The 72089-nt window shown below is 36.5% G+C and overlaps 5 protein-coding genes across 5 annotated transcripts; 4 read left to right on the top strand and 1 right to left on the bottom strand.

Annotated features, from left to right (window-relative positions):
• The first annotated feature begins 16420 nt into the window (after positions 1 to 16420).
• Positions 16421 to 18127, top strand: LOC132285051 (UPF0481 protein At3g47200-like). Its single transcript, XM_059787217.1, has one exon. It carries the CDS (start codon positions 16546 to 16548, stop codon positions 17995 to 17997), a length of 1452 nt encoding a protein of 483 aa, XP_059643200.1. The 5' UTR covers positions 16421 to 16545; the 3' UTR covers positions 17998 to 18127.
• Positions 18128 to 29047: 10920 nt separating this feature from the next.
• Positions 29048 to 30100, top strand: LOC132285070 (RING-H2 finger protein ATL79-like). The gene has a single exon (XM_059787235.1). It carries the CDS (start codon positions 29391 to 29393, stop codon positions 29976 to 29978), a length of 588 nt encoding a protein of 195 aa, XP_059643218.1. The 5' UTR covers positions 29048 to 29390; the 3' UTR covers positions 29979 to 30100.
• Positions 30101 to 45292: 15192 nt separating this feature from the next.
• LOC132286609 (hydroquinone glucosyltransferase-like) lies at positions 45293 to 46971 on the top strand. Its single transcript, XM_059788970.1, has one exon. The coding sequence runs from the start codon at positions 45364 to 45366 to the stop codon at positions 46792 to 46794; it is 1431 nt and encodes a 476-aa protein (XP_059644953.1). The 5' UTR covers positions 45293 to 45363; the 3' UTR covers positions 46795 to 46971.
• A 3439-nt stretch (positions 46972 to 50410) lies between these two features.
• On the top strand, positions 50411 to 52040 carry LOC132285025 (hydroquinone glucosyltransferase-like). Its single transcript, XM_059787184.1, has one exon. It carries the CDS (start codon positions 50492 to 50494, stop codon positions 51920 to 51922), a length of 1431 nt encoding a protein of 476 aa, XP_059643167.1. The 5' UTR covers positions 50411 to 50491; the 3' UTR covers positions 51923 to 52040.
• An 11575-nt stretch (positions 52041 to 63615) lies between these two features.
• On the bottom strand, positions 63616 to 65579 carry LOC132281303 (uncharacterized). The gene is made up of 2 exons (XM_059783019.1): positions 64620 to 65579; positions 63616 to 64578 (listed from the first exon to the last, which is right to left on the bottom strand). Exons 1-2 carry the CDS (start codon positions 65577 to 65579, stop codon positions 63616 to 63618), a joined length of 1923 nt encoding a protein of 640 aa, XP_059639002.1.
• Positions 65580 to 72089: the final 6510 nt, after the last annotated feature.

The following is a 72089-nucleotide window of genomic DNA, read 5'->3' as shown; positions in this document are numbered from 1 at the left end:
GAAGGTTGGATATGATACCCACAACGTGCCTGTAAAAAGAGCCACAAGGGTTTGACAAAAGAGCATGTGTAGGCCCCCGGCGGGCTAGCAGTGATGGTGGGGGCTTGGGTCTGGCACACACAAGGCCAGTGTTCGAGTCCTCTATCAAGTCTTCTAGTTTCGTCGACTCACTCGGTGTATGATAGGGGCTGCCTTACACCCCAGGTTTGTAGCCCACGGTGGGTCCCTAAGGGGCCCTGCGTGGGGGAGTTCCTGGTGCCAACTAAAACAAAAAAGAGCATGTATAGAATATGTTGTACACCTCCTATTTAGGGTTTAAAGTTTGTGCTGGATGGCAACCCAGAGGGTAAAGGAGTGCTTTGGTATGGATGGTTTAGACCAAACAAGATGGGACCACGATAGGGTAGTAAGATGCTGGTTGTAATGTTAGATCAGTAGAGGCACGGCAGGGTGTGTGAATTAATTGCTTTTACTTTCATTGGAAAAAAAATATATAATGTAATCAAGCTTGTTGAGGAATATAGCTAGCCAAGGACACAATTTTGGACCACTGAACAATCCTCTATTCAGGCCTGAACTCCTTCCACAACAAAATTAAGTGAAAACCCATTTAATTTAAAGCCTATGTGGCTCAATGCTCCATTTTGGGGCCGTGACTTTTTATCGATCTCTTTATTATACATTGGCTATTTCCAATTGATTATTAAATGACTTGGTCTTCGTTTGGATGTTTTGGTTCATTTGACTCTTGTTTTGGTGGAGATATGTGTCATCCAAGTTGGCCATATTTCCAGCTTCCACCGGTTCCCTTTGCAGTTTACACTACTTGTGTCTCAGGCAATATTTTGTTTTCTCTTTGGTCACTACTCATCCTTCGCGCACAATGTATATATATAGCTATTTTTAACACACAATCTTGTTCATATCTTTACAGGATTACTGACAAAGGAAAAGAGTTCTAATTTTTGGTTGTGTTGTTTTGGATAATTAGTATCTGAAAAAATAATAATTTTTATAGTTCATATTTTCAATAACTTGTATCCGGAGATCTAGAAAGGAAAAGAAAAATGACATGGGATGATGTGAGTTGTGCAGCGCAAAAACTTTATATTAATTCAGTTGGAAATAACATTTTAATGGCCTAAAGAAAGTGAATAAGTCAATTTGCTTGATTTTTGTGATTGATTAATTACCTTCAATTAGTACTAATTTTTCTAGAATAGTAATTCTAGTTCATTTAATTTCCCAACAATTCCTTTTAAATTTAATTTGCAGTTAGTTTCTTTAAAAGTCCTTTTTGCTACAACAAATAGAATCCATTAAGAAATTTAATGTTCTCTTTTCTTCCAGTCGTTCAATCAATTTCTCAAAAGAGACTAAACTTAATCACTTTTGCACAATTTCAAATCAAGTTGTGACACTCCGGCATTAATCAATTTCTAATCGGCTAATGCCGCCGATTTTGTGAGTCAATATCAGAAAGAAAAATTTGTCATACATATATCTTGACTGACATGCTGCTCCACTTCAGTCAAGATAATAACAATTTATTAATTCTTTATTCATCTTTTGGAAGAAAAATTTGTCATATATATATCTTGACTAACATGCTGCTCCACTTCAGTCAAGGTAATAACAATTTATTAATTCTTTATTCATCTTTTGGAAGAAAAATTTGTCATATATATATCTTGACTAACATGCTGCTCCACTTCAGTCAAGATAATAACAATTTATTAATTCTTTATTCATCTTTTGGAAGAAAAATGCTCGAAACAAAATATATTTTCGATGAAAAACTGGTGTTTGATCCCACCGTAATTCTGGCCCTATACAAAAATATTTGGTTCTAACATAATAGAATAACGGAGATTATTTACATCTTTGCATTATTAGGGTGATATGTATGCATAAACATATATACATGAACATTTTTCAGAATTAGAGAGTTGTATTAAGATATAGTGAATGGTCGGGATCATTGATTTCGAGACGGTGTATAACTTTTCCATGTGACGTGGGTAGGATATGAGAAGAGTACGTTCACTCAACAAAGGATTAAAAAATCACATAATATTTTGGGTGACACTATTCTTAAATAAATATATTTGATAATGTATTAAAACTAAAAAAATAATAAAATTTTAAATGATAGAGACATTATTTTGAATTCAATCACAAAGAGGAGAATGACTCATATTAGATTTAGAAGAAATGCACGAATAACTAGGGGATGAGCAAGAATTGAAGCTTCCAAAAAGTAAGTTGCGGTCTTCCTTTTTTTTCACTTACTTACTAAGAAAAAAAAAGTTCCAGCTTTTTTGAAGTACATAGTCCTTTATTTCACACAACATAGAAATTGTTGCGAAATGACCAAATTACTCGTTCAATTGATTTGCTCTTGGTGAGGAATGGCCGGAACTGTGCAGAGACTGAATCTAAGGGAAAAACACAGTGCGGCAACAAACGGATAATGAGGGTGAAACTGCCTGGCGAGGATGAAGATGATGGCAGCAACGATGATCTGAGGCGGCGGATAGCGACGAGGAGGGTCACGATTCCAGCGATGGGCAAGGATGAACAGTTGATGGCAAACGTGCGTAGACTTTTCAAGACGCAATGATGGATTCATGATGATGAAGTTGCTGCAGCAGAAATGAGCTGCAAATTCATGTTTGGCGTGCAATGATCTGATCCTTGGTGGCAAGGATGGCTGAAAGGGCTGCAACTAGCAAGGATCTGAACCGGCGACGGTGAGGACAAACTGCTTAGCGGTAGAGAGAAAGGGCAGATCAATTGAATGGATAATTGGTTCATTTCGCAACAAATTTTGATGTGCACGTAAGCCTTTCAAAAAACTATTTATTTGAAAATTTGAAATTTGACTCCATTTTTTTTGGCCTTTTACCTCCAAAATCCTATTTTTTTTTGGAATTATCCCAATTGTTAAAATACTCGACTACTCTCGTTTGTTTAACTTAACCATGGTGTTGGAAATATCTCATTTTGGTTATGCGTTGTGTGGTTAAAAATTGTACACATCTCTTAGGTCCCTTACAGTACAAAAGTATCCTTCCTAGGCCTGTCAATGGATCGGATTTGGATTGGATCGATCAAATCCATATCCGATTTATTAAGTAAACGGATTATCGGATTCGGATCTCTAATGGGTTCTTGAATTGAATGTCTCAATCCATATCCTATTTAGCTCGGACTCGGATCGAATCGGATTCGAATTCGGATTAAAATCATAGTTACTAACATATATAATTATAAAGTTAGATGAAGTGGAGAATTGCTAATATACAAAATGCTACATAATTTAACTATGCAACCAAATGAATATAATTTAACTATGCAACCAAATGAATATAATGATACCTAATATATATATATATATATATATAGATATATAGATATATATATATATATAACATTGATGAGAACACCACACTATTAGCATGTATATTAAGAGATTTATTAACATGTGGATAAGAATATCACACTATTGTATATATAACATTATGATTTTTTTTTTTTTTTTTTAATGGATTGGATCAACATAATCCATATTCGATTTGTTAAACTAACGGATTATCAGATTCGGATCGTAATCGAGTTATCAGAATTTTTGTTCAATCCATATTCAACTAATCGGATCAAATCCGGATCAAGATCAGCTCCTTTGACAGATCTACCTTCCTCTTCAACGATGGTGCAAGAATGTTTATGGCTGCTCACTCTCAAATTTTCTCCTTTTCTTTTCTGGTTGATTGGTCTTTGGATCCATTGATAGTAACCGAAAAAAATAATCTTTCACGGCCTTCAAAACTCACCGTGAAAGCGGTGATGGAGGTAGGACGGTCAGCAGCGGCAAACGGTTTACACGGCTAGTTTTCTTCTTCTCACTTACACCATGTTTCATATAGCGGCTCCTTTATTTTCTATACGCACATACATCCATCAAATTCTTTTTGAACCAGATTTTTGTTTTTTACACGGCTAGTTTTCTTCTTCTCACTTACACCATGCTTCATATAGCGGCTCCTTTATTTTCTATACGCACATACATCCATCAAAAATAATCTTTCACGGCCTTCAAAACTCACCGTGAAAGCGGTGATGGAGGTAGGACGGTCAGCAGCGGCAAACGGTTTACACGGCTAGTTTTCTTCTTCTCACTTACACCATGCTTCATATAGCGGCTCCTTTATTTTCTATACGCACATACATCCATCAAATTTAATTTTGAAGTTCATGAATCATAGAGAGTGGGTGTTTATAATTTATATACACAACAGGCACCAAAATTAATCGGTTTGTTATTCAATTTAAAAAACAACAAATTATAATTGATTTTTGATTTGGATCCACACACTTTTTATGTATGTCCTTCGGTTAGCTTCTCCATATATCAGATCGATTTTTCTGTTTGTATTGTTCTCCACCATAGAGAAAATTTGCATAATTGACCATTGAGAACAAGACCTGAATAGGGTCAAGTTGGTCAAATATTTATAAAAGTGGAGTGCAAATAACAATTCTTTATTTAATAATCGAAACCGAGCATTGATAAAAATTAATAATTGAGAATTGAAAAATGATTTTTCGTCAAATAATTGTTTGAAATTCTTACACCTGCTTATTTTAATTGGTTATTTATGTAACAAATAAAAGAATGACTCTCTACTCACTTATATTTAGCATAAATAATTAATTAAAAATTATTCAGTTAGGCAATTCAGTATAAGTTTTCGGGGTGTGAGAGTAGAGTTTAAAAAAAAAAAAAAAAAAAATTATCCGGTTAAGTAATTCAGTACAAGTTTTCGTGTGAGTAGAATTTTAAAAAAAAAAAGAAAAGAAGAAAAGAACATAAAATTGATATGTAAATTAAAGAGTCTCCTCTTTGTTTCTGGCATATTTTATTCCATGTTCTCTATCTAATTTACTTATAGATATACATATATATAAATATATATATATATATATATGAAAATAATTCGTTTGGATTGCATAAATTTTCCTTCATTTCCTTCACAAGACTGATATATGAACAAAACAGGTGTAGGAGCATACCGTTAATATTGAGAGCAAACATGTTGCATTTCCGAATGAATTACTTAATGAAGCCGGTCCAAGTGAAGATTTTCATAGTGCACGGGGGTGTGATTCTTCCATTGATCATCAAGTTGAGATTCAGATCGAAAAAATAGGGCGACGTATGAATGAGAAGGTTCATGATTTGCTACCTCTGCTCCCTGAACCTTGTATTTTCACAGTGCACGAGGGACTACGCAGCGTGAATGAAAAAGCGTACACGCCAATACTAGTATCCATAGGTCCTTACCACCATGGAAACTCCAATCTACATGCAATGGAGAAACATAAGTTGCGTTATTTTCAATCCCTCTCTCAACGCATTAATAATTATACTAATGACACCATCACAGTGGAGTTCTACCTCCGCCTTGTAAAGGGAATCGCGGATAGAGCTCAAGCCTGTTATGCAGACCCCATATGTCTCGAGAGAGATGAATTTTTGGAAATGATACTCCTTGATGCTTGCTTTATTATCGACTTTCTTCACAAATGTCATCACAAAGAGCTAAGAGACAAGGATGACCCTATTTTCAGATCATCTTGGATGGAAAAGCAAATCTACCGGGACCTCATGTTGCTTGAGAACCAGCTTCCCTTCTTTATTCTTTCTGAATTGTTTTACACAACTTTCAATATTTCACCCTTCGATCACTATACATGCAATGGTTGCTATCATCGAAATGTTACCCAAAAGCCATTCCCCTGAAAAAAGCATTCACCAAGTAATTAAGAATACATCTCCTCATGCTGAAACCAAGCTTTTTCTTGACTTGTTGCAATTTTTTTTTTCTTTCCTCATTTGAAGAGGCTGATATTAGCTTAAAAGTTGACCATGAAAATGATGATGTTAGCATTTTCGATATAAGCTTTGAGAAAGGTCAAATGAAAATCCCTAAATTTAAAGTAACAGATTACATAGAGACATTCTTGCGTAACATCGTTATGAATTTGCTTATCAACACGGAGAGAGATGTCAATGCACTTCGTCTCCATGGAATTGTTGACAACTGGTTGGGTGATGATGAAGCGGTAGCTCATTTGTTTAACAAGATGGGTGGTGGAGTAGTATTTTCATCAAATTTTTATTACTCAAATGTATGCCAAAAGGTAAAAGACCATTGAGAAAAACCTTAGAATCGAGCAAAGGCAAAGTTAAGACGCAACTATTTCAACAACATGGGTAGGTATTTTCAACAGTTGCAGCTGTTGTGCTCCTTTTACTTACCCTAATACAAACTGTAGTAGCCCCCTCTAACCTCTCCTTTCTTACTTAGATCAATAAGTGATTTTTTATTGCAAAATGGCTAAAACATCATTGAATTTTCAAACGGCTAAAACAAAGCCTTAATTACATTCATCCAAAAATAAAATTACATTCTATATACCTATAAGCTTCATCCATGACCCAAACACACATCATCATCCATTCACAATTGCACATACATCATCATGTATTAACATATATCAATATAATAAATCATGCATGAACATATATCAATAATTTTATATATGTATATATAATTTGGATCCATGAATATGATTTTTATAAACACATGTTCTCTAGTAATGAATCAAACCATGTGCTCTGATACCACTGTTGGGAAACGTGCAAGTTTTTAAAACTTTTGAGGGATTTGCAATCATAGATCTTGATTCATCACACAGAGACAAGTTTTATGCAAAGATAAATAAAAGATGATGCATAATTCAATAAACAGATTGAATACTTACATCAAAGGTCTGAGTAAACATTTTGAACTTTCCTCTAAAGTGAATGTTCTCACTTATTGTAGATCCCTTTAGCAAGATTCTTTCTCCTTCCGTTTGATTATTATCTTCGCTTTAGGAATCACCAATATGCCTTGATGAATGACTTTGGAATCTAGGCTGGTGGTAGCCTCCTTTAGAAGAGAAAACAAAACCCTAAAATCTAGGGAGAGAAAGTGTATTCCTTTTTTCTTGTTCTCCTAGTCATACCTAAAATATACATGAACTCATGTATATATAGGCAAAATAAAAATAAGAATAAGGAAACAATAAATCATTCTCCATCTCTAATTCAACTTTCTCAATCCTAACATGACTCCAATATCAACTTGGGCTATTGGTGAGAATCCTTTTGGGCTTACTATTTTCTTGGCTCCTATAAATTAATAATTGGTCCGGTTCATTAAACTATGGACCCAATTCAATTAATTCATAAATTAATTTCTACTCCACTAAAAGAAATTAATTGCACTCCAATTAAATAGTAAATAACCTCTAAGTCAATGTTGCACTTTGACCCCTCTATGCTTAATTATTTATCGGATAATTAAAGCCATCAATCCGACAACATAATTAATATAATTATTTTGTTACCTTTGATTATTTCCGGCTCGATCACAATAAAATATTTATTTGACAAAAAAATAATAATAATTTATTAAATAAATATATATAGAAAATATTTGTCTAAAACATACGAAGGCCTTCGAATTTAATTTGTGATTAACCATAATCAAAACAAAATAAATACAAATAGCACTGATTCAAATATTGAGAATATAGACCTCTAATTATTAATTACATAACTACCCAAAGTGTCGATCTAAGGATCCCGAGGTATCCGCCGAACAAATCAAAGTAATTATTAATTAATAAAAGAGTCTATACTTCTCTCATGCTTGAGAGTCAAAAGCCATGGCTGTGCAATTGCATACGACAGCTCTCGCAATATATTTTAATCTATCGTGGACTCGGTTTAAGTCTTAACTAATTAAATGTCCATCCATAATTACCGACTTTAAACCATTTATAATTACTAATTTATATCATAGTATTAATTGCGATTACATACATATATAAATATATTTTGTAATCAAGCGGACACCATCAATTCCATAAAGAATCGAAAAATAATACATTCCATTCACCAATTGTATAATGCTTTAATAATAATATCCAGACAAGAAACTATGACTTTTACAATCCAAAATTAGAATTTGCTATGTTAGGGCACACATATCCTAACAAAAAGGTACAAGGATATGGGGGAAGAGAGGTGTTATAGAGAGAAGGGAACTTGTAGAGAGAGAAATTTGAAAGAGAAAAGTCAGAATGGTTTGTCATTTTTGATGATGCTGTGGGGAGTTTTTTTGGCAAAATTTATCCAATTTAATAAAAAGCTTTTTGCCCCAGAGATTATTTGGCTGGTCCTCCCTGCTGTACAATTTTCTTTTTTAATCTCAGTTCTGATAATACGGGAAAGAATATATAAAACAATTTTGTATTTTTGTCCCTAACAACAAAATAGTGACACAAAAGGCTTAGCGTAACTGGTGTACGCTTATTCATTTACTCAAAATTTTTGGGATTGAGTAGTACTGTATACCTATATATTTATACTCATTTCACTTCATAAGTTTAAGCAATTAGATAGTAATATATACGCAGGCACGGATGTACTGTGGGTTCAGTGGGGGTATCCGCTCAGTTGGGCATCCTGCCTATCTGGGTGGGCTCACCAGGATGCCTTCGACGCTTGGCGTGACACCGAATAAAGATTTGGATCTAATTCTTATATCAACTGTAAAAAGTGGGCGCTTACCCATTTACACAAAAACTTAAATTATTCATTAATATTGCATACTCACCCATTTGTACTCATTTTACTTTCTATCTAAATTCAATGTGAGATAAATGCCCCTTATAACAACTAGCGAGTTGATTATACTTCACGTATTTATGTATGAATGTATGTTCTCGCATAAAACAATCCCGAGTCTCTCCACCAAACTCATTAATTACCCAATGACATACCTCTGGTCTTCTAGTAAGGGATGTCCCCATCACAGCAACTGTATTTATCCACCCACCCCCCCCCCCCCCCCCCCCACACACACGCGTATATTTAGGACCACAAATTACACCGTGGATACCGGGCCACCTAATATTTTCTCTCTTTTCTTTTCTTTTCTTTTTTTTTTTCTTTTTTTTTTTCTCTCTCTTCTATTTTTTCTTTCTCGCCTCTGCTTCTCTCTTGTTATTAGTTTTTTTGGAATGTGGTAACTCTCTCTTTACCTTATTGTTCATTCAATTTATATTGACAAATGTTTTTTTGATAATTGACAACAAAAATAATTTGTTGACAAGTCCATGTAACACTTAACTCATTTTTAACCTGTCAAAAATTAGATTTATAATAAATTTTTGACCCATTATTGACTCAAAACTCGCTCAAATCCACTCAATTATCACTTCGTAAGTTTAAGCGATTGGATAGTGATGTATACGTAGGCACGGATGTATTGTGGGTTCAGTGGAGGTATTCACTTAGTTGGGCAAATATTTATACTTATTTCACTTCGTAAGTTTAAGCGATTGGATAGTGATGTATACGTAGGCACGGATGTATTGTGGGCTCAGTGGAGGTATTCGCTCAGTTGGGCACCTTGCCTACCCGAGTGGGCTCACCAGGATGCCTCCGACGGAATGCTTGACGTGACACCGGATAAAGATTTGGGTCTGATTCTTATACTAACTGTAAAAGGTGGGCTCTTACCTATTAACCCAAAAACTTAAGTTATTCAGTAGTGTTACATATTCACCTATTTATACTCATTTTACTTTTTATCTAAATTCAATGGGAGATAAATACCCTTCATAACAACTAGCGAGTCGAGTATACTTCACTTATATATGTATGAATGTATGTTCTCGCACAAAACAATCCCAAGTCTCTCCACCAAACTCATTAATTGCCCAATGACATACCTCTGGCCTTCTAATAAGGGATGTCCCCATCACAGCAACTGTGTTTGTCCCCACACACACACACACAGATAGATATATATATATATATATAGGACCACAAATTACACTGTGGATACCGGACCACCTAATATATATATATATATATTTTTTGTTCTCTCTCTCCCCCTCTCTCTCTCTCTCTCTCTCTTCTATTTTTTTCTTTCTCGCCTCTGCTTCTCTCGTCATTATTTTTTTGGGATGTGGTAACTCTCTCTTTGCCTTATTGTTCATTCAAGTTATATTGACAAATGTTTTTTTTGGTAATTGACAACAAAAATAATTTGTTGACAAGTCCTGTAACACTTAACTCATTTTTAACTTGTCAAAAATTAAATTTATAATAAATTTTTGACCCATTATTGACTCAAAACTCGCTCAAATCCACTCAATTATCACCCCAACCTTCATGCATGCTATTTTTTTTTTTTTTCTTTCTTTCTTTCTTATAATAAATACTTCAAATTATAGTGAAAGGGAGGGTTTAGGAATACAAAAATATATGTATACTATATAATGTCTAATTATTAATTTTTTTGGGTCCTAAATTTGCCGTGGAGCGGTTGCGAGCCGTGTGTCATGCTCCAATTTCCATCACCAAAAAAAAAAGACATCCAACTTCTTGTAAGAGGAAGATGGAAATAATGTAGAAACCTTCCGGCATGTGTGTATACACTATTGGAATACAACCGAATTCAATTCAGTGTCCCTCCACAACTAACTTTTCCTTTCAAATTAATAAATAGTGTACGTAAGCGCGTCATCCCCGTGGATGATGCTTAGGTAATGAATAAGTGGACTAATGATATTAAAGTCGTCCTCCGCTACTATAAATTAATGGTATGGACATTGCACTTTCTAATGCAATCAAAAGACGAGAAAATCTCATTTCAGATTTAGAAGAAATATATATGTGTTCATATTTTTGAAGTACTTTCTCTCTCTAACAGACATACACGTACAAACCGTGTAACTATAGAAGCTGAAAGAAAACACTACTGTATATGTTTTTGGTGAGAACAGAAATATATATATATATATATATATATATATATATATATATATCATTCATAATTAAAAGTGATAAAGCATCATAGCAGAAGAAGCTAGGTCCAAGTAAGAGAAGAAAATTTTCTGAGATGATCAGTTCCCATTAATCTCAACTTATATCATGAACTCCATGGGTTTTCCTACACTTTGATCTATGTCAAACTTGATAGAGTATACTTTTTTTCTCAAAGTTATAAGCGTATGTTTACACGCTCACAAGTCACATCATATACCTAACAGAGCTAGAAAACTCACTGTGTTTTGTGTGAAGTAAAATTATACCAGCCTTAGTTGATGTTTAATTCTACAATGTAAAGAGAAATTAGGCGTCTAATGCTCTTTCTAGACGCTTAATTCGTTAGTTTTTATTATTATTTATTTTTATATAACTTTTTTTAAAAAAGAAAAATCAGAAATTTCTTTTCTTTTAATATTAGAATCATAGTAACCACGACGTATCTAGAATAATAGTAATTAGTGAAACATTAAAGTTAAGATTTGATTGATTAAAAATCCATCTATTATAAATTGTTTTTCTAATATATCTTTAATTATTTCTACAATGTGAGTATAATCATTAACTTGAACTTTTATATATTCTTTCTGATTCAGTAATTATTTCTTCTCAATTTTATTTTTTTGTATTTTTGTGATTTTATTCTACTAAATTTTCTAATTATTTCTATTTATTAACTATTTTGCTTTAATATTAGGTCTATAACATAATTTTTTTTCGATAATTGTCTATAACATAATTTCCTTGACCAGTTATACATTTTTGTTTAAAATTAGATGAGCAATGGGTATGGGTGAGTATATTAGCTTTCTTTTTAACAATAATACATAATTGTAGTATTTTGTTAAGTTAAACATACAATTTTGGCTTTGATACTAATATGAGTGCACTAATTAACTTTTGTAAAATTGTCAAGAATTTTAATAAAATTATTAAGTATTTTGTGAATTAGTTTTTCAAAGTGAATGGTGAAGGTTTGAATCCTTAAAGAGATAAAGAAAGTGTGTGAAAGGTGTATATCTCCTACCAAAATGAAAACATAAATAAAATTATTTTGGTAAAATTAATATTTTTACAAAATCTGATTTTTAAAAGTTATAAAATTGATTTTTTGTTGTCTAATAAGCAAGTAAAACACATTTAAAAATAGAATAACACCAATTATATTCTTTGATTGATAAAGCCTTCTTAGTACAGCTGATTGGTCAACATAAAAATGAGTTATAATCAATTTGAGATGAGTTTAACCCAAAATGGATAAACTGTTTGGCCCTTTTATTTATTTATTTATTTTATTATTTTATTATAAATATTATAAAAGACAGTGTCACAATAATATTTAGTTATAAATATTATAAAAGACAGTGTCACAATATTTTGTATCCTTTTTTTTTTTTTCTTTTTTTCTTTTTTCCTGGTAGAATAGGATTCCTAAATTTTTAGTTTAATCTTTAGGAACAGAGAGAAGTGGGGCTCTGTTCTTCTAACCTTTTGCTTGCCTCTTTGTTGTTATTAATCAATCTTTCCAATTACTCCCTCTATTCAAAAATAGTTATAATGTGTTAAAATTCTAAATTTTATGGAATTATACTTAATAATGAGTGAAGTTACATTTATAATCTTATAAGGTGCTAAACAAGTAAACGGAATAAGAGTAGTTTGAAAATGTGATGAAAAATACTACATCTATTTTTTAAAATGGGCATGTATTTTAGAATATTCAAAAAAAAAATATGGACAAATATTTTGGGAAGGAGGAATATTTAAAGATCCGGGACCCACTTGAAATTTTTTTTTTTTTTTTTTTTTTGGATAAAATGCTGCTAGGCTTTTGGCATTATTCACATACTTTATACATTTATTTGTTTATATACTATTCATTTGATGTATGGATTTTGATATTGTTTGTCGTGAGAAATTATTACATACATAATTGACCCGGGTTTAATTCATTTACACCATGGTGTTTTGTGGATATTTCCAGAAGACCTCTCTATGTTTGTTAATATTTGGTCACACTTATTGATCAAAGCTGATCAAAATATACTTTTAGATGACGTCAACCAGAAAAACATAAATTAAAATGTCCAAATTATAATTCATGTCCGGCACTACCAGATAAAAAGAAACTCTTAATCAAACGAATTTTAAAAAACGGTGTCGTTTGAATTCTTCCCAAACACTGAAAACCCACACCCCTTTGTTCATGACCAACATGTTCCACCATGATTTCCGGCCACATAACACCATTAAGTCCTCCAAATCTTTCCATTAATCAATTCACATACTCCCCCCTCTTTCTCTCTCTATAATTTCATCTCTTTAGGATCTCCTCGTCACACACCTTCTCACCACCATTAGAGAGACCCGCCATTTCCGTTCAACTCATCACCGTGCAAACTCATCACTGCCGGAATCACGAACCTCTTCTCTTCACCACGTCGCCAAAATGGAGAAATATATATATATATATATGTTCATATTCGCGTACAGCTGGGGATGAGCAAGAAATATTGAAGCTTCTAACAAGTAAGTTACACCATTTTTGAAGTTCTCTTTCTCTCTAAGAGACATACACGTACATACAGTGTAACTATAGAAGCTGAAATAAAACACTACTGTATATGTTTTTGGTGAGAACAGAAATATGTGTGTGTGTGTGTGTGTATATATATATATATATATATCATTCATAATTAAAAGTGATAAAGCATCATAGCAGAAGAAGCTAGGCACAGGTAAGAGAAGAAATTTTTTTGAGATGACCAGTTCTCATTAATCTCAACTTGTATCATGAACTCCATGGGTTTTCCCAAACTTTTACAGCATGATCTATGTCAAACTTGATAGACTATACTTTTTTTCTCAAAGTTACAAGCGTATGTTTACACACACTGACGCTCGCATCATATCCCTAACATAGCTAGAAAACTCACTGTGTTTAGTGAGAAGTAAAATTATACCAGCCTAGTTAATGTTTAATTCTACAATTGTAAAGACAAATTAGGCGTCTAATGCTCTTTCTAGACGCCTAATTCTTTTATTATTATTATTATTATTATTTATTTTTATATAACTTTTCTTTAAAAAAAAAAAAAAATCAGAAGTTTCTTTTCTTTTAATATTAGTATCACAGTATTCTTTCGTTTCATTATTTCTCTTTTTCCTTCTGGATACTTCTATTTTATTTTTAGAGTTAAAATTTTCATCTTTGATATTTTATTTTATATTAAAGTTAAGATTTGATTGATTAAAAATCCATCTATAATAAATTGTTTTTCTAATATATCTTTATTTTTTTTCTAGAATGGGAGTATAATCATTAATTAACTTGAACTTTTATATATTCTTTCTGATTCAGTAATTATTTCTTCTTAATTTATTATTTTTTTTTTTATATATTTTCTTGATTTTATTCTGCTAAATTTTCTAATTATTTCTATTTATTAACTATTTTGCTTTAATAGGAGGGTCTACAACATAATTTGCAAGACCAGTTATACATTTTTGTTTAAAATTAGATGAGTAACATAATTTGCAAGACCAGTTATACATTTTTGTTTAAAATTAGATGAGCAATGGTTATGGGTAAGTACATTCGCCTTCTTTTTAACAACATACATAATTGTAGTATTTTGTTAAGTTAAACATACAATTTCGGCTTTGATAATAATTTGAGTTCACTAATTAATTTTCGTAAAATTGTCAAGAATTTTAATAAAATTATAAAGTATTTTGTGGCTTAGTAGTATCTTCTATACTTTTCAAAGTGGATGATGAAAGTTCGAATCTTTAAAGAGATAAAGAAAATGTGTAAATGGTGTGTATCTCTTTATCAAAATTAAAAAAAAAAAAATTTCGGTTAAATTAATATTTTTGCAAAATCTGATTTTTAAAAGTTGTAAAATTGATTTTGTTTTTTTTTAGTCCAGTAAGCAAGTAAAACACATTTAAAAATAGAATAACACAAATTACCTTCTTTGACTGATAAAGCCTTCTTAGTACAGATGATTGGTCAACATAAAAATGAGTTATAATCAATTTGAGACGAGTTTGACCCAAAATGGGTTAACTGTTTGGCCCTTTTATTTATTTTTATTTTTATTATTTAATTATAAATTTTATAAAAGACAGTGTCACAATATTATTTAATTATAAATATTATTAAAGACAGTGTTACAATATTTTGTATCCTCTCTTCTTCTTTTTTTTTTTTTTTTCTTTTTTTAAGATAAAGTATATATATATATATATTTTGATAAAATAGGATTGTTTTTTTTTTTTTTTAATTTTTTTTTTTGGTAGTTATAAATCAATCTTCCCAACTATTAAGGATCCGGGGCCCACTTGAATGGTTTTTTTTGATAAAAAGCAGCTGAATTTTTTTACATTAACAATTAAAAAGCAGTTGTCCTCCAAATCTTTCCATTAATCAATTCTACATACTCCCTCCCCCTCCCTATAATTTCATACTCTTTAGGATCTCCTCACCACCATTATGACTTTTTGTTGTTGTTCTGTAAATTTTAAAAATGACGGCAGAAAACAAAAAAAAATAAGAGTATTACGTCTAAATGTCTCTCTTAATATGAATTGATTTAGTGTATCTAAAAAAGAATGGACAAATTCAAAAGAATCGCAACAATTGTTATATGACATAAAAACCCATTAATACTATGTATCACAAATCCGGTAGTAAAACTCCTTAGGGAGCTCCACACCTGGCCACACCTGGCTCTGACTTCCACACGCATTCTCAGCTATATGAGATTTTGTATGTTCATTAGCGTAAAGGGGTCTTCCTTATAAGTTATAACACTCGCTATGTAACTTAGACCTCCTTAATTGGTTAAACTTCTTCACCCATAGAACAACTTTTTCAACTTTTTTCTTTTAGGAGAGCCATTCTTTTCGAAATCCTAAATACTTTTAGAAAATGCCAAGGAGATTGTTCCAAGACTTTGTCAGCTTCAATTTTACTTGAACAAGTGAAAAAATGTAAAATCATTTTTGGTTATATATAGACCTCTTGCAGAGAGATTTTTTTTTTTTTTTTGGGGGGGTTGGGGGTGGAAAGGTTAAGCAAATATATTAGATGTATAAATAAACTGTACAGGGAGACCTAAAGAAGAGCAAGACCCAATATTCACAAAACAAAAGCTGTGTAAAACCAAAACTGAGTCTCCAAGTAATTTTAAATCATTTTCTAACTTTCCCCTTAATCGTGCACAACGAATTTTCTTTTTTATTTTTTATCTTCATAACTTGATGGTATATAGCTTGAATTACCATTTTCCCACCTGAGCATTGTGTACACCCAAAAATGTTGTCTCAGATTATACTCCTATTGATTAAACAACATTGCTCAAAAATTAATAATTGAGAATTTGAAAAAAGAAAAGAACAGAACAGAATTTTGATATGTAATTTAACTGAGGAGTCTCCCTCTTTGTTTCTTGCATATTTTATTTAAATGATATACTACATACATATATAAACATAAATATATTTTTGGAGGGTAAATCACAAGACTGATATATGAACCAGACAGGTGATATATATATATATAGAATTAAGACGGGAGAGTGATGGAACATGGCGTCAATATTGATGGCGAAGCTGTTGCATTTCTGAATGAAATACATGAGGAGGCCGATCCAATTGAAGATTTTCAAAGTGCACGGGGGAGTGATTTTTCCAGTGTTTCAAGCGGAGTTGATCATCTTGAATTTCTGATTCATGCAGATCAACAACTTCAAAATGAAATAGATGGTTTGCCACCTCTAGTCTCTGAACCATGTATTTTCAAAGTGAACGAGGGACTACGCAAAGGGAATGAAGAAGCATATACGCCTGTCCTAGTATCCATAGCTCCTTACCACTATGAAAACTCCAATCTACGTGCAATGAGAGAACATAAGCTGCGCTATTTTCAATCCCTCTCCCAACGCATTAATAATTATATAAATGACACCATCTCAGTGGCAGCTTACCTTATCCTTGTGAACGAAATGGCGGATAGAGCTAAAGCCTGTTATGCGGATCCCATACGTCTGGAGAGAGACGAATTTGTGGAAATGATACTTCTTGATGCTTGCTTTATTATCGAGTTTCTCCGCAAAAGTTGTTACGAAGAGCTAAGAGATGAGGATGACCCCATTTTCAGATCATCTTGGATGCAAAAGCAAATTTGCCGGGACCTCATGTTGCTTGAGAACCAGCTTCCCTTCTTCGTTCTTGATGAATTGTTTAACCCAACCTTAAACTTAACTTTCGAGAAATTTCCCCTCCATGTACTGGCAATATTTCCTATCTTTGACATGCTACCCAAATGCTATTCCCCTGAAAAAACCATTGACCAAATAATTCAGAAAACATCTGCTCATGGACGTGAAATCAAACATTTTCTTGACTTGCTGCAAATTTTTTACCGTCCCTCATTTGAAGAGCCTTCTGCAAATTTAAGTGATGGTGAAAGGTGTACCCGAATGTCTACCGCGATGGAGCTTCAAGAGGCTGGTATTAGCTTCAAAGTTGATGATGACAATGATGATGTTAGCATTTTCGATATAAGCTTTAAGAATGGTCAAATGAAAATCCCTAAATTTCAAGTAGCAGATGGCACAGATACATTCTTACGTAACATTATTGCGTACGAGCAACATTCTTGTGATGTTGGACCCAAATATTTCACGGATTATATGCACTTTATGGATTTGCTTATCAACACCGAGAAAGACGTCAATATGCTTCGTCTCAATGAAATTATTGACAACTGGTTGGGTGATGATGTAGAGGTGGCTCGTTTATTTAACAAGTTGGGTGATGGAGTACTAATTTCACCATCAAAATTCTATTACTCAGATGTATGCCAAAAGGTGAAAAATCATTGTGAAAACTGTTGGAATCGAGCCAAGGCAAAGTTAAGACGCAACTATTTCAACAACCCATGGGTAGGCATTTCAACAGTTGCAGCTTCCATACTCCTTTTATTGACCCTAATACAAACTGTAGTAGCCCTCATCCCTCCCTTCTCTTAGTCAGATCAACAAGTGACATTTTCTGTTCATGTTACTTTCAATAAGATTTCTGTATAAATTAGTATGTATCAAAATTTTAATTTGTGTGTGTGCTCTTTAGAGAATATGTCTGAATTCCCAAAAAATAATAATAATAATAATAAATAAAATAAGAACTTGTTTTTTTTTATTTTTTTTTAAATTTCTCGTACTGTAGTTGTTGAATGGACTCACAATACGACATCTACTAATCTTCAAATAGAAAGTCCAAGCCAACAAAAAGATAATTTTATCACAATGACACGTTTTCCATTGCTATATAATTTTATTACGCACTTATTGCATGGTCATAAATATCAATCCCATTTCAGTCCTAACATTCACCCTAATATGATGATGACCACTTTAAACAACATATCTTATACTAAAGTGTTCCTTGCTAATACCGATTTAGTCAAAAATTAATTTACCCAAGTGTTTAAAAAATGCTATATACCACATTTACCCCCTTCCTTTCTAACCATCAAATATTTGGCTTGTAGTACATAGAATCTCATAATCAATACAATCAAGGAGTTCCAAATTGTGGCCGAATACATCCCAAAGGTGAAATTATGCATCATTTGTCAATACAATTAAATCATTAACAACGTCTAATTGTTAATTTGATATTCAATGGAATCTCAATTTAATTTCCAAACAATTGATTTCAATCTTGATCGAGAAATCCTAACAGAACTTGATCTAATGGTTATAATTCCTCATGTTGTAGCACTCGCTCTTAAATGGGTCAAACGATTATTCCCGTAAGAATTTTTCCAGCAAATTAGCACGAATTTTGAACAGTAATCAGGTACTTTACTCCTTTCCACACGAAATTATACCCGAAAAAAAAATGGATATCAAAGCTCCTTGGACTAGACTCAAGAACTCTCCTCATAGTCCGATCATCCATAAAATTAAATTGAAAAATACCCATCTTTCCTACTCTCATTATACCCACCTTTCCTTCGCACGGTCTTTAGCTTGCATTTGAGTGGATCAATAATATAACATCTCTCATCTCAAAATGGGAAGTGAGGGATCCGAGCCCTAAAAAAGATTTTGACTTCCTTGGCTCTTCTATTTCATCGGGATTCTGTGATTTCTTTTCAGAATTGAACTTTTTTTTTTCCTGTTTTATCTATAAAATGATAAATTATATAATAAAGTAATACTTCAAGTAAAATATTTTTTTTTATTTTCGAAATATATATTTAATTGAATTGAAAATAAAAGAACGCATAATTTTACTTAAGTAGAAACTAACATGAAAGCAAACCAATATCTACCTAATCTTAACTTTATTTTTTTTTCCTTTTTCAAAAGGTATCTTTAATTGAATTGAAATTCCGTCGTATGGTTCAAATAAGCAAGTAAAAAAAAAAAAAGCTTGTTTTATTTTAAAAGGGAATAGTAAAACTTATATTATTATGTGATTAAATTTTTTAACTAGTATATAATATAATGTACATATATTTGTCGTGTATATATATATATTATTCGGCTTCATCCTTAGATCAAAGAGAATTATCAATGTTACTCCTTGACTTGTATTTATAATAGGGCAAAGCATAGAAAATCTTTTTTGACTTGTAGTCTTTTCTAGTAAACTTCTTGTCTAACTGTTTTTACCACAGAACCTCCCTTGACTTGTAGTATTTTTTCAATAAATCCCCCTTGTCTAATTTTTTTACCAGAAAACCCCCTCTCAACTATTGAAGGGGGTAAAAGAGTTGATATTTGACCAAAATGCCCTTTTATTTAAATCTTAAATCTCCCGAATTTCAAAAATTCATATCTCACAAATCGTTCATTTAAAAATTGTAAATAATATATGCAGAAAACTCATGAAATAAGGATTCCAGAAATATAAGATCTGTACAACAAACCTTCATAACTAGAGAGAAATAAGCAATTTAAAAATTTATTTCAACAATCTTATTTTATTATTAAAAAATAAAATACTCAAGATATTTGCAAGAAAATTTTCATAATTATTCATTTACATATGGAGCCAAAAAAAAAAAAAAAAAAAAAAAAAAAAATTTATCCCCAACAGAAATCGATTTCATGAAATATCATATTTTTTGTCAAAGTATTTTCATTTTTTTAAAGACTCACCATTAAAAAAATATATAAAAATGAATATTTGGTCTCTATTGGGGCTAATTTTTTTTATATGTTATGCTCCATATGGAAATGAATAATTCTGAAAATTTTCTTACAAATAATCCGAGTATTCTATAAAAAAACAAAACAAAATAAGATTATTGCAGTCGATTTTTAGATTATCTATTTCTCTCTAATTATGAAGTTTTATTAAACAAATCTTATATTTCTGGAATCCTTATTTTATAAGCTTTCCGTACATATATTATTTGCAATATTTGGATGTACGATTTGTGAAATATGAATTTTTGAAGTTCGAAAAAATTAAAATTTAAATAAAATGGTATTTTGGTCCAAATATCAACTTTTTTACCTCCTTAGATAGTTGAGGGGGGTTCTTTAATAAAAAAATAGATAAGGGAGATTTATTGGAAAGGGTTACAAGTCAAGAGGGGTTTTTTGGTTAAAAAAATAGACGAGGATTTTTACTGGGAAAGGGTACAAGTTGATGTGGGTTTTCTGTATTTTGTCCTTTATAGTATTTCTATTTTCTTGCATGACAGGAAAAAAAAAAATGAGAGAAGAATGAATTGGAATTCAATAATTAGATATGGACACTTATGAAATTAAAAATATAAGAATTAAGTATTTTATGATTAGGGATTCTTTTGTAATTTTATTTTAAACAAAATTCAAAAAGTGGAGCAACTAATGAATCGCAAATATCAACAACCTATTTTTTTTCCTAGTAAATATTTTACGCCAATCAAATAACAAAAAAAAATATTTTTTTATTTATTTTATTTTATTTTCAATGTACTCTTCTACTATTATATTAATTTTTTAAAAGTGTAATCCGACCCGCCAGAGCACTTGTGAGTTGGGCATATAGTACCTTTTGGCCCAAGGTTCTATGGGCTATAGACATCTCTATTGTACAATTTTCTTTCTTAATTTCAATTTTCACAATGCCCAAAAGATTACATAAAAGTGTTTTGTCTCATATAACAATAAAAATAGTGACACAAATGGACTAGATAGTAGCTAGTCGATTGTAGTCCATGCATGTGTGTATGTTATAGCACAAAACAATCCCAACTCTCTCCACAAACTCATTAACTATCCAACCTCTGGACTCTCTAATGGAGGAGGATGTCCCCACCCGGCACTGTGTTGTTTCCCTTCATCTAGGGAATTGTAGTATGGCTTAAATTTTTTTTTTTAAAGTCTCCTGATTAAATGTGAAAGAGACGAATCTAGTATACAAAAATGGACTATAGTAGCTAAATTATTTTTGTGGGTCCTAAATTTGTCGTCCAGTCATTGTGAGCCATGTGTCATTCTCATATTCATCAGCCACAGTGAGTCCCACTCTGCAATTTCCCTGACAAAAATAATAATACGTCCAACATATGTTAGAAGAGGATGGAGATACTGAGTAGCTTAGGAAGTCGTGATATCTTTAGACAAGATTCTCTCAAGCAGCGTATATGTGAAGTTCAGTATAAAATTCAGTGACCGAAATTGAATTAATAAATAATATTTATTAATGATAAGGCGATCTCAACCATTTAATTTTTAGTCCAAAAATTCTTGTCCGGTACCTTATTGACGTTCTACCCTCACATCATGGCTTTTGATCTGTAGTGTATGGTTGTCATATTTGCCTTGTTTTGGGCTTGTGAACTTTGTAACCCAGCCTTGTAGATCTTTTTATTCTTTTTATAATATAAAAAAGTTTTAAATTGTTAAATTCTTAGTATTTGTGTTGTTTTGAGAATCAATATTTGAATTTGAATAACAATTTTTATTCTTCATTTTATTGATAATACTCTTGTGGATTGTCGAGTGACCCAATATCACCGATTGGGCAACAAATATAATTTTCTCTCACTCGCATTTAAATTCTAGCAATCATTCTAAATTGTTGGTTGTCAAATACGACCATTTAAACAACATGTTTCTGTATTTAAACTAAAGTGTCCCTCTCCGATAATCCAATTTTAATTTGTCTTTTTTTTTTTAAGAAATTGTTGTAAGCACTGTATTTTGTCCGACCGTTTTTCAGTAAAATTATTTGTTAGGTGTTCAAAGAATCAAATCATAATCACTTTTTAATCACTGATTTGATCTTATACACAAATTATTTTAATCTCAATAATTTTCAAAAAAAAAAAAAAAATCTAATTGAACATTGAACTCGGTCCAAGCGTTCGATATATTCTTTTACATCGCAATTTATCAATGTAAAATGCTCCCAATAAGATCGGCATAGTTTCAATGCACGTTTCTTGTCAATAAATAAATAAATACTTTTGATAAGATTTCTGAATAAATTAGTATAGATCAGCAATTTAACTTTGTTTGTGCTGAATCACTGAATAGGACATCTAAAAACTTTAAACAACACAGCTTATACTAAGGTTTCCTTTGCTAATGCCCATTATTTTTTTATTTTTTTTTTTCCCTAATGCCAATTTAATAAAAAAAAATCAATTATCCCAAGTTTTTCATAAATTGCTATAAACCACTTTTATCCCGCCATTTCTAACCATCAATTTCTTTTCTCCAAGTTCCAAAGAATCCAATAATGCAAAAATATTAAAACTTAACAAAAATAATTTATTTATAAATTTTCAATAAGTTTTTTACACATTCTTCGATAAATTCGACCTCTACCTAGACATTTGTTACACATAAAAAAAGAAAAGAAAAAAAGAAAAAAAAAATTTGAGAAAAAAATTTTACATTAAAATAAATAGAGCCTAAATCATGAACACCGTCTTATTGTTAATTTGATCTTAAATCAATCTCGGTTCATTTTTCAAACAATTGATTTCAATCTCAATTAACATTGAAAAGATCCATTCGAACATCTAACTAAATCGAATCTATTGATTTCGACCTTCTACATCTACTAATCTAACATCTAACTATTCTTGCCTTGTAAATAAAAATTGCAACTACCTAATCTAAGATGGACCACAGAATCGGCCTAAATAAAAATTTATATTTTGTCAACTATTGTTTCAAGCGCTCATAGCGGTTCCTAATCTTAGATGTGGCTCCCCTAATAGCCTCGTAAATTATTTCATTTTGTTAATTTGGACTCCTACTTACTAGCCAAAGCATTTATAATTAATACCCTTTGATTTACATATGATGTCAAATGGGCGACATTTGATGTCAACCACTTAAATATAAATTCAAGTTAGTTACACCTACTTTCTTTTCTTTCTTTTTTTTTTTTTTTTTTTTTTTCAAGGTAATAAATATTAAAAATTAGATTAGTAAATGCTGAAAATCGAAATCTGATAAGAGACACTAATCCACTGGACAATCGAAGCATCTACAGTTGGCTAGTCCCACGTATACAAATTGCTCTCATATTTTGATTGGCGCACCTAGATTTACTATTCCTTTCCTACTAATTTGGAATAAACAAGATATTAGGACGCATCCTCTAATATGATAGATACAATTCTAAGCTTCTTCCCATCCGTCTATCAAAAGTAAAACCTTTATATTACCAAACCTGACATATTTTACTCTAAAAGTGAGAGATTTTTATTCCAATTAGTCTTAGTTTTAGGTGTTGTTTGATAACTTAATTCAGTTTTTAATTTTAAAAAATTTAGCGCTTAATTCTGAATTGATTAAGGACTTATTTAATTAAGTATGTTAGTTAATGTAATTTGAATGTGCTAGACTTTTGTGAGTTTTGTCATCACCAATGTGACTGATCTCATTCAAAGTTGTAATACTAGTGGTCAAGCTTTTGATTAGTGATTTGGGTTGTGATGTTTGTCCCTACTTATTCACGTTTTCGGTTTCGCTTTCCTTGTGAGGTGTATTTCTTGTGGTCATGGTGGTTTCTTGGTGTTTTTGTCTTTCGGCGGCTAGGATCTAGGTGGTGTTGGCTGTTCCTCTGAAATGTCTTGCTTGCTAGTTGGGGTTCCTGGTTGGCGCTGTTTGGAGGGGTGTTTCTGGGTTATCTGGTTCAGGGCCGGCTTGCTGGATAATGTTCATTGCCGGAGATGTTTGGAGGGGTGTTTCCGGGTTGTTTGGTTCGGGATCTAGTGGCTATTGTGTGGTTGGGTCGAGTTATGGTGGGTCAGTTTGGGTTTGGTTCGTAGTGCTTTTCTTCACGTGGGTACTTGTCTGAGATTGCAGCAATGTTTCCATGGTCATCTTTCTTTCTTTGGTTGTGATCTTAATTGTTGCTACGTGGCTTTCTCCTTTTATTCCTTGTTTCAAGGTTTCATGTTGGTTCTTGTACGGGTTACATTATTCTTGCGGTTTTCTTTTGTGCACTGGCGCCGGGGGGGGGGGGGGGGGGGGGGGGGGTTACGTTGTCCTTCATCTCTACCTTCTTTCTTGTGGTTGGGTTTTGTTTCGTGCTGACCAAGAATTGACCGAATTCTATAGAATTCTAGGCCTTTCTTTTGTTGTTTTATATATTTTGGGTCGTTTTCGTGTTTACCTTGAGTATATGGGATCTTTCTTCTCGTGTCATCGTACGTAGTGGGTCTATGCTTGTGGTCTTGGTGTTTCTTTTCTTTGTGTTGGATTAATGGCTACTTCTTTGATAGCTCAAATGAATGGTTTAAATCTTACAAGTGAAGAGCAGTTGCCGATTCAGTTGTCGGATAAGGATACAGCTCAAGGGGTGTCTCTGTGTTGTAATAGCTTGTTTGGTCGAGTCTGTGCTACGAAAACTATTACGCTGGCTGGGGCTAAATATACCTTTGGTAGGCTGTTTAACAAGCTATGGCCCAAGGAGCGGCAGACTGAGGCTATATCTTCTAGCCTTATTGTGTACTAGATTGCTCGCAATTTTTTTCAACTTGTTATTCCGGACAGTTCGGTTCATTTACGGATTTTACATGGCTGTCCTTGGTTATTTGACTGGTATTTGTTAGTCCTTAAAGAGTGGTCGGATGGTCTTCTTCAAGTTGAGTCAGCCTTCCAATTTTCTCCTTTTTGGATTCAGCTCTGTGATGTTCCAGCGAATTATCTTTCGGAGTTGGTTGGTCGCCGCATCACTGATGCATTTGGTCGTTGTTTGAAGGTTGAGCTTTGCGATAGGGGTATGATGGAAAGTAAGGAAACGATGTTGGTGGATAGTTGTATTTTACGGCTCAATGTAAAGTTGGATATTTCTAAACCGCTTCGCCGGAATGTGCGATTAATGGGCCCGGCAGATAAAGAGGTCTGGCTTCAAGTCCGTTATGAAAAAGTTCTATCCCTCTGTTATGCTTGTGGCATTATGGGGCATCTATGGCAAAATTGTTCGGAAACTGCTTCTCAGACCCCGGAGACTGTTCTGGAGTATGGTCCTTGGTTGGGGTTGAGGGTTACTTGGGAAAGGATATCTGGCATCCTGGGGGCAATCGTAATGATTTTTTCACGGTCACTCCTGGTAATAATTGGCTTTATGTGGAAGGTGTTGATTCGAATATGGGTGGTGAGCACACTGTTCCAGTGTGTCTCCTGGTCAAGTGGATTCTGTTACTCCTCAGTGTGTGGAAAGGCTTATGTCTGACGCGAGAGTGGAGGCTGGGGACGGGGTTTGTCCTGATATTGGTGCATGTTCTAAGCCTTCAGTTGAGGGGGCTCTGTTGTGTGTACCAGTGGGTGTTGGTGTTCCCATGGGACCCAGTGTTGATGGGATGACTTATGCTAATGTTTCCACATCTCCTACTCAAAGTGTGGTGGCTTCCATTCATATGGAGGAACCTGCTCAGTGTGTTCCATCGTTATCTCATGAGAATGGGCAAGTGTTGCCTTTGGATCGTTGGCTTCCTAATTCTAATGGTCGTAGAAAAGGTAAAGCTCCTGTGAAGTCTTGTACCGGTAGCAAAGGTCGTTCTTCAGCTTCATTGGATTCGTCTCCTACTCAGGGTTCTCTTTTGGCGCAATCTACACGGAAGCGTCGACCTACTCATCCTCTGGTGGTTCCGGATTCATCTTTGACAGATAATAAGAAGCCTAAAGTTCGTGAGACGTCTGTTAAGGAATGTTTGGCTTCGGATCAGTTTACCTTTGATGTGGAGGGGAATATTCTTCTGGGTCCACAGACTGCTGATTCTCTTACTTCGGATTCCTCTCAATCGCAGTCTTTTGCTTAGCAGCTCACTTTGTTGGTTGGGAATGGTACTTCTCGGGTTCAACAGTCCCACTGATCTGGTGTGTTTATAGTGTTGTCGGGTTTTGTTTTTGTGTGTTTTGCTTAGGTGTAATCTATGTTTGGTGCTGTTTATATTTTGCATGTTGATTTACGTTTGGTGCTGTTTATATTTTGCTTGTAGATGTCGTACGGCTTGCTTTTACCAGGGGGGGAAAAAAATGTAATTTAAATGTCACTAAAAACGGTAGGTGTCACTTAAATTTTTCTCTATTTTATGTGATATTAACATCACTTATTACTGAATGTTAATTACCATCTCAAGAATTTTTGAATGGAAATATATTATAAATCAAAATTAGAAAGAAAAAAAAAAAAGTTGATAACGATTATAATTACGTATAATATATATAAATTGCTAAATATATAAAATCATTGATATTCTAATTCGAGCCTAATACTAATTAAATTTAGGTTGAAGATTTTAGCCCAATCTTAACGTAATTGTGAAATAGTTGCCCAATTCCATAAAAAATGGAGCTAGACTCCAATTGACTTTGAGTAGCTTGTTCAAGTTGCATCTCTAAGGTTGTTGATGACTAATTTTTTTTTTCTTCCCCATTTTATTGGGTGTAGGGGCTTTCCTTTTCGGATTGGGCTGTTGTTTGTTTTATATGGATTTATGAAGTGTAATCTGACCGGCAAGAACACTTGTAGGTTGGAAATATCGGGCCTTTTGGCCCAATTTCTTTGGGCTAGTCAACTATCGTTATGGGTTCTAATTCTAGAGTGGATCGGGATAGAAAAAAACTTAAGCTTATAAGAGCAAGTAGGCAGCAAGTGGCCTACTTATTGCACTTGGTATCAGAATAGATTCGGTTCTTGATTTTGTGTCACACCAAGTGCTTACATAATGGGTCGGGTCTTTGTTCAGACAGTGACCTGCTTCTTTCGCCATTATGGTAGATGGGTAAGTCGAGTGGTCCAATTGCAACAAGAGACATTGCGAATTCGAGTGTGAGAGAATATTATGAGAGTTATTGTCTCACGTCTTCGGATAGAGAATTGTGCTGCTCCAGATAGAATGTTATGAGTTATTGTCTCACATCAAATTCAAATGAGAGAGGTTGCCGGCCCTGTACACCTATCTTACACAATTTTATTTTTTAATCTCACAATTCTTACATATTGAAGAGAATATAAAACAATTTGTATTTTATCTCATAAGAAAAAAGAAAAAAAATAGTGATGTAAATGGATTAGTTGATTGTACTCCATGCAGGCACGGACCTGGTTAAGGACCCGCCCCATTGGATTTTTTTTTATTTGCATTATTATTTATATTTTTTATTAAAATTTTGAAAATGCCCCCTCTTAATTTGTAAAAATTTTAAAAATGCCCCCTCAATTTGTAAAAATATCACACTTCACATTCTTGCCCCACTCATTTTTTGGATCTAAAAGATAATCATCTCGCCACATTCATGATTCTCTCACATACACTTTGATATTTCCATTCAATTTTTACCATATCTATGGTAATCTAGAAATCACATACACGATTAAAAAATTAAACAATCTGAGTCAAACAAGTCACAAAAAATTAAATTCTTCTATTTATTATTTTATTTAAAAAATTATCTTCAATTTTTTTTCATTCTTCAACAACGCCCCCTCTCAAAAAAAAAATCTAGATCCGTCGCTGACTCCATAGTCTCCATGTATATATATATATAGCATAAAACAATCCCAACTGCCACCACTTAACTCATTAATTACCCAACGGCTCACCCTCTGGACTTCTAATGGAGGATGTCCCCCACCCAGCAACTGTGCTGTTGCCCTTCATGCAGGCAATTGCAGTATGGCGTTTTTTTTTTTTTTTTTTTTTTTTTTTTTCCCTTCTTATAATAAGTTCTCCAAATTAAATGTGAAAGGGAAGGTTCTAGTATACAAATATACATATACATATACATGTGGACTATATGATAGCTAAATTATTTTTGTGGGTCCTAAATTTGTCGTCGAGTCATTATGAGCCGCGTGTCGTGGTCATATTCATCAACTACAGTGTGTCACTCTGCAATTTCCATCAAAAAGTTGAGGGGCTTGGGAAGGGTCAATGTCTTTCTTGCATTTTTGAGACGTACCTCTTTCTCTCTGACCTAATACAAACAAAGAAGAAACATGAAATATCCCAATCAGTATTTGTTTTTTTAGATAAACTGTACATCATAGCTTCAAAGCTCTTATCAACTTATCCATTGATTTCTTTTCAATCCTTGCCAAACAATGTTGAACTTATAAAAATGATTCGGATACACTGTGATGTCTAGCCCATGGAGTAATGTTACACTGACTCTTCTTAGGGTTAAAATCAATGATTGTCACATCAATAAATCTGTAACGAAAATCGATCAGCAAGTATTTGAATACATTTTTGCTGCCTATTTGATGGTTGAACAAAACACTAATTAATGAAAAAACATATCTTGTGGATCAATTTTTGTTACTAATTAATGTTGTAATTATTGATCAAATACTGATAAGAGTCTTTATCGAACACAAATTACTGGAGTCTAACAAAATATCCTAGCATGAACTACCCCTAATTAATTTTATTTGTCCTTACTCATCACGAAGATTTGACCATATTTTGCTCATCACTAATTATGAGAGACATCATGAATTTTTTTTTCTCCACCTAACATGCACATCACAAGAACGTATAACTCTCAAATTTTCATTTATATTTCATAGTGGACCGTTGATATCTTGTTCAAGATTGAGGTGACCTTAATTAATAGTTCCAATCCATATGGTAACGATTAAAATTCATGTACACTAGTTTGAATGACTGTTTTAAAACTATGTAGAACCAAAACTTTCCATATATAATTATCGAAAAAAAGAAAAAAAAAAAACTTTCCATTTATGACTTGCAATATGTGGAATATATCACCAACAATATTCTGGAAAATGGTTACAATTTGCAATTTTGTATATAAAATCATCATAATTTCATTATCCACTTGCGCACAACTCTCTATATCTCTCTGTCTCAACATCTTCTATAAAGTAGCATAGTGAAGCTAGAAGGTGAAAAACTGATCATAACCAAAACTAAAAGTCCCAAATGCGACTAACAGTAGCTAAATTCACTGAGGTCTCGTCCTCAGGAGAAGCAACACCACCAAAGCCAGCACCATGCAACACCCACCCCTGTCCCAATTCATGGTGGCCTTACTCCAACTCCAAGGATTTCGAAGCCAACGCCTTCATGATCCTTGTCATTCTCTTTTGTGCTCTCATATGCTCCCTCGCTCTCAAAGCCACCATATGCTGTTTTCTACGCTCTCGCCGCCCTCATCCTCCACCTGACGCAACACGAGCAGCAGCTGCCCAGCCAAAGCCAACTCTCAGCACCAGTACCGTGTCCGCGGTGGAAGGGCTTCGTATGGTTGTGTTTTCATCAGGAATGAAGCTGGCAGGGGCAGGGGCAGGGGCAGAGGCAGAGTGCACTATTTGCTTGTCAGAGTTCGTCGAGGGAGAGGGGATTCGGGTTTTAGACAGCTGCAACCATGGCTTCCACAGCCAGTGCATCCGGGAATGGCTGTCTTCCCATTCTTCCTGTCCCACTTGTCGTGCCACTTGTCACACCGCGTCCTCGTCCTCCTCTGCTGAGACTCAGAGGGATCCTGCATTGCTGTTGAGTACTCTTTGATTTGTATACTCTTTATGGTATGAAGTTTTCACTTGTTCTTTTCCTCTGCATTGGTGGTGTTCGTTATAATTAACTACTAAAAAAGATGGGACATTACTGTGAAGTACTTAATTTTCAGTTATCATTTTGTGTGTAAAAGAAGTATCAAGACATTCTCTCTTTCATATTAGTACAATCAAGACACCATCCTTTTCACAATGATCCAGCCAAAAATTCAATTGATCTCTAGAATTTATCCCCTATGATGTTTTTTCCTGTTATTTTTTAAAAACTACAAGTACAATGTTGTTATCCAAACAAACTTACCGTAGCTTCTACAGACTCTCTGCATACATACATATATATATATATATATATATATATATATATACAAAACATGTAGGATGTTCGGAGTGGGGGTGAAACCACTTGATTTCATGGCATTTAAACACAGTAAATTGCTTATGCTTGGATGATATTCACAGGCGAGCAATACGACTAAAGTCTGCAACAAAGGAATCAATTAAGTTGGAGAAAGTGCAAGTAAAATTGTTTTCAGACAGGTGCACAATACTGTGGATCATAACAAGCAAGAAAAGAAGGAAAAACAGAGAACACAAGCACAGAACTGATTTTTCGTTTCTTAATGCTTTTTTTTTTTTTTTTTTTTTTTTTTTTGGCAGAAAGAGAATCTTCTTTTACCTCTTTGCAGGGATTTAACAATTTGGTTAAATTAAGCTTTTACCCTGAAGGCTTCGTTGGTGGTAGATCAATGAATCCGTCGACCTTAAATGCCAGTTAATTTAAGATGATGATCTGCAAGTACACATGGACCACTTGAACCGTTGCATGTCATTTTATGTACATTTTTCCATGGATAAAGGTTGACCGTTTCATGCAAATCAATCCTACTTCAACTAGCTTAACTTGGACTGCACAGTGCATGTCATTTTTATAAAGGAAAATGATTTTTTTTTTTATAAAAATTAAAAAAAAAAAAAAGTTCCAAATACATGGGAGGACCTAGAAAATTATGTGAAAGGGGCAGCCTTTAACAACAATGTAGGGGTTCATTTTCGTAACACAATAAAATACATATAAATGGTGATATCATACACAAATATGAGGGATCCAGACAACATAATAGAATCCGAGGTAGACTGAGAGAGGTGGAAGTACAGGCAAACTCGAGAGAGAGAGAGTGAAGATGGCAGTGTAGTAGCACACCATTAACTCCCTTGATGAAGGTGTATGGAGGAAGCATGATAGGTTATTTAATCCTCACCCTTTTTTGTTCTACCTCTTGCTTAGCCTTGGATCACCTCCTTATATAGGTCAAGTGAGGGGTTGGGTGATGTCATATGACATCACATGTGGGGCCCATTAACATTATAAAATAAAGTTAATTAAGATAGATCCAAAATGTATGGGAGTCAAAATGGTATCTCTCTCTATGAGTCAGGTCGAGTGTCAATTCGACGAGCCCTGAACTTCATCCACCAAACCAAGAACCTCCTCGGATCCCAAGTACTCTTGAGTCCTGCTCCCAACTCAAGTCTTCAAGTCTTCGATCTTCTATTTGAGGTATACTGACGTGGTAAGTGTCATGCAATTTAGACCGTTTGACTTGTGGGCCATCGTTTCTGATGTGGCGTCGTTTGTTGACCATTTGACCAAGCTTTGTGGGCCATTGTTGATGATGTGGCATAGTTTGTTGACCATTTGACCAAGAAATGTGGTCCATCTAAAGTGAGATATATTCAACACCTACATTTAGTCTCCCTACGCGGGTGAGCTTTGTAGAATTCATAGAAGGTTAGCCGTGCATTATTGACTGAAAGTGGTGCTTACATAAGGTTTTACTTAACTTGGTACGAAACCGGATTTTGGTGACCCGGTGTGCCAGGGTTTTGGGAACCTGGGCACGATGCCAGGGTTTGAGTACCTGGATACAATGCCAGGGTTTGGGCACTTGGACGTGATGCCAAGGTTTGGGTAACTGAGCGTGGTGCTAGGGTTTTAAGTACCTAGACGCGATGTCAGGGATTAAGTACTTAGACGTAATGCCAGGGTTTGAGTACCTGGGCGAGATGCTAGGGTTTGGGTACCTAGATGCGATGCCAGAGTTTGGGTACCTGGACGCGATGCCAGGGTTTGAGTACCTGGACTCGATGCCAGGGTTTGAGTACCTGGGCGAGATGCCAGGGTTTGGGTACCTGGATGCGATGCCAGGGTTTGGGTACCTGGAAGTGATGTTAGGGTTTGGGTACTTGGACGCGATGCCAGGGTACAAGTACCTGGACGCAATGCCAGGGTTTGAGTACCTGGGCGAGATGCTAGGGTTTAGGTACCTGGGCGTGAGGCCAGAGTTTGGATAACTGGACATGATGTTAGGGTTTGGGTACCTGGGCGCGATGCCAGGGTTTTGAGTACCTGGGCGCAATGCCAGGGTTTTGAGTACCTGGGCGTAATGCCAGGGTTTAAGTACCTGGACGCAATGGCAAGGTTTGAGTACCTAGGCGAGATACTAGGGTTCGGGTACCTGGGCGTGAAGCTAGGGTTTGGATACCTGGACGTGATGCCAAGGTTTGGGTACCTGGGTGCGATGCCAGGGTTTGAGGTACCTGGGAGCGATGCTAGGGTTTTGGGTACCTGGGAGCGATGCCAGGGTTTGAATACCTGAACGTGATGCCAGGGTTTCGGTACCTGGATGCAATGCCAGGGTTTGGGTACCTGGGCATGATGCCAGGGTTTTGGGTACCTGGGCGCGATGCCAGGGTTTGAGTACCTGGACGTGATGCCAGGGTTTCGGTACCTGGACGCGATGCTAGGGTTTGGGTACCTGGGTACGATGCCAGGGTTTTGGGTACCTGGGCGCGATGCCAGGGTTTGAGTACCTGGATGCTAGGGTTTGGGTACCTGGGCATGATACCAGGGTTTTGGGTACCTGGGTGCGATGCCAGGGTTTGAGTACCTGAACGTGATGCCAGGGTTTGGATACCTGGGCGTAAGGCCAAGGTTTGGGTACCTGGGTGCAATGCCAGGGTTTGAGTACCTGGACGTGATGCCAGTGTTTCGGTACCTGGACGCAATGCTAAGGTTTGGGTACCTAGACACGATGCTAGGGTTTTGAGTACCTGGACGCAATGCCACGGTTTGAGTACCTAGACGCGATGCCAGGTACTCGGGTACCTGGGCACGAAGCTAGGTTTTGGGCACCTCGACGCGATGCCAGGGTTTGGGTACCTGGACGCGATGCCAGGGTTTGGGTACCTGGACGCGATGCTAAGGTTTAAGTACCTGGACGCGATGCCAGGGTTTGGGTACCTGGATGTGAGGCTAAGGTTTAGGTACCTGGGTGCAATGCCAGGGTTTGAGTACCTGGACGCGATACCAGGGTTTTGGTACCTGGACGCGATGCCAGGGTTTGGGTACTTGGGCATGATGCCAGGGTTTTGAGTACCTGGACGCGATGCCAGGGTTTAAGTACTTGGACGCGATGCCAGGTACCCGGGTACCTAGGCACGAGGCCATGGTTTAGGTATCTGGACGCAATGCTAGGGTTTGGGTACCTGGACGCGATGCCAGAGTTTGAGTACCTGGACGCAATATCAGGGTTTAAGTACCTGGACGCAATGCCAGGGTTTGAGTACCTGGGCGAGATGCCAGGGTTTGGGTACCTGGGCGCGAGACCAGGGTTTGGATACCTGGGCGTGATACCAGGGTTTGAGTAGGAACGTATGGGCACGATAGAGGGCGATTGAGTGTTTGCAAAGGCGAGTGCGATAGTTAGAGTGTGTAAAAGTGTGCAAGCCAAGTGGATGGCAATGGACATTGCAAAACAAATGAGAAGCACGAGTTAGGTTATGTTAGCACGATCAAGTGTGAATGAGTACTTGCACGATTAAGTTTGATACAATAATGGCACAAATGAGTGCAAGTGAGTACTGGCAAGAGCGAGTGCAAGTGAGTACTGGCATGAGCAAACTACAAGTAAGTATGCGAGCGAAGTGGCCAATTTGAAATATGACAACACAAGTGTGGTATGTGTAGTGTCAATGGTTTATATAGTTCCCCTGTACGGGTGGACTTTGTAGAAGATAGAAGGATAGTTGTGTATAAGTGATGTGTCGGCCTGGTAGCCTAGGTTGGAATGTTTTATTTTGCAAAATTTCTAAGTGTTGTAACTCAAGAAATGTTTGAAATGAAAACATTTGATGAGAATCCAATCTTTCTAAGTGTGAGAACTCGAGAAAGTTTTAAAAGGGAAAGGTTTTAGTACTCGAGCACAGATCACTCAAGGTTTTAGTACTTGAGGATGGCTTAATGTTTTGGTACTCGAGGACAGATCGTTCGAGGTTTTAGTACTTGAGGATGGCTCAAGGTTTTGGTACTCGATGACAAATTGCTCGAGGTTTTCATATAAGCGTAACGTACTGATGAAATTTGATGACCATGTGAGGTGCCAACGTTTTGTGATTTAAGTAAAGTGGGAAAGCTTAAAGATGAGTAAGTGTGCGAGCCAAATGACTAGCATGAGACACTACTGCATAAGTGAGAGTATTTATTGTGTCGAGAAAATATGACGTTTTTCCTGACATCGAGTGCGTCCACGTGATAAGTAGATTTTTTATTTCGTGTATAAAGTTTTGGACCTCGCAGGTGAGATGTCTCGATAGTAATCTTTCTTTCGCTTATGTTTTGAAGAAAAAAAATGTATAGAGTATGACAAGATACATGTGTTTAGTCATACTTAATACTTAGACATATTTGAAAGTTATAAAGTAAGCAAGCATGCATGCTATTATGGACAATAGTATTAGATAATAAAGTGACCTGATGGAACGTGTGCCATGTGAAAGAGTTGTGCTTAGAATATGCAGTTGTAAAGACCGAGCGTGTGTGCAACAGACATCAGAGGAAGGTTGAAAAGTAATTAAAATAAATAGAGTTGATAGTAGAAAACAAACCCATGAAATGTGCCAACTGAGTGAAGGAATGTATATATATATATTTATATAAATATATGTATATAGCTAATCCCCCCTTGAACGGATGCCCTTGTAAAAATTATAAAAGGGTATGCGTGCCTGAATATATATATATATATATGGGGATGCTAGCCGAGTGAGAGGTGCGCCAATAAGTGGAGCTACAGTAAAAATAATAATAATAATAAATAAATAAAATAAAATAAAATAAAAAATTTAAAATGCAATATCAAAGGTGAGTATGAGCCAAATGAAAGGCACGAACACTGCAAGTGAAAGAAATTCCGTATTACAACGTGAAGCAATTTGAGGTGGAGGTGCATTTTTTTTTTTTTTTTTTTTCGAACCTCGAAGGTGAGGTGCCTCGAGAAGTATTCCTCGGATAAGAAATTTTTCTAAATATTTTGTAGTCGAAGTTGCTAGGAGCTAGAGAGAGAGAGAGAGAGAGAGAGAGAGAGTGCAGTATGGGTCTGATTTTTGAGGGGCTTTAAGCACATGGGTACAAGTGTGGTATGAGGTGTATGTCTAAGTTTGACTTCAAGCATGTATATGTATAGGAAATACACAAGGGTGTTTGTATATGACTATATAGGGTAAGAAAGAGGTGTTGGAGCCATCGACCCCCCTACCCCTATAGCGTTATACTACCGTACTTTTAGTGTTTGGGTAGGGAAATTCAAACCCATTTCGAGCCATTTGTTTAAAAATAATAATAATAATATTAATATTAATAATAATAAGTAAATAAATTTGGACCACTTGTACGGTCCTTTATCATAGATTCAGGTTTCGGTACTGGAGGACGAATCGCTTCAGGTTAGTACCGGAGTACGAGCGAGTGCTAAAGTATTTGAGCGTGAGTGGGTTGAGTTCACTGTATAACTGAGACGAGTGATATAGCGTGTTGGTGGTACGCATAACAAAAGCCTGGGTCGCGAGAGTTCTAGACCTCGAAGATGAGGGGTCGCGAGAGTATATAGATATATATACGCACATCATTTTTGGGCACATGATACATGTTCATACTGAAAGTATGTTAATTGTAAACAATTGCATCCCAGGTTTAAAGTAATATGATGAGACGTGGGTCAAGCAGTTAGTATGAGATATGCCAACTTATGCACGTCATTTGTGGTGACCAGCAGTAGGCTTTTGATTTTAGTACCTGCGTTCATGGTACAGGGAAGAAAAGAATATGTAGAATAAAGTGTTGATTGGACCAGTCATGTATGGGTTATTAATGCGCATGTATGTATGGATGAATATACGTAGTATGTACCATGCATATGACATGGCTGTAGCGACAACCCAATCTTTTCTCACTGATCTTGATAAATATTTCATTCAATTTTTCTGTTTTTTTTTTTTTTTTAGTCGTTGAAAAAGCTGTAGGCTAGAGCGAATAAAGAAATAGCCCAAGTATATAACAAGTAGTTATAATAAAGAAAAGGAGTGTATGTGTCCTTTTAAGAGTAGCAATCATGAGTTATATAGTATGAAAGTGAATATGACCCGGTGTTGGATGAGATAAACCATGATATTATATTGCTTCCTAATTTCATATAGAAAATTGTAGATGGAAGCTTATAAGGCTCAATAGTTTGGAAGAAGGCAGTCTTACTGACGCGAGGGGACAATTCTAAGATTGGCTCGCTCGCGGTCATTTCGACGGTCATTAAGTTGCGACTCGCAGGTCGAGATCCAAATTGGAGTATGTAGAGGCTCAAATGAGCTCGAGGGGCATATGACCCTTGAGATCGTTTGTAGCAATGAGTCAAAAAGAAATAATAATAATAGTAAAACAAACAGTGTAGAGTGCCATCCCAAAAAATTTAAAATGCGAGGTGGCAGCGATGGTGTGCGAGCAAGTAAAAATGGGATATCCTCGTGACGACGACAATGTGCAAGCCCGTGGAAGGGTTGGAGTGCATCGAGTGCTTGGAATTGATGGGCTCTGTTGTTAACGAGGGGTATCCAAAAAAAAATTGACGACATCATTGACAAGTCGAGTCCCAAAGATCGGCGGGTCATCGATGGGGTCAAGGTCGTCAATCCAAATGCGTACAACTCGCCGGAGATCGACATAACCATCTAAAAAATGTGTTAAGGGTGTCTCTGAGGTGGTACAACGCTTTGATGTTGTAAGACCTGAGGATGTTAGGAAATAAAACTTCCGTAGCTGAGGATGCTGGAGATACGCATTGTCTTTTATTGATTGCCAAGTCATTTAAAGACATATGCTTTGTAAAAGGCTTTGAACTTGTTTCAGACATGTATGTTTAATATAATTAAAAATATATATATAAACTTTTGATACATGTGTGCATCCCTTTTCATTGCCGGGAAGGATATATATTGTAATGTCATATATGTAAACTGAATGTAGCCTTTTTGAATGTACCATTCATATATATATATATATATAAATATATAAGGATGAATAACCGAATGTGCATCCAAAGTTAAGTAATAAATGCAATAAACTAGTCATATATATATGGATATATATACACTGTCAATGAGATTATGAAATTGCAGGTACTCGAGCCACCGAGCCATGGGTGTTAGAACCAACAAGACCCAGTACCCATTTAATGGGGTATGTTTAGCCAACAGTAGTAAGCACTAGTAATGAGGGCACTGTTTCTTGTGATGGCCAGCATATGGGTGTGTTAGATGCACATTGATTAAATGCTAAAAATAGAATTAGTGGGGGACTAGAGATTAAGTCAAGCCACCAAGCGGGATGTGTCGGGTTCTAACGTGTCGAGGTGTGCCACAAGTGCGAGCTCGTGCTTTGTGCGTATATGTTGAAGGAGAAGAGATGGCATGTCGAGGAGAGAGTGAGGGTGGTGTCGCATGTCTCGAAGAGCCCCTCACGTTTTGATTTTTTTTTTTTTTTATTTAAAGCTGCTTTGAGGAAACATGCCCGATCGATAGCTTGGAGAACCATGTTATAGGAGGCGTGTATGGGTAGGACACATATATTGATTGAATTGAAAAGGGAGACAATGGGGACCCGAGGATGTATAGAATCCACGTTCAAAGGTCCTTGCAAGTTGGTTAGTCCTCGAGCTAAAGTCGAGATATCAAGTTAGATGTGTCGAGAACACAATGGATTGACAGGTGTAAATGGTGAGAGCATTTGGTTTCGAATAATGCTCGAGGGGTTTGGGTAATGTACCTAACTCCCCCTGTGATTCGAGAAGTAAGCATATATTGCAATGATATAAATAATTACTTAAATTTCTAGGAAAATAAAATCGACTGGCCTCGACGACAAATGGTTATTAAATCGACGGTCTCGTCGATAAAAATGAGCATGAAATCGACGTGGATGGGTGCACAAAATCGATGGTGGAACGAAATCGACGTGGACGGGTGCACAAAATCGATGGGTTGTGGGCCGTCGACGGGCTTAGCTTTGTTGACGAGATCGACGTGGACACACTGTGTCGACAGGCTCAACTTCAAGGTCAATCGCCGAACAAGTGGCAGCGAAAAAGGCTGAACAGATTGACTAGCCCATGTATGGCGTCCGACGGCGACTGCGATCAACAAGAAACTATTTGTTTCAAGACTGCTCATTTTAGCTGCACAGAATTTGGGTTGGTATGTTTGTGTGAATGGGTGGTGGTTGTTGGGTCGCAGTTGTTCATGGATTCTCTGTTGTCCATCATGTCTAGCAATATCCATTGATGGGTTTGTTCAAAAGATATTTCAGACGGTCAAAGTTTTTTTAGCAGAGAAAATATTATTTTCCCATGGTGAAGCATGTAGATGGGCCACCTACGGAGTAGTATGCATGCCTACAGCTGTCTGATTATATATGTATGTGTGTGGATTCATATATAAAAGTTTGGTAAATGTGAGAAAATGTTCATCTTGGACAAAGAGTCGATTGTGGCCTCAACTGACCATTGTTTTATGTGAAAGTAAATATTTCTTTACTATCTGTAAAGAAGTGTGCAGGTGTGTTCAGAAAACGAGGGGTGCCAGGTGCACTTGTAGATGATGTTTTCAAACCATCAAAATATATATATATATATATTAATTTGAGATAATATGAGCTAAATGACAAGAATTTGTAAAAGTAAGCACTTTTTCTTAAAGTGTAAGCAAGTGTGAAATGTCTTGTCAATAATAAAGGAAGCAATATGATTTGCTAAAAAAGAAATTTTGTTATGTATACATGGATATATATATATTTATAAAGAAAGAATAGGCTGCCTGGAGTAAAAATATTGTTGTAGCGCACAATTCATTTTCGAGAACAATGTCTTTAGTGATTTGAAGGTTCAATCACATTTGAGGGGTCTTTGAAGGCCAGTTTGGAAATGTCATAACTATGCTTTACAATTACTTGATGTAACTTGATGTAGACACCTATAGGCTTGCAGTTTTTGAGCCGTGTGAAACCTAACAAACAGTATTAGGGTCATGACTTTGCTGTAGATGATAAATTAAACTTCATGTGCACCTCTTTAGCCAATTCAATCACTGTTTGAAATGTTGATAAATAACATTGATACATGGGACATCATGATATTTTATCATTTTATTTTATATATATATTTTTTTTTAACAGAAAATGTCAGTTCAGAGGGCAAGCTCTAGTAGAAAACATGTATGTATCCTCATTTGATGCCAATGAGATGAATTAAGATGATCTATCCATAGAAGATATGCGAAAATGATAAACACACAACAAAGGCGGTATATATGGTAGCATAAACAATATATAAGTACAGGCTGTATATTATATGCGAGTGTATATATAAATCCATACATATAAAGGCGCTCAAGTGATACAACTTGTATCAAGCGATTTGTCACAACAAATAAGTGAAGGCGAGCTTCGAGCAAAATATTTGAAGAATTGGTCATAACTCTTGCTTAGATACTTAGGTAGTAGCACATGAGCAGAAATATTTGTGTGAATTTAATGTAGGCTCTTAAATAAACGATAGCACAATAGAGCTCTAAATCATGCCAAGGTGATATATATGCATCAAACTGATAGAGATGAATAAAAACTGCATGCCAAGCTAAAAGCGTATCAATATGTGTAAAATTACAAAGAGATAATGATAAGTGAGCTTAGAACAAAATCACCAATATGAAGCCGTGATTGAAATTGTGAGTCCGTACTAGTCATCTGAATCCATCAACTCTGTGTTAATTTCCCCAGCAGAGTCGCCAAATTGTAAGGATTCGTTTTCGTAACACAATAAAATACATATAAATAGTGATATCATACATAAATATGAGGGATCCAGACAACATAATAGAATCCGAGGTGGACTGAGAGAGGTGGAAGCACAGGCAAACTCGAGAGAGAGAGAGAGAAAGTGAAGATGGCAATGTAGTAGCACACCATTAACTCCCTTGATGAAGGTTATTTAATCCTCACCCTTTTTTTTTCTACCTCTTGCTTAGTCTTGGATCACCTCCTTATATAGGCCAAGTGAGAGGTTGGGTGATGTCAGATGATATCACATGTGGGGCCCATTAACATTATAAAATAAAGTTAATTAAGATGGGTCCAAAATGTATGGGAGTCAAAATGGTATCTCTCCTCTATGAGTCAGGTCGAGTGTCAATTCGACGAGCCCTAAACTTCATCCACCAAACCAAGAAGTGAGATATATTCAACACCTACAAACATCAAGATAAAAATAATAATAATAATAATAATAATGATAAATCAAACTACTAGCTAGTGGGGGCAATAGTGGAATTTTTCTATAATTCCAATGGTGGCAGTATTAAAATTTTATAAATATGTAATTCAAATATAGAAAAAAATAATAATAAAAAAAATATATAATAAAAAAAATAGTAATATAATACTAAAAAAAAAATTTTAAGTGGGAACCTTGCATCGGTTCATGCTAGGAGGAAAGTAGGGATGCAACTCGGGAGGATTCGGCAGGTTAAAGGGTTCAACTTGAGATATAAAATCATCAAAACTCTTGTTAAATATAAAAGAGTGTATAAAACTTTGTATTGTATTGATGTGTAAAATATAAGAATAAGTATGGGTTTATATAGGAGACATAATGTGTGGAGGGCAAGTAAACCTAAACCCTATATGGTAGACCTATACATGGCAACAATAGATTATAGGATATATTCTAACAACCCCCTCAAAGTCAATGTGGGTTATATGAAGGCATCTTGAGTTTGAAGACAATCCTTTCATCCTAATGTAGCTGACGTACGCTGATGCTAACGTGGTTGATGACATGACAACTGGAGTGGCAGGTGGCTTGGCATTATTACTGGCACCTTTGCTGTATGGCAAATGATGTGGCAGGTGATATGGCAGGTGACGTGGCACAACTACTGACACCGTTGCAGAATGTGTCTGACATTGCACCAATGCATGTCAGGTAACATAGGGTGGATCTGTGAAAATCTTAGAGGTAGGTGCGGAGTGTGAATAAGTTAACGTTGCCATCCTCGGAGGTAACTAGTATAACTGATGGGTGATGAATTTGTGAAGATTCACCACGTTAAAGGCGCATGTAAGCATATGATGACCACTGATGGTGCGTGGTGGCGCGGTGACAGAGCTAATTTGACACGTTGAGGTGCGGAATTACCGCTGGTGCACATGAAACCTCATGGAAGAGTGGGGTCTGAGGCGTATGGTAACGCAGTTGGAGTGCGAAAACGTGAGGATTGGGCTAATGGTGCCATCCCTGGCGGTGACTACGATAAACTGATAAACTGCTTACAAAAGCTCTGATACCATGTTAGAAATAAAGAGGCAGAAAATATTATATTGTATTGATGTGATAATACATAGAGGTTTATATAGAAGATGACATGTGTGGAAGGCAAGTAAACCTAAACCTTATATGGTAAACCTATACATGATAACAATATATTGTAGAATATATTCTAACAACTCTAACTCAACCCAACCATCAACTCGAGTCCAACCCATTCTTAATTTTTTAAGCTCAGATTGAATTCGGGCATCCAACTTGGGTTACTATCTGGGGATATTCTCCCGTGTAAGTTCAAGATATTGGCATAACTTAATAACAAATTGATGAAAAGCTAATAAGTTCAATATGACATTGCATAATCAATAACGAAAGAGAAAGAGAGAAGAAAGGAAGACTAAGGTGAGATGAGAGATCTAACTTAGGATAACCATCCTGGAAATTGATGGATAGTTTCAAAAGATTTGATACAGTGTATTGCATATCTGTTACAACCAAGTGAACCACTAAATAACCAATCATATGCAACCAACACAAAAATGGTTATCTATACATATATATAATATTACATATATATAAGTATGGCTGCAAATGAATCAAGCGATTTGAGCTTTAGGTTGTTCGAGCTTGGCTCGCCTAGGCCAGAAAGGTGCTCGGGCTCGGCTCGGTTCGGCTTAGCATGGCAATTTCTTGATAAACTCGGCTTAACCTCGAGTGTGTATATATACACACAAATCAATTAACTATTTTCGAAGGCAAAGCCTTCATCTCTTTCAAAATAGATTTTGTGATGTTGTGGCCAGAATTTGGTGCTAGGTCACGTTGTGATTCAATGACCTGTTAGATGAGCTTTGTGTAGGCCCAAGCCATTAAAGCTCTGAGGGTTCGAGGGCTTGGAGCCAAGGAAAATTTTTGATCTGTTTTTGCTCATGGGTCGTGGACCCTGATTAGTACTCTCTTGTAGCCCGATATATAAGAGCGTTTAGGGTTTGAAATTGGTTATGAAAGAGACACTAAAATTCGTACATAATAAAGAATGAGAGGCTGAAACTTGTAATCTGCGATTTTATACATAGTGAAAAATTTTACAGGATCTTCACCGTGAAGTAGGCTTTGCCGAATTACGTATAAATCTTTACGTTTTTTGTGTGGTGTGTTTATTTTTCTGTCGTGTTATCGTAATTGTTATTTGGTTTGCTGCATTTGTCGTAACAGATTTCATGTTCACAAATCTCCTCTAATCTTCGTCATTTCGTTCCCCAACTTCAAATTTCAACCATAAATCTCCGATTCATCACTTATCAGGTGGAATATATATAGAGAAAGGGAGCTAATCTAGATGTGGACAGTGGAGTCAAAGGATCCGTTGCAGAGGCTATTGGAGTTGCAAAAACATCGTGGCTAGCTTCGGCTGTATATATCTATGGCGATGATTAAGAATTTTTTTTTTTCTTCTAGCTTTTCATTGGCAAGAAAGTCACACACACCCACTTTACCTCTAATAGAACTTGAACCCTCGACCTTCTTTTTTAGAAGGTGAAAAAGTACCACTGGATCACAACTTTTGCTAGTAATGGTAAGGAGTTTTCAAAATCATGGGTCATATATTTAAAGAGTATAAGTATATAAGATGTATATGAACTATTTGTATTCTTATTATTGGGTCAAGTATATTGGGTCTCATATGTATTTACAAAATAACTATTTAATGGAATTCAAATCTAGACCTTAAAATGACTACGCGAGCCTCGTATGTATTTAAAAAATAACTATTTAATGGGATTCAAATCTGAATCTTATAATCACTACACTGGGCCTCATATATACAATGGGCTGAATATCATATAGAAACCTATTGTAGATTTTATAATCAAACTCAACGTTGTTTAAGTTCGACTCAATTATCAAATCAGCCTGGGAATGTATTTAAGCTCGGATCGTTTACTTAATGAATGAGCTCAAGTTGAGCTTTTAATAAGCCGAACCCGAGTTGTTTATGAATAACTCGGTTTATTTGCAGCCCTATATATTGGGTTCATTATTCGAGTTCGTTGAATTCTATAATTCGAGACAAGTTCGGGTTGCGCTTCAGGTTGACTGACACAATAACCCAAGCTTGGTCCGATGAAATCAAATTGATACTTTTAACCAAAGTCCGAACCAAATTGCAATTTACGTAGCCCTAAGTTTGAAATTTTTTAATTGGGCTCGGATTGGTTCGGTTTAGGCTAGCTAGCCCGAATAGCACCCCTGGAGGAAAGATATGTAGATGTTTATTGCATCAAGGTAGGGCCCATTTGGTTTCCTCTTTTGGCTGGAATATCATTATCCTTTTATAAAAAAAGTGGACCTAAGGACTGACATAAGTTACTTCTGTAGAACAGTGCAACTAGGGATGGCAACGAGGCAGTTTGGGGCCGGGAATGCCAACCCCACCCCCATCCCCGTTTAGTATAGCTCTCACATTCCTGTCCCAAAACCATTTATTAAACGAGGCGAGGGCGGAGAATGGCGGGTTTAGGAGAGTTTTGTAATTGTATTACGAATTTAATGAATGTAAATAATAATAATAATATATTCAACCATGGTGATAGTTTCTTCTCTCTTACACGGATAAGATTAATATTCAAAGATTTAATATTATTGTAGAAATATCAAAATAATACATAAAAGTTCTCAAATAAAAATAATATAGATGAAAATCGAACTCTTTCCTTTCATTTTGAAATTAGAGGACATGCCACTAGGCCATGTCATGGCAGTAATTTTCTATATTTGTAGTGTCTTTACCAACAATATTCACTTTTCTTTTTCTTTTTTTCGGAAATCAAAGTAATGTTTTTATTTATTTATTTATTTCATTGACAACCACACCCACTTTGAAGCAATGTATTAATGTGGAACTGTGAGTATATATATTTACAATGTTTTATATGGGCCTATAGATGCAATATAATTGAATAGTCCCAGCAAAAGCAAGCCCATAACCATTAGTAGCCCGAAACAAAAAGGTCCAAAAGACTTTGACAGAAGCAAACAAGCTTTCAAAGAAGTGGCCATTGAGAAAAAGTACATCACACTCGAATCCGGTTGTGAAACCAATCGATTGCATGCCTGGTGGTTGAGGCATAGAAGAAAGATAAGAGGTCCCATTCCAATTGAACTTGCTTTGAAAAGTTCATTCTCTTCTTAGGGAGGCTTCAACATTGGGGAATGCATCTTCTCCGATAATTTTTCAAACAAATAAACACCATCTAAAGACTCTCACTCTGTATGTGTGTGTATGTATACATCCGTCCTATAATAGTTGTCAATTTAGAAAATTTTGACTTACTACCACATTTTATTTTTGAATTATTTAATATCATTTTTAGTCATATTCATTTAATATACTTATATACTAGAGATCTATATGGGTAACTTTAATTTACAAAAATTGTAAATCAAAATTTTTAAAGTTCACTAATATGAAACCGAAGAAGTATACATATGACTAGCCCCAATGCACCAAACTTCCTATTGGGGAGTCTAAGAATGGTCCACATTAGTCATTCAAAACACAATGATGAGCCCAGCGTGTAAACCACTCAACAAATTAATAGACATATCTCTCTAATTCATTATGTAAAGCCCATCTCCTCACACCAAACCTATAACATTTTAACACCTAAGTGCACCATGGAAACTACCCAATTACAAACACCACACATGGCTATTTTACCCACACCTGGGATGGGTCACCTGATCCCACTCGCTGAGTTCGCCAAACGACTCGTCCTCCACCATAACTTTTCCGTCACCTTCATCTTTCCTACTGATGGTTCGTCAATGGAACCCCAAAAGGCCATTCTTGAATCCCTACCCAACTCCATAAACTCCATCTTTCTTCCACCGGTTAGCTTCGACGACCTCCCCGAGGACGCAAAAGCCGAGAATCGGATAGTACTCAGCGTGACTCGGTCACTCCCGGCTCTCCGCGACACGTTGAAGGCCTTAACCGAGTCAACTCATCTATCTGCTCTGGTGGTTGATCTTTTTGGCATTCCCACCTTTGATGTGGCTAGAGAATTCAGTGTCCCACCCTACATTTTCTTCTCTACAACAGCTATGGTATTGATGTTATTCCTCTATTTACCCAGGCTTGATGAGACCTTGGATTGCGAGTGCAGAGATCTACCTGAACCGGTGAAATTACCCGGGTGCGTTCCGGTTCACAGGGTTGACTTGCCTGACCCGGTTCAAGATAGAAAGTGTGATGTCTATAAAAATTGTCTTTTTTCAGCCAAACAGTATCTTAGGGCTCATGGAATAGTGATTAATAGCTTCTTGGACTTGGAACCGGGCGCTTTTAAAGCTTTGAAGGAAAATAATTGGCCGGGTTCACCCCCGGTTTACCCTGTTGGACCGCTGGTTCAGACCGGTTCAGCAAGTGGGGTTAGTGGTTTAGAGTGTTTGAGTTGGTTAAATGAGCAGCCACTTGGGTCTGTCCTATATGTTTCTTTTGGTAGTGGAGGGACGCTGTCCCATGAGCAGCTCAAAGAATTGGCTTTGGGATTGGAAATGAGTGGGCAAAGATTTTTATGGGTTGTTAGGAGTCCACACGAAAAAGTGGCAAATGCCAATTACTTTAGTGTCCAAAGTAGTATGAATATGAACCCCTTTGATTTTTTACCAGAAGGGTTCATGGACAGAACCAAAGGGTTGGGACTGGTGGTGGACTCATGGGCTCCTCAGATTGAAGTCCTGAGCCATGGGTCCACTGGAGGATTTGTGACTCATTGTGGATGGAACTCGGCCCTAGAGGGTATAGTCCATAGTGTGCCGTTAATTGCATGGCCACTGTACGCAGAGCAAAGGATGAATGTGGTATTATTGACTGAGGATCTGAAGGTTGCATTAAGGGTCAAGGTGAACGAAAATGGCATTGTGGGAAGGGAAGCGATTTCGGAATATGTGAAGGGGCTCATTGTAGGAGAAGATGGGAAGTTTCTTCAAAATAGGATGAGAGATCTAAAAGATGCAGCTGCAAATGCTTTGAGACAAGATGGGTCATCTTCAAAGTCACTAGCAGAGTTGGCTCAGATATGGAGGGACAAGAAAAGCAAATAAAATAATGCAGCTTAATTCATTTAATTTTCAGTGTCATATCACTAAATGTGTATCTAATAACATATGATGAGTGATGGATAATTCATTAAGGGCTTATTTGATATGCATTTTGTTTTTGCATTTTTATTTTAACTCTTTATTGTATGGCGTTTTGAATATTAATCGAAAGCATATTTGGTAATATTTATTTATTGCAAAATTTTTTGAAGCAAAAAATATAAAAAGGACAATGTTTCAGTCGTGCCCCATCAATCAATACAGATTGTGTCATGCACACTAACATGTCCTATTAAGAGGTTGACACCTCTTTTAAATTTAGAAAAATACAAAACATGAGTTATATCCATTTTTTATAGTTAAACCCGACATATCTATTTTTTTTTTTACTCAACTTTGAATGTTATTTTTAATTAACTGATCATGTAAAATTGTATTTTCTACTTTTCTTTATTTTTAATTTTCTTAAGATAGAAAATTATCCTTAAAAAAATTAAACTAACCATTTCTATTTTTCCCTTTTTAAAATTCACTTCAACTGTTTTGTATGCATGCTATATATGAAAGTTATTCATTTTTTCACTAAATTCTACGGTTTCTATCTTATTTTTATTTCCTACCTACCTTTTTCTGTAAATAAAAATGAAAGCAAAAGGAACAGAACAGAAATAATTGTCCTCGTTTTTTAAAGCGAAAAAAACTTAAAATTTGAACAAAATCTCTTACTCGATGAGCCATTTGAAAGAGAAAACAATTACACGCCAGACAAATATAATATTTTAACAAACCTGTTTTAAGAAAATGAATCAATCCTTAAGACCAAATCGAAATCGAAATCCAATCTGAAGCGAAGTGGTGGAGGACACAATGAGAATATTAGGTTTGGAATGATTGGCGGCTAAGGAAAAAGAAATATGCAGATAAAGATACACAGATGGGAGCAAAGAGAGGAAAAAAAATAGATCTGTCAGGTTTAACTCTAAAAAATAGGCATAACCCATGTTTTGTATTTTTTTAAGTTTAAAAGAGGTGTCAACCTCTTATTGGGATACGTTAGTGTGCATGACACAATCTGTCTTGATGGGGCAGGACTCAAGTATTTTCCATATAAAAATATGTTTGATAAAAAGTATTGCAAGTTAAAAAAATATAATGACTAGTTATAGTGCGGAATCATGTAAAAACACCAAATTAGTGTTTCGAATTTTGACCATTATCTACAAAACGTTTGGCACTGTAGACTAAACACATTTTTTTCACTATTTACTGCTATAATTCCTGACAAAAACAAAAACAAAAACAAAAAGACTTAAACCAAAACGCATACCAAACAAGCACCAAGTGAATAGACTTTAGTTTCATGTAATAGGGGTAGGCCTAAAATTGGCAACCATATGCAATGGACTTCTATGTTTAGTGTTCCTTCTACACAGATTGTCTACTCAATTAACAGTGAATTAAGGTCATGGCCTCATCAATTAGGAATTGGAGAAAGATCCTATTAAGTATCTTGGAGCCCCACTGGTAATCTCCTTTTTTAGCACTTATTTATTTTGAGTAGCTCCTTCTGGCCAGTTGTAGTTGGTTGTTTTATGCTTGCTGGCTTCTTGTTTGTGTTGCTTTGTTTTTGCCTTTGCTTGGCTACGGCCTAACCTTGTATTGTTTTGTTCTCCTCAAGAAAGCTTAATTACTTAAAAAACAAATATCAAACAAACACCTTCTAAACACTCCCACTCTTACGTGTATGTATATGTAGGATTACCTCAATGCACGAGATTCTCAGTTGTTATGAAAAAACAAAAAGAAATGTTGTTCATTGATTTGAGACCCACCCTCACTCTGCACATATATGTATATATATTTGTTAGACAGAGCAGTTGTATATATAGTATTGATGTATGAGATGTGAGATATTACATAAAGGTCCTATATATAGGAAAAGATTTTGGGATAGGTGAGTGATGAACAAATAACCTATACATACTAATATGGTAGGTGTACTTATATATGGTAATTTGTAATATGCAATAAACCTAGATGGTAGGTAAATGGATAAACTTGTAATCTAACCACATCTGCTGCTTTTGAGGAGGATAAAAGTGGAAGCTTAGCTGGTTGATGGATTGTGTTCTTAGAAGTTTAAAGTTGGTTATAGATGTACCATGTTTGGTGTTGATCTTTTTCCAAGGGCTCACTGTAAATTCTTCAATCTTATATACAAGCTTACCTTTAAAAAAAAAAACAGTCCGGCCCCCTCAAACTCAAGGTAAGTATGAACCAACTTGAGATTGAAGGCAAGATCATAAAATTTGATGAAATTTTGGTGGAGATAGGTTTTTACCCGTGATGATGATGGAGGCACGATTAACAGTTGACATGGCACTATTGCTGGCACCGCTGCTGACTGTGTCTGACATGACAATTGATGTAGGGTGGGTGAGTGATGAACAAATAACCTTTATATACTAATATGGTAGGTGTACTCATGTAATTTGTAATATTCAATAAACCTATATGGTAGGTAAATAGGTAAACTTGTAATATAACAGTCCCCTCAAACTCAAGGTAAGTATGAACTCAACTTGAGATTAAAGGTAAGATCATGAAAGTTGATGGAATTTTGGTGGAGATGGGTTTTCACTCATGATGATGATGGAGACACAATCAAGGACGGATCCAGGAATTTGTGTAAGGGGGGCAATAGTGTGATTTTTTTGTAATTTCATAAGTATATAGCTCAAAAAGGAAAAATCAGTAGTATTAATGCTAAAAAAAAAAAAAAAAAAAAAAGAAGTCATTGGGGCCAATTGCCCCCTGGATGTATGCTAGATCCGTCTCTGGGCACAATTAACATGTAACGTGGTACTACTGCTGGCACCGCTACTGATTGTGTCTGACATGGCAACTGACGTGGCAGGTGACATGGTACCGCTGCTGGCTGTGTCGATATGGCAACTGTCGTGGCAGGTGATGCACTACTACTAGCACCACTGTTGATGTGTCTTGGAGGCTGATTGGGCAGCCAAATACGACTTTTTGCTGATTATGGAGGACTTGAGACTAAAGGTTGAGATGCGAAAGTATAAGTTTGAAACATGATTTGCCGGTTTATCGTCGCCACCAAGGATGGGGCTAATGGTACTATCCCCGACGGTGACTACGATAAATTAATAAATTGTTTATCAAATATCGAAAGTCTCTGATATCATATTAAATATAAGAGATAGAGCAATTATATATTGTATTGATGTATGAGATGTGAGATATTATATAAAGGTTTTATATATAGGAAAATGTTTGGGGTAAGTAAGTGATATTGAACAAGTAATCTATTGGTGTACTTATGTATGGTAATTTGTAATATGCAATAAATCTAGATGGTAGGTAAATGAATAAATTTATAATCTAACAATATTGACATTACATCATATATTAGTCCATACCTTCGTCAAACCTTAAACATTCATTATTCAAAATATAGGTAATTAATAAATAATATTCGCATTAAACCACCATTAAAGTAATTCAAGTATATTTTTATTAAAATATTCCCAACACAACATTAATATTCAAAACATAATGATCAGCATCTCTCTCATTCATTGTGTGCGTGTGTGTGTGTGTGTATATATATATATATATACATATATATAAAGATTGGGTAGAGCCTATTCCTCACATATTAACAACTAAGTGCGCCATGGAAGCTACCCAATTACAAACACCCCACATAGCTATTTTACCCTCACCAGGGATGAGTCACCTCATCCCACTCACTGCGTTCGCCAAACGACTCGTTCTCCACCATAACTTTTCCGTCACCTTCATCTTCTTCCCCACCGATGGTTCACCAATGGAACCCCTAAAAGCCATTCTTGAAACCCTACCCAAGTCCATACACACCATCTTCCTTCCACCGGTTAGCTTCGACGACCTCCCTGAGGACCTAAATGTCGAAACTCGTATAGCCGTCAGCGTGACTCGATCACTCCCGGTTCTCCGCGAAACGTTGAAGGCCTTAACCGAGTCAACTCATCTATCTGCTCTGGTGGTTGATATATTTGGCATTGCCACCTTTGATGTGGCCAAAGAATTCAATGTCCCACCCTACATTTTCTTCCCTATGTCAGCAATGGCATTATTGTTCATCTTCAATTTACCCAAGCTTGATGAGACTTTTGATTGCGAGTACAGAGATCTACCCGAACCGGTGAAATTACCCGGGTGCGTTCCGGTTCACGGGGTTGACTTGCCTGACCTGGTTCAAGATAGAAAGAGTGATGTCTACAAAAATTGTCTATTCAGAACCAAACAGTATAACAAGGCACATGGAATAATGATTAATAGCTTCTTGGACTTGGAACCGGGTGCTTTTAAAGCTTTGAAAGAAGATTATAGACCGGGTTCACCACCGATTTACCATGTTGGACCGCTGGTTCAGACCGGTTCAACAAGTGGGGTCAGTGGTTTAGAGTGCTTGAGTTGGTTAAATGAACAGCCACTAGGGTCTGTCTTATATGTTTCTTTTGGTAGTGGAGGGACACTGTCCCATGAGCAGCTCAAAGAATTGGCTCTGGGATTGGAAATGAGTGGGCAAAGATTTTTATGGGTCATTAGGAGTCCACATGAAAAAGTTGCAAATGCCAATTACTTTAATGTCCAAAGTAGTATGAATATGAACCCCTTTGATTTTTTACCAAAGGGGTTCATGGACAGGACCAAAGGGTTGGGATTGGTGGTGGACTCGTGGGCTTCTCAGATTGAAGTCCTAAGCCACGGGTCCACTGGAGGGTTCGTGACCCATTGTGGATGGAACTCAACACTAGAGAGTATAATTTATGGTGTGCCCTTAATTGCATGGCCACTCTACGCAGAGCAAAAGATGAACACGGTATTACTGACTGAAGATCTGAAAGTTGCGTTAAAGGTCAAGGTGAACGAAAATGGCATTGTGGAAAGGAAAGTGATTTCGGAATATGTCAAGGGGCTTATTGTAGGAGAAGAAGGGAAGTTGCTTCAAAATAGGATGAGAGATCTAAAGGATGCAGCTGCAAAGGTTTTGAGTCGAGATGGATCGTCTTCGAAGTCACTAGCAGGGTTGACTCATATATGGAGAAACAAAAGCAAATAAAAATAATGCAGCTTGATTAATTTAATTTAATTTAATTTATAATGTCTCTTTCCTTTAATTTTCAGTGTCCTAACCCGAAATTTGTACGTCACTACACGTGACGAGTATGATTGATAATATAGTGCATAACTAGGGTTTAGTCTCATGTAATAAAGGGAGGCCTAAAATTGGCAACTAAATGGACTGCACTTTATGTTTAGTGTTCCTTCTACACAGTTTGCCTACCAAATTAATTAATTAATAGGGCTAAAATCTAAAAACTCCCTTGTTATTTACAAAAATTATCTATTAACCCCCTCAAGTATAGAAACTATCATAATACCCCTCAATGTTTTTTAAAATATATCATATCGCCCCTTCTCGTTAGTTGACCGTCTAAAATTAACGTCTTCTTAACCCGTGACCGTCACGTTATCATATACCCCAATATAATGACGAATTACCCTTGAACAGAAGGAAATGACGAAATTACCCTTCTATTTTTTTATCTTCTTCTTCTGTTTCGTTATTTTTTGTTTTTTTCTTATCTTCTTCTTCTCTGTCGTTGCACTGGTGTGAGAAATACTCCATAGAAGATCTCAGGTATCTTCCCTTCTTCTCTTCTTCTCCCTTTTCTTCATCTTTTATCTCTCTTCTCTTCTTCGTGTCTGTCGTTTAAGTGGTGTGAGGATTCTCCATAGCAGCTGTAACAGAACCCTAATTGATCTATTGAATTCTCCAACTGATGATTTGAAGCCCTAATCGATCTATTGAAGTTCCCAATTGATTATTTGAAGCCCTAAATCGCAGCCATTGTGTGCCCTATTTGAAGCCCTAAACCACAATCAGCCGAAGCCCAAATGTCTTCTTCCACCACACAATCTGTTAATCGGCTGGACGGCGATCTGCGACGACGAGACATGCGTGCCGGCAATCGTGCAGAGACTGATGAAGGCATCGACTACGGCGACGGAGCATGGGATTGTGGTGCTTTAGAGCTATGTTATGTGTCCCGCAATCGGATGGCGCACAAGGCGGTGATTTTCAAAATCGATATCTTTTCTAATTGCCATTTTAGAACTATAAGAGATGGGATTCAAAACAGAACCTAATTCATAGAGTATTTTGGTTGAATTGATATGCAAAGAAAGAAGGTTATTGCATGCGTTTGAACTGCTCGATGAGTTAGCTACAATATAATTGCGAATATGTATATAATTACTATAATTATGTATATAATTCCTATATTTATATAATTACTATAATTATTATAATTATATAATTATAATTATATATATATTTATACTCACCTGCTATATATGCACACTAATGGTGCTCTTCGGCACTATTATGGTAATGATGGAATGCCTATTGTACATATATATATATATATATATATATATATATATATATATATATCATGGACAAAGGGGTGTAAAAAAAAAAAAAAAAAGTTTGCCAATGCCAAATGACGTCGTTCATGAACCCTACAAAGGACATAACTTTCATTTTAAAAAGAACACATTTAACTTTTAAATAAATATTAATATACTATCAAAGGCATTTTTGTATTTCGCAAGCACTTAACGGTTCTGTAACGGAATGGGGGCAATGTGATAGTTTATGTTATATCAGGGGGGTTTTTTAATACTCGAGGGGGTTAGTAGATATTTTCAATAAACAACAGGGGGTTTTCAGATTTTAGCCCTCGTTAATACGGGAGGTCATGGCCTCATCAATTACGCATTTTGATGGCACAAATTTGATTTAGATCAACGCTTCATTTGTTTTGACGAAAAATATTTGTTTAAAAAAAGGTTTTTTTTTGTCAGGTAAAACATTCTTTTATTTTTACTTTATCGGTGATTAGCAAAGGTATAGGTCGAGTTTATCTAATGGGCGTGTAAAATAACTTGTTGAAAATTGACAGGTAAGTTATTTTCATTAAGTTTTACCTCAGAATAACCTAAAACTCGAAAGTATTGATTGGTCTGTTCTGAATAATAAGATTATGAAGCATTATGACAATGATGTCTAGTTAGTTATGTAGCATGGACACGGATACGACACGACACAAATACGCGACATTTCAAATTTTAAAAAATTAGGACATGGGAACGACTTGGACACAGTTATATATAAATATAAATTTTTATTTATATACATGTATTGAGTAATATAATTATAAAACTTTAATTCATTTCTAATTTTTGTACTAAGAGTTGTAATAACTTTATACTATTGTATGTCCAATTATTCCACTACTTTGTTGTAATAGTGTTTTTACTTTAAATGAATAAATATCATTTAATGCTTTACTTGTAATAATGTTTGTAATGCCAATTTTTCTTAAAGAAAAAGTTGAACACTTTAGAATGTGTTCATATTATTTTAAAGATTATTGGGTAGGCTTATGTTAGAAATGTTTGAAAGTGTCAGCTTAAGTATCCAAGAAATGTCAGGGAAGAATCGAAAAAGTGTCCAAAATAATAAATAATTTTTTTTATATATAGACACGTATTCAAGGAGTGTCCGACGAATATCGGTGAGTGACACGAATACGACACGAGTACGGCATCTTCGTAAAAGTGTATGTGCTTCATAACTAGTTTGAAAAAGTGTCCATACTTCAGGCGCGAATCCTCTGATGTTATTATCCCTACGGCCTACTGCCTTGAGGCCTTGGTTTAGCCACGTCTTTTGCATTTTTAATATATGAGTGAGCTCCATTATAACCATAGAAAATGGCTTTTTTCGTTATTGATCCTTCCTTCTGTTAACTTATACGGAGTGAACTTTTTATTGAAATAATAATAATAATAATAAGAAGAAAAAAAAAAAGTTAATGAGTCATCATCACAAATTTGACCCTAAACAAAACAAAAATTCAAAGAGTCATCAACCAAAACAAAAAGCCAAAGAGGAGCTCTGCCCAAAGAACCCTAAATTCAAGCAAGGGTTTCAAATAGAGAACAACAGAACCTTGAGATAGGATTTTAGGGAAAAAGGTCCAATTTCGCAATAAGATTACAGTGTATATTGTTCAAATCTTTGTTTGTTGTATCAACTTCACCAACCACAAACCCTAAATTCAAGCAAGGGTTTTGAACCGAGAGCAACAAAACCATAAAGCAAGATTTTAGGAAAAAAAAAAGGTCAATTTAATTTGCAACAAGATTACAGGTGAGTCCCTTCTAGTATTGTCTATGTTTAATTTCATATTCAAATGTTGAGGAAAAGGATTTCCTTCATCTAGGTATTTTGATTGCACCCTAAACATAATTCTGGAAATTTATTTTTTTTTTTTTATTTTATTATTATTTTTTTTTTTTTTTTTTGCACCGGAACTTTGATTATGGACCACACACAATAATACCCAAATAGTGAATATTGAAATTTGACATTTGACATTTTCTCCAAAAGTTTATTTTCTAATTGTTATAAAGTTGGATTCTACACTACCAAATGCCTACTTTAAATGGGTATTTGCACCCTTGTCCCTAAAGTTGCACTTCACTTTGTCAATGCCAACTTGGATACCCCTCCCTCCCCCTCTCTCTCTCACATACAACATCTGAAAGAATACAAGAAGTGCATTCAAGTTTTGGCCATATTAAGGCGCCAATTTGCCCCTTTTTCAACTTTTTTCAAATTTTTCTTTTTTTTTTATTTTTTTTTTATTTATAGTTGGCAAGTTGGAGTTAATTTCACTGTTTCATTACTTGTCTTTTTTATTGTGCCAGGCCAAACAAAGTAACTCACTGTAGGGGATCGGGAATTCACTTCAGAGGATTCGCGCCCCTATCTATTCTATGTTTCATATTTATTTTTTAGCTGCTAAGTCACATTCTCATTTCTTATTTATTGTTCAATTGCCCTATGCAGGTGCAAAATTTCGCTCAACCAATAATGATTGAGAAAAATAAAACAACTCACTCAAAAACAATAAGAATAAATAAGAACAGTGTATAGAGAAGCGTAGAATTGCTTGATTCTTTTATTGAAGGTCTGGGCCTCTATTTATACACAAAAGATCGATTGAATTATGGTAGGACTCGCATTATTTGTCCTCCAATTCTTTCCCTACAGAAATTCTTTACAAATAGAGCTCATTCCTTTGTATAATTTTCCTTGTGTAGTAGTTTATTTCTTTGCTGTATCCTTCTTCTAATAGGACTAATTTCTTTTCAATGGATTTGGGCCATAAGTAACCTGATCCATGTGACATTGTTAATGGGCTGGATCTCTTGTTTCGGGCTTGAGCATTGCTACAGAGATCAATTAGCTGCAACCTTGGGCTAGTGCTTTATGATTTTGGGCTACCAACGAGCTTGGACTAGGCTTTGAGCAGGATGGACCTCTGACATTTGTGATGGATATTTATATTGCGATGACGTGTACAGTTCTCATTGGAGGGAGATTTTTCCCTCCACACTTTGCCCCCAATTCCTCTTTAATTGGATTACGGCTCTTAATTAAAGGGGAATTGAGGTTGTGCAGTTGCCACTTTCGCACGAGGCGTTTCCATTTGTGTCTATTGTTATTCTGACTCAAGGACTTCTTCAAGACTTGCTTTTGTTCTCACTGCGCTCATTTTGTCCCTCGCATTCTTCACATTCTCATATCTCCAGGTTAGTTCTTCTTTTCCTTCTTTCAATCTTACATTATGAGTACTTTGACTACTCCTGAACATATAGAAATCGCGGATTCTGAGTCCACGCCTTCGTGTTCCCCTAATCTCATTAGAGTTCCTCCTCCTAGGGTTTCGAACTTCCTTAAGTCTGTAAATGACTCGGTTAATCAGCCGAATGTTTCCCCAATCCAAGCTGAGACATCTACTTCTGGGTCGAACGGTATTTTTACTAAGGAATAAAGAAATGCAATTTTATCTGTTCGTCGTATTAAGTTTTCCATTGAATCTGTAATGGAAGATTTTGAGATCCCGAGGGGGTAGAAATCGTAGAATACCCCAAAGGTGCCGATTTTTGTGCCGGCGAAGGTGTAGGAGAAGACGAGTTGCTCCTCTCTGTTGGGCATCTCAACGTTCTTAGATTCCCCCTTCACCCTTTTTTCCATTTAGTTTTTAACAAATTAGGGATTGCACCCCTACAAGTAAACCCTAACTTCCTTCGAATAATCTCGGCACTCCTAATTCGCTGATGGCTGGAGAGTCTTGACCTGACTCTGGCTGACTTGCTGATCACTTACACTATTTCCAAGCATGGAACTGAACCTAGTCGCTTCTATTTTACCTCTCCTTTGCACCAGAGGATATGTACAGACCTCCCTACTTCTGAAAAGAAGTGGAAAGAGAGGATGATAATTGTTAAAGGGGGATGGGCCGTACCTCAATCGAGCAAACTCCCAATCCCACACAAGTTCGGGAAGTTAGGTATAGAACATCCCCCCTCTCTTCATGAAGATTGTTTTGGCTGTTTCCCATGTCGAGTCTTATTCTTTCGGTATATTTATGAGTTTCTTGGTGTTTTTCAGTGACATTCCCCTCCTCTGCTACCAAGAAGAGGCTTTCCTTTCTTGAAGAGCAGGTTTGGAAAGAGCCTCCTTCTGTTGAGGATTTGCTTACCTCTGCAAACCTTAAAGCAATTGCTTCCAGAGCCGTAGCTGCAGATCTCATGGACCTCTCATTTCCATCTTTCGATAGCTTCCCCATAACTGAGGAAGAAAAACAAAGGGCTGAAGCTTTAAAGAGAAAAGCTGCAGAGAGTGCCCCATTGACTATATTGCGCTCAAATGAACAGGATAAGGAGATTGATGAAATTCCTCTGCACAAGAAGGCGAGGTTGACTTCTTCTTCAACCACGAAATCCAAGAGTGCTTCCAACCCAAAAAGTAAAGGAAAGAAGGCTGAAAAGACTGATCCTGAAGAAGAGGTCAGAGCTTACGTCCTGGCTGAGGCTGGGGCACCTTGGACTCCTTCCTTCTCGAGGGCTGACAAATCAGTCCTCCATACCAGTGATTCTATGATCACTGATCCATCTGCGGCGCTGGCTGTTGCTCGGGGAATGTGGCTCCCCAAAGATGAAGAGATTATTGGTAGGATGGGATTGAAGCAGCTACTCCCTTCTGCCCCTGTTCGAGCCATAGAGGTTTGCTCCTCCCTTCTCCTTCCATTTTCGTAATCATCTCGCCAATTTTCTTATATCGTTATTGTTATTATCTGATGATGCAGGGCCTGTATCACACCATAGCTCTTTGTGCCACTGCTGAGGCTCAGTCTCTCTCCCTTCAGAAGCTGGAGAAGGATCTCAGCAATTCTGAGAAGAAGGCATCTCCTACCATTGCGAACGCACAAATTGCATACAAAGCCAGGGATGTTTATAAGAAACGTCTGGCTGTTTCGGACATGAAAGTGGAGTTACTGGAGGCTGAGGTTCAGCGTTTGAACGATGCCCTTAGCACCTGCATCATTGCAGGGAGGCAAATGCAGGGGCGTTACTCAAGTTTAGTGCGCTTGTCTAGCGCCAAGGTCTACAGGTCCGGCTTTAACCAAGGTTCAAGCGAGAAAACAACAGATCCCGAAGCTTTTGATGCTCATATGGGGGTGTCTTCCCCTATGATGAGGGTCCGAAGGCTCAAGAAGCTGAAATGCTCTTTGCCGAGATGGTGAAGGCTCATCCTAAAGTCCCTCCGGCTCCTAGTGCACAAACTCCTGCCGTTGCTTCTGGCCCTTCAATTCCTCCAACTTCGAGTCCAACTGTGGTGGACGCTTTTGAATCTGCTCCGTTTGATCTGAAGAGGAAGTAGGATCATGTAACCTCGTTTTTTTTTTTTTTTTTGTAATGAAACAATTTTTGGAATGACATAACTATGTTTCTTAGGCTATAACGCCTTAATTTTGCTTCGACTGAATATTCTTGAATGCCTTTAATATTGCACACACTTTGTTGAATGTGAACATTTTAAGGAAAGTACCCTGCTTGATTTGTTATAGTCCGAAGCAAAAATAAATGAGATGTAAAGAAGGAATCTCCTTTGACAGTTTACCTGATATCGGAGGATTGTTTTTCCCTTTCGTGATTTAACCTTTAAGGGACCCTTCTTGAAATGGATTTGTGTGAAGTAAATATGTATATACTTGTTTCTTCTTGTATTTTTTCAATGTGGGACAACCTTGTGGCTCATACTACTGAGCTTAGAGCCAGTGAGTATGACCTCTACAAGACATTTGTCCCAGGTAATTTAAAGCCTGAGATAATTGACTCCTCGGCACTGATCCTGAGGGGAAGTTTTGTTGAACCGGACACTTAGGGTCCGTAGCGAATGACTCCTCGGCGCTGAGCCTGAGGGGAAATTTTGCTGAACCGGACACTTAGGGTCCTTAGCGAATGAATTACTCCCCGGCGCTGAGCCTGAGGGGAGGCGTGCTAAGCCGGACACTCAGGGTCCGTAACGAATGAATTACTCCCCGGCGCTGAACCTGAAGGAAGGCGTGCTGAGCCGGACACTTAGGGTCTGTAATGAATGAATTACTCCACGACGCTGAGCCTGAGGGGCAATTTTGCTGAATTGGACACTTAGGGTCCGTAGCGAATGAATTACTCCCCGACGCTGAGCCTGAGGGGAAATTTTGTTAGACCGGACACTTAGGGTCCGTAGCGAATGAATTATTCCCCGGCGCTGAGCCTAAGGGGAAATTTTGCTGGACCGAACACTTAGGGTCCGTAACGAGTGAGTTACTCCCCGGCGCTGAGCCTGAGGGGAGGCGTGCTGAGCCGGACACTTAGGGTCCGAAGCGAATGACTCCTCGGTGCTGAGCTTGAGGAAAAGTTAGCTGAACCATTCGTATATATATTCATTTTATTTTTTTTATTTTTTATTTTTAGAATAACTTGTTATGAGGCCGAAGACTCAAAAATGATAGGAGGCCAAGAAAGCGAGTAACAGTGGCTGGGAAGTTTCCTATTCGTTTTTTGGGGACTTTCTTCTACTGAGACTCTTTTCTTAGCGGCTAGACGTAGTGGATTATGTATATATCAACTACATCCCTTTTCTACTCTTATTCGATGTGGGATAGAAAGCTTTAAATAAAAAGATTCATTGTGAAGAATACATCTTGATACCTTGGTTTTGGCATTGCTTCTTGGCATAAAAATTGCATAATGCATCTTAGCATATAAAAATTGCATGAAAATCGCATAATTGTAGGGTAGGGTACTAGTATGGCCCCCATTTTTATGGAAAGAAATAAATGAAGCACAATGGCTTCCCACATCGAATATGATAGAAATAACATAAAGAAATAAATTGGTTGACTGTGAGCATAAACAGCCTTATTTGTGAAGAAATTCTTGTAAAATTGACTAACTTATCTAATGGTAGTACCTTTTAAGGTGTATCGCATTCCAAGGACGCACAATGGAACGCTCGTCAGCTTCGGCTAAATGGTATGCTCCCTTCCCCACTACTTCGGTAACCCTATAGGGTCCGATCCAATTAGGTTCCAGTTTCTTTATATGAGCTGTCTCTTGCTTCAAAACCTAATCACCTACCACAAAGCTCCTGAACCTGACGCGTTTGTTATAGCTGCTGCGCAACTGTTGCTGATATGAAGCAAGCCTAATTGTTGCAACATCCTTCTTCTCGTCCAGGAGATCGAGGCTGTGTTCAAGCTGCTGCCCATTGTATCCATCAAGTAACAAGAATGTCCGAAGGGTAGGAACTGCTGCCTCGGTTGGGATCACAGCTTCGGAACCATAGGCCATGGCAAATGGACTTTCCCCCGTGGGCCGCCATGGAGTGGTTCGATACGCCCAAAGCACCTGAGGGAGATTCTCGTACCATTTTGTTTTGAGTTTTTCCAACTTCTTCTTTAAACAACTAAAAATGGTTCGATTAGTTATTTCAGCCTGTCCAATCCCTTGTGGATGACTGACTGCAGCTAGCTTTTGTACAATTCCATGTTCAGCGAAGAATTTTCTTCTACTCTTATTGTCGAGGTTCTTACCATTGTCCATCATAATGACTTTAGTACCCCAAACTGACAAATGATGTTGTTCCAAAAGAAACTTTTTACCTACTCATGGGTCACACTTGAATAAGCCTCAGCTTCCACCCATTTTGTGAAGTAGTCTGTAGCTAGTAGCACGTATTCCTTTTGTTCCACGGTCTTGGGTAAAAAGCCTACCATATCAATCCTCCATTATGCGAATGGCCATGGATTCGCTATTGCGTGTGAATCTTCGGCAGGTTGATGCTTCATTGGACTGTAGCGCTGACATTTATCACATCGCCGGGCGTACTCTTCAGCATTCCGAGACAAGTATGGCAAGAAGTAGCCTTGAGTTCGAACCTTATGTGCGAGGGATCTGCCTCCAGAGTGGTTGCCGCAATCTCCGTCATGAATCTGCTTCAATACCACAAGAGCCTCAGTAGGGCTTAAACATTTCAGGTAAGGACCTGAAAATGACATCCGGTACAACTGGTTGTTGATGATGGCATATTTAACTACGGTGAGTCTGAGCTTCTGCGCCTCAGTTTTTTGGTTTGGAAAAGTCCCATGCTTGAGGTAGGCTTCTAATAGATCAATCCAGCATGGGTCTCGGGGAATGACTGGAATCACCATTACCTCTTGTTGAGGGTTGATGTTAGGTTCGTCCAGGATGTCAATTGGCACAATTCGAGTCAGATCTTTATTTGAGGATGACGCTGTTGTGGCCAATTGATTTGCTTCATCATTCTCAACATGAGGTACCTGGTGGAATTCAACTTGATCGAATCCTCCTGTAACATTCTCCACAGCTTCTTTGTAGGCTTTCATCATTTCCTCTTTGGGGTGAAACTGACCTGTCACTTGATTTATAACAAGTTGTGAGTCACTAAAAACTTTTAAACACCGTACCTGAAGGCTGCTGGCCAATCGAAGACCAGCAAATAACGCCTCGTATTTGGCCTCATTGTTAGTAGTAGGGAAATTCAAACAAATTGACTGCTACAATTTGGTGCCTTCGGGTGTTGATACAGCAACCCCAACTCCTGCCCCTGTTTGATTCGAGGAACCATCAACCCGAAGCTCCCACTATGGTTCAGGGAGTTTTGGTTCTTCGGGAGTGTCCTCGTATTCTAGGAGAAAATCTGCTAAGGCTTGTCCCTTGTGTGATACCTTCGGTTCATAGGTTATATCAAACGAATTGAGCTCGATGGCCCATTTGGTAATTCTTCCAGATAAATCCGGCTTAGAAAGTATACCCTGTATAAGGTAGTTGGTGAGTACCACAATGCTATGAGATTCGAAGTAATGCCGAAGCTTCCTCTTTGCATAAAGGCTAGGATGATTTTCTCTGCTTTGCTATACCGTGTCTTTGCGTCTGTCATTGTCTTACTTGTGTAGAAAATTGGTATTGATTCTTTCCTTCCTCTCTAATTAGCACTGCGCTTGTCGCTATGCTAAAAATTGCTAAATACATAATAAGAACTTCTTCAGGTTTTGGAGCAGATAGAATTGGAGGTTCGGCCATATATCGTTTCAATTGGTTGAGGGCCACTTACTGCTGTGGTCCCCATATATTGCACTTATCTGATAATCGAGATATAAACCGGCTGAGAGTTGCGATCCGACCGGTAAGAACTTACACCTCCCTACGAGTTTTTAGTTCCTGATTCTGCATGAGGGTCTTAGCCTAAGCTGGGCTTACCTTTTTCCCTCTCTTATTCACTATATGGCTAAGGAATTGACCTGATGATACTGTAAAGGAGCATTTGGAAGGATTCAGTTTCATGTTGTACTTCTTCAAAGTATTGAAAACTTCCTGGAGGTGCTTCGGATGGTCTTCCTTCTTCACACTTTTGACCACTATGTCATTTATGTATGCTTCAACCGTCTTCCCTAACAAATTGTCAAAGAACTTGTTAACAAGACGTTGATAAGTGGCCCCGGCATTCTTCAGCCCGAAGGGCATGACCCTATAACAATAAGTGCCCTTTTTCTACAATGAAAGCAATTTTTTCCTCATCTTCTGGATTCATAGGAATCTGATTATATCCTGAGTACGCATCGAGGAATGTAAGTCTCTCGTAACCCGTAGTGCCATCAACCATTTGATCTATCTTCTGCAAATGAAGCTATCTTTAGGGCAGGCTTTGTTAAGGTTGGTATAGTCTATGCAAACCCTCCACTTCCCATTCTTCTTTTGGATGACCACCACGTTTGACAGCCATTGGGGATATTGCACCTCTCGGATGAAATCTGTTTGCAACAACTTGTTCACTTCTTCAGCTATAATGCGATTGCGTTCAGGGGCAAACCTTCGGTGTTTCTGCTTAACCAGTTTGAACTCCGGATCCACCTTCAGGCTATGGCAGGAGACTAAAGGATCGATCCCTACCATGTCCGAATGATCCTATGCAAAAGCATCTGCATTGCTCCGAATGACATCAATTAATGCTTCCTTTTCTTCAGATGTGGAAGAAGAGCCTAAATAAGTGATCTTTTGGAGGTCGCCGAGGATAACTTCTATGGCTTTGAGGATCTCCTCGGTAGGCTTCGCAGCTTCTTCTTCCTCCTCTACCTTAAGATACTTGGGCAGAGGGCTCTGTAATTGTTATTTGGGTATACTTCTGGGAGCCATGCCTGGTTGAGGCTATCTAGACACCTTCTTTGCTTCAGCCTGTATCAGCATATAGCATTCTTTCACAGTGACTTGATCGCCCCATAGATTAATTACCTCTTTTCCGTCCGGAGATAAGCACCGCATCACCTAATGAAGGGTGGACGGAACTCCTTTCATTCGGTGTATCCAGCCTCTTCCCATGATGAGATTATAGGAAGGGTGGATCTCTGTTAAAACAAAGTTCTCCTTCAAAGTCCTCTTCGCTGCAGTTACGGATAAGTCTATTACCCCAAGGGGATCTACTCTTGTGCCATCGAACCCCATCAATGGGCTGGAGGTAGGTCGAATAGATGATGACAGGATCTTTAGCTGCTCAAATACCGCCTTTGTGATAATGTTGGCACTACTTCCTGGGTCTATTAAAACCCTCTTGATCATGCAATTCACCACTAAAAGACTGATGACCAATGGATCCTCGCGGGGGAGTTGAACTCTGGATAGGTCGCCATCGCCGAATCCAATACTGATGTTGCCTGAAACGATAGCATTAACAGAGGATATCTTCCTGAGCTTATGGGTTGCCCTCAATCTGGATCTGTATACCTCCTCAGACTCTTGATCATCTTCAGATCTGCCATGTATTGCATGAATGACCTTTACTTGAGTACCTTCTACCTTGCGAGGATAGACCTCGCGGGGCTTCACATACTCCTTCGTCATGAGGTAATCTGCCAACTCACCTCTGGCTATCATATTTTCCACTTGTCGCCTAAGGGATCTGCAATCATTGGTTGAATGCCCGTAATCTCGATGATAAGCGCAATGCTTGCTTTTGTCCCTCTGCTCCAGGGTTTGCTTCATTGGCTGTGGGGCTGTGAACCTCATCTTATTCTCTTGGAAGAGCAGAGCCAAGGTAGTTTGGAGAGGTGTAAACCCTTCCTCTATCCTTTGCCTCTTCTCAGGTGCCTGGGTGATCGGCGTTGAGGTGCGCTGGCTTTTTTGGATTTTTGAATTTAGAATTCTCTCCCGAGGCTTGTTCTCCACTGTCACAAGGGTGGCGTGATACGCTCGGTGGGCTACATTTTCCTCGAGCCGGATGTAGATCTGGACCTAGCATTGAGAGTCTGCATGTCGGGAGGAAAATATCTGACCAAAGAAGGATGAAACTTCGTCCCCTGAATCATTGCAAGTTTAAATGTTTCTATAGCAGTCGCGGGATGACAGTCTACTATTTCCGAGGCTTCCATGTTGAATCTAGATGAGAAATTCTGCAGTGTTTCTCCTTTCTTTTGCCTTACGGTGAAGAGGCTAGCAATACTCTTCTTTTGCTTCTTATTTCCGCAGTATTGTTCTAGGAACATGGTGCACAGAGTTACGTAATCCGGGATGGACTTGTGTGGCCTATTCCTGAACCACTCTAGTGCTGCTCCTGTCAAACTGGTAGGAAAAACTCTACACATCCAAAGGTCATTACTGTCATCCAAAGCCATCTTTTGGGCGTAATGATTCAGGTGCCGAGAAGGATCTCCCGTACCGTCAAACTGAGTAAAAGAAGGCATGATAAATTTCTTGGGCCTCTCAACCATATACACATCGTCAGTGAAAAGAGTCTTCACCAGGGAGTTTTTGTGCTCTTTGGCCATCTCAGCGGGTGTCTGAATCTTCAGGAGTCTTTTCTCATCAAAGGCATCCTGAACACCTGCACCATCTAGAATATCATTGGACCATACTGTGAGCTTATGGCTAGACACGGCTTGCTCGTCCTGCGTGCGACGAGGGAAGTTGTCTGAAGCGACTGCCTTGGATCTTGCCCTCTGCTGTTTCTGAACCTCATTTGGCTGAGCCTCATTAGGTCGTGCCCCATTAGGTTGAGGCCCGTTACCTAGAGGAATATTCTGATTAGGAGGTGCTGTCGTATCACCTGGTGGTGGCGGTGGTGCCAACTGAGCCATCGCCATTTTCAAAGTGTTATTCTGCTGTTGAAGCAAAGCGATCTGAGCTACGCTAACTTCGTTTGCTTGACGAAGTATGTCAAACTGGTGTAGAAACTCTTCACGCATCTTCTGCATCAACTCCGTCTGTTGATCTGTTGAAGATCCTCCGTTCGACATTCCAGATGGTAGTAGCAGGATTCACTTGAAACAAGAGTGAGAATATATTTGCACACTATTCCCATAGACGGTGCCAAAGTGTAGGTGCAAAATTTCGCTCAACCAATAATGATTGAGAAAAATAAAACAACTCATTCAAAAACAATAAAAATAAATAAGAACAGTGTATAAAGAAGCGTAGAATTGCTTGATTCTTTTATTAGAGGTCTGGGCCTCTATTTATACATAAAAAATCGTTGAATTATAGTAGGACTCGCATTGCTTGTCCTCCAATTCTTTCCCTACAGAAATTCTTTACAAATAGAGCTCCTTCCTTTGTATAATTTTCCTTGTGTAGTAGTTTCTTTCTTTGTTGTATCCTTCTTCTAATAGGACTAATTTCCTTTCAATGGATTTGGGCCATAAGTAATCTTATCCATGTGACATTGTTAACGGGTTGGATCTCTTGTTTCGGGCTTCAGCATTGCTACAAAGATCAATTCACTACGACCTTAGGCTAGTGCCTTATGATTTTAGGCTACCAACGAGCTTGGAATGGGCTTTGAGCAGGATAAGCCTCTAACATTTTTGATGGGTATTTATATTGCGATGACGTGTACAAATCTCATTAGAGGGAGATTTTTCCCTCCACACCCTGGCTTTTCATCTTTTGGGCATCAAACCATTAGTTGTGATAATCTTGGAATTGGACATCCCAACTTCTATTCATATATATATATATATATATATATATATTGAAAGTTTAAGCAAATTGTATAAAAGGCCTTTTGCCAAAACAGCCCACTATTAAGGCAAACAAAGGCAAGAAGGCCAACCCAAAGAACTCAAAGAAGCCCAAGCAGGCCAACCCAAAAGCTAAAGCTAAACCGTTAATTTAAGTTATTCAGTAGCAATTCCGGTGAGTAAGCCCTAATGGCAACGGAGAGAATGAGTTCCCTTCTCTCAGTTGGTGAGCAAGACTATGTCTCTCTTGTTTGCATATAAAAAGGGTGTTAGAAGGTTATAGTCCCACTATGGCACGGTTAAAGTAATTACTTATTTAAACTTGTGCTAATGTTACCCTTGCTCAAACTTTTTATCGTTAAATCAAGCAATGATCTTCGCTAGTATATATAATCACTCTAATAATTCACAAACACGCACGCGCGCGCGCACACACACACGTATATATAATATTTTACATTATTTTACAATATAAATCAAGCAATAATCTTTGCATTCGCAATTAAATATTCTATTTTTGCAGCTTGTTTCACTCATTTACAAAAAAAAAAAATAATAGATCCAGATAGATATTCGTTGACACGACCATATGAGTCATGTTATTACCGTCAAATAAACAAGCCTTCAATTTTCTAAATTTTACCATATTAACAAGTGATCCATTCCAAATCCTTCCTATCAAAAAAAAAAAAAAAAAAAAACACTCTAAATTAGTACATATATGATATGGCCTATTTTTTATTTTTTCTTTTTTTCATAAGTCACGTTTCATTTAAACCATGCCTAATAACAACAAAGGAAAACAATCCCTAACAAAACATGAAGCTTTGAAAAAGGCAACTTCCAAAGTTCCAAAACCATCTAAAAATACAAATGAAAAAGAAAAAATATCCACCAAACTGTGATATGGCCAATTTATAGCACGGTATGGTTTGCCACTAATTTGTTTTTAAATGAATAATTTTAGTCATGAAAATGCACGATCAATATGCACTGAGCATTTCGTAACAATGGAGAAGTAGCTCTCCATAGCTTTTATCCAGTTAGAAGATTCAATTTCATTGGGTATGATGGTTGATATACCACTGTACTGAATCAATTTCAATGATAGGAGTTGGATCTTGAATTTTCACAAATTCCTGTAAACATAATCACTTTGAATCATTGTTGTTAGACCGGCCTGTACCTGTTCTTAAAAAAGTCGAAATCTTTTCCCTAAAAATAAAAAGTAGAAAAAATATGGTCTCATTTTTTGTTAATAATTTTGGTGGTTTCCTCGTATATTAATAATTTCTGGACTATTAATTTTTTGAAACTTCAGCTAAAATTAAATCAAATTATTGACTAATACGATTGAATCTTCAGTCTCATAAAACAAATGAAAAACCACATTTTCGTTGAAAAAGAGTGTGGAGGCTTGATCAGTCTCATTCTCACTTATAGCATGTGCTTGCAGAAGGATAGTAGAATCCATGGTCGGCATCCAAAAATAGGCTACTGTACGTACGTCTATAAAGCTCAAAGACAATAGTTATTATTAGAAATTTGCCTAGTTGTTTTTATCAATGAAGTTACATTCAAGTGAAACAAAATAAGTAGATAAAAACACCACATGGGACCAAAAATTTTACCACTTAGTACGGTAGAAATCCTACATATTATTATCTCTCTTTCATTCTTGTATTCCTAATCATATTCCTATTGAAATGTAGAGTCCACCAGATCTCCTCTCTAGTTTTTTTTTTTTTTTTTTTTTTTTTGAGAATTAGGAACTCCCTTAGACAGAGTCACAAGTTATAAATCGAGGGTGCTGCAACCAGTCCCACAACTACAACACCGATTAAATTAAAAATTATAATAGTGATGTTGAGGTTCAAAACCGAAATATATTAGAACCCAGCCCCTTTCCTTAGCACATATGATTCGGTCATTTCTATTGCTTATATTTTTTTATATATATTTTAAAGGTATTCATATAACATTTGACATTGTTTTATATTAACATCCTCTCTCTCTCACACACAAGCACACGCAAACAAAACGCTGCCTACCAATTGAAATATTTTGAGAAATGAAGAAGGAAGAATGAATGTTTACCACTTTGTACTTAGAAAACCTACATATTCTTATCTCTCTTTCATTCTTGTATTTCTAATCATATTCCTATTGATATGTAAAGTCCTAAGTTACAAATCGAGAGTGCTGCAACCGGCCCCATAACTACAACACCGATTAAATTAAGAATTATAATGGGGGATGTTGGGGTTCGAAACCGGAACATATTAGAACCCAGCCCCTTACCTTGGCACATATGATCCAGTCATTTTTATTGCTTATATTTTTTATATATATTTAAAAGGTATTCATATAACATTTGACATTGTTTTGTATTAACATCCTCTCTTCTCCTCTCCTCTCTCTCTCTCACACGCGCACACAAACAGAATGATGTTTACCAATTGAAATTTTTTGAGATGTGAAGAAGGAAGAACGAATGCTTTCTCGGAAGGAGAAAAAAAACTCAAGAATCTATTCTATTTTCACACGCAATACCTCACGAGTCACGTATAGCGGGTAAGTGTATCCCACAAAATTTGTTTATCTAGAATTCAAGTTGTCAACTGTAGAACGAAGTGCAAAAATCAATTGAGCCAAAGCACAAGTACAAGGTAAACAAATTTCAAATGTTAAATTTTATCATATTAACAAGTGATCCAGAGCTCACCGTCCTACCGAAGTGATATATCCCTTTTTAGGAAGCAACAAAGACAAGGAGATCATGAAGGAGATAGAGATGCTTTGAGAAAAAGGTACAAGGGAACATCAGCCCCACCCCCTTTTCATCATGGAATCACATATGCATGCATTACAGCTATATTCCAATCCCCATATCAACTACCCTGCCTGGCCTACACTATATAGGTCGGTCACCAGCTCAGCTGGCCATGGACTAATGCTCAATTTCTCTGTTCTGCGGTTCTCTCCAAAAAAAAATAATAATAATAAAAAATTAAAAAATAAGGGCTCATTTCTTCTACTGAATTTTGGTTTTTTACAATCGACTCCGTTCGGATGATATGATCTTTCATACCCAAATAAGAGGTTGAGTGTTCAAAAACTTGCTTCTTTTTATTGTTTTCTTTTCGATAATCGAAGTGTTCGGAATTTCGTTTTAATTGATCTATAGAACTCGTGCAAAGTGATCTTTCACGAGACACCAAGTCACAGAACTTGGAATCAACTCCTTGAGATTAAATAGAATAAATAAAAAATATATATATAGCTACTTTAAATTTGAAGGAATGCTTCTTGTTATTGTTAGTTAAAACCAATTAACTATTTTTCGTTTTCTTTTCTCTAACGAAACTCTATATTCTTCTTAAAAATGTTCATTCCTATTTTATTATTATTATTTTTTATTTGCTAAGTATTTTATTTATTTTTTTCATGTAAAAGTAAATGGTGATTTACAGAGTTCAAAATTTTCCCTCTCATTCAAACAATTAACTCACTTGTAGAAAATTCTCCATGCAAAGAGGAAGATAAACAACAATCACTCATATTACCTTCTTATGAAGGAACAAGACCTCCCATCAATGAAATCAAAAGAATGGACTATGTAGGGTATGAAGCACGTGGATGCATTTTCGCCTCTTTCCAATTATTTAATTCATAGAAGCTAGTAGAAAATTAATCACTTTTGATTTTATATATATAAGTTTCAAATTTGTACTTTTTCTCTAAAATGAACTTTTGAAAAATATCTTCCCAAAAAAAAAAAAAAAAAAACTTTTTGAAAAATATTAATAAAAAGGTGGGAAAACATTATTCACCCACTTTCTCTTTCCATCTTACCCTCTCGTGCTTTGATGCAAAATGACCAAAATATCACATAATCATTTGCACCAATACATGATTTTGTTCACAAAAATTTAGTATTAGATCTTAACCTTTTTTTGGTACACATGTACAGAAAAAGTGGTCCACTTTTAAGCACAAAAAGTGAAACATGTGCACAACAAATAGTACATAGATGTGCTGGTGCAAAAAGTTAACCATGGTGGTATTATGCATAAAATTACGCACTCCTCAATAGCATTACACATTTATTCATATATATATATATGTGAATTTTATTTTATTTTATTCTATCTTGATAAGAATTTTAAATACTTAGAATATAAATATTCGACTTTCTAAAATGAAAGGAAAAAAACACATCATTAGATTATAATTCACATGTCGAAAATCCTTGTCACGGACTATAATTTGGCACTTGCTCCGCGCATGACAATTTCGCCGCACCGTATGTCTTAAGACTCAATTCCCACAAGCACCGATCAAATAATTTATAGCCCATAAGGCCTCCATGCCATCTTTAATCCATTACAGAGGAAAAGGACCCACAAATCTCTGCCCTAGGTCCCCAAATTGTGATACAAATCGAGTAAGTTTCTTGATGATCAATGAGACTTTTGTACCCTTTTTTTTAGGATGGATGCTTTTGCACTTTTTGGTGATGGCCTTCAGCTGTCCCCAAGGGCCACCTACCCTATTTGGAATTCACATTATTAATATTGAGCACTAAATTAAGAATTAATGAACTTTGCTCTGCCTATATATATATCAATACATTTATGACCCACAATATCTCATTGAACATGAGATCAACGAAACAAAAATATTTCATGAGTTTGTCTTAGGGCCTTGCATGAAGACTTAGAGAGCTCATTGCAGCCAAGGATGACTTGCCGGCTACTTAAGTGCAATAGACAATTGCATGAATGCTTTTATCCGGCAAGTTGTCCTTGGCTACATTGGTCTCTCTTCTTCTCAAGTAAGGCCTAAACGGCAAAAATAATGAAGTTGGCACAAAATACAAAGTGACACAGATCATTCTCAACTCTTTCAATGATCACTTACAAAATAGTACGCAAAAGGTAAGCCTAATTTTGCACACCTTCTTTGCAAGTTGTTTTTTTGCTACATTCTACTCATTTCTTCTCATTTATGGTACAAAAAACTTGATTACTTCATCATTTATTGTAGATCTCACATGTTATAGATCGGCTATATCAGGACATGAGAGGATGGATCTTCTATAAGTAAGTTTAATAGTGAACAGTACAAATCAGATCGCACGTGGTTCTTGTATGGTTTGATTTGGACCGTCCACTATTGTACAATAACAAAGAGGGTCCGAGTTCAAAGACGTAGACATATGTCTGCATCATCTGGCCCCCTGATTTCCATGTAGTTCTTCCAAGGGTTTGCATGAGACAGAAGAATTAAAGCTTAATGTAGTCAATTAGGAAAGCTTGATCTGAGAAATGGACTCCATATGAATATGAATAGTAACTTCCAAAATATAAAAAAGTTTTGACCTATGATATGGTTGCTACCTCTGAAGTCTATTAAATAATAATAAATCTTAATTTGATTCCTTTTTACCATACTTCTGCAAGCCTCCACTTTGAGATAAAGGCTAGGAAACTCAAATACAACTTAGTACTCCCTTTCTTGTTCACTTAATTATGAGTTAAAAAAGGCCACCTCTTCCATAAAACAATATTTAAAGCGACTGCCTAAAGCCCCCACATAGAAAAAAATATCCCATTACATTTCTGTCTTCTGTTTTTTGTTTTTTTTCTTCTCTTCCATGTCTTTCTAGCTCCTACCTTTTTTTTTCTAAAAATTTTTCACTTGTTATTTTTAACATCTTTTAAACTTTCAACTGGTTAATATTGCATAAATTAGTAAAAGGCCTATTAACTTTTGCCTTAGTAA

This window comes from Cornus florida, unplaced genomic scaffold (assembly GCF_030987335.1).
Source record: "Cornus florida cultivar Cherokee Brave unplaced genomic scaffold, ASM3098733v1 CherokeeBrave_3.0.0_Hap2_Chr11, whole genome shotgun sequence".
NCBI classification, from domain to species: domain Eukaryota; kingdom Viridiplantae; phylum Streptophyta; class Magnoliopsida; order Cornales; family Cornaceae; genus Cornus; species Cornus florida.
The sequence above is the reverse complement of the archived record's forward strand: the minus strand, read 5'-3'. Positions and strand labels throughout refer to the sequence as shown.

What these genes read in the sequence shown, in the direction of transcription:
- LOC132285051 (XM_059787217.1), top strand. Translation starts at nt 16,546, where the DNA reads ATGGAACATGGCGTCAATATTGATGGCGAAGCTGTTGCATTTCTGAAT.
- LOC132285070 (XM_059787235.1), top strand. Translation starts at nt 29,391, where the DNA reads ATGCGACTAACAGTAGCTAAATTCACTGAGGTCTCGTCCTCAGGAGAA.
- LOC132286609 (XM_059788970.1), top strand. Translation starts at nt 45,364, where the DNA reads ATGGAAACTACCCAATTACAAACACCACACATGGCTATTTTACCCACA.
- LOC132285025 (XM_059787184.1), top strand. Translation starts at nt 50,492, where the DNA reads ATGGAAGCTACCCAATTACAAACACCCCACATAGCTATTTTACCCTCA.
- LOC132281303 (XM_059783019.1), bottom strand. Translation starts at nt 65,579, where the DNA reads ATGTCGAACGGAGGATCTTCAACAGATCAACAGACGGAGTTGATGCAG. An exon ending in CGAAGTTTCATCCTTCTTTG is followed by an intron (nt 64,579 to 64,619) that starts GTCAGATATTTT and finishes TCTCAATGCTAG; the next exon opens with GTCCAGATCTACATCCGGCT.